The 72089-nt window shown below is 30.4% G+C and overlaps 1 protein-coding gene and 1 pseudogene across 1 annotated transcript; both read right to left on the minus strand.

Annotated features, from left to right (window-relative positions):
* Positions 1-6572: 6572 nt before the first annotated feature.
* LOC124842743 (jasmonate-induced oxygenase 1-like) lies at positions 6573-9567 on the minus strand. Its single transcript, XM_047319301.2, has 3 exons — positions 8934-9567; positions 7049-7382; positions 6573-6933 (listed from the first exon to the last, which is right to left on the minus strand). The coding sequence occupies exons 1-3, from the start codon at positions 9458-9460 to the stop codon at positions 6676-6678; spliced, it is 1119 nt and encodes a 372-aa protein (XP_047175257.1). The 5' UTR covers positions 9461-9567; the 3' UTR covers positions 6573-6675.
* A 6147-nt stretch (positions 9568-15714) lies between these two features.
* LOC148193850 (uncharacterized) lies at positions 15715-36402 on the minus strand (annotated as a pseudogene).
* Positions 36403-72089: the final 35687 nt, after the last annotated feature.

Below are 72089 nucleotides of genomic sequence, written 5' to 3' on the forward strand. Positions count from 1 at the left end.
AAAGATACTTCTCATCACTTGTACTGGTCTTTGTAATGGCTGCGGGCATTTCATCCATCATAATTGCCATATCCAAGTCTAACACACCAGTTGGAACTGAATTTGTTCTGACCAATCAACATAATTTAGCCCATTAAACTAGACCACATTGTTGCTCAAACCTGATAAATTCATGTAAGCTGGAAATAATACACAAGCTCATACATTAATGCTTTGATAAAATTAATGGATTCAAACAAATTAATACACTAGTCACACATTCAAGTTCACCTTTGGGTGACACTTAAACTGATAGGTAATCATTTAAGTCATTCATTTAAGTTCACCTTTGGGTGATTCTTAAACTGACAAATTCCATATATACTTTAATAAACAATCAATCATACTTAAGTCTATATGTATGCTATCTTTTGATATACAAACATATTTACTAAGTACATGAAATGTCTCACTTTAATGTCATCAATTCTAAACAATGGTTCACCTTTGGGTAATCCATAACATCCTTATAACAATGACCAATTACTATATATATATATATATATATATATATATATATATATATATATATATATATATATATATATATATATTCATAATTTAACATCCTTTATATTATGAATAATTTTCACAATACTATGTCAAATGTTCTCCCTTCTCTTACTCCTCTTTAATGCTTTCTTGATGATATAGAAATTGCCAAGGATGTTTTTCTCTGTCAAAGTCACAATTTCTTTTCATTTCTTGAGAATGTTACTTCTCTCCTTTTCTTTTCAGAAACTTAACATGTCAACAGTAGTAAAACCTTTTCTCCCTCTATTATGATATTTAACCCACTTTAATAAAATACCAAAATGTCCTTTATTGAAGTGAGAAGAGAGGGATTAATTTTAATAATTCTAAAATAATCCGTATAACTTTAATACCTTATATTCTAATAATCATCATATTAGAATCTATACATCAAAGTTATACTTTAAATTACATGAACCAATTCTTAAATTAATATAATTTAACAGAATTACCTAAAATAATGCAGAAATGTTAAAATGTAAAGCATATGTGAAAATGCCTAGCTGAAAACTGAATATCCACAATGTATTTGATGAAATTCTTAAAAGAAATAAAACTAGTGAATTATGTAATTATAATGTTAGGAAAAAAATTAGATACCTAAAATTGCGCCTAAGATATGCATGCAGAACTCGAAAAATACATAAAACGCATAAAACCACCATTGAAACCCAATTTGGAATATTTGGTAATGAGTTAAGGTTTTACATCTTTTCAACCTAAGGTTCATATAGTTTGATATGCAAGACTAACTTATATGTTATACAAATTTTTGGAACCTATTTCAATCACCATATATAGTTATACATGGTATGCATGTAGAAACATTAAACAACATGGAATTAACAAATTATAATTAAAACCAAAGTTGGTAGCAAAGCCAAGATAATCAGTGTGATAACACCATATTTGGTTGACAAAAAAAGCAAAACTAAGCTTTATATGCAATGCAAAAATATTAAGCTACATCAAATTCACGAAATCAAAATTGAAAAACAAAGTTGACAGCATATGAAATTGGTTGAATGTGACAACATTTGACAACAAATTGAATTATTTATTCTACCATGCAAAATTGAGTAAATTGTCCAATTGAACATGCAAACAAGTTTATTATGATCCTAATCACCTACTGGAACAAAGAATTTAACAAAAAGTAATGATAGAATTGAAAATCCTAATTATAACCTAACATATAAATTAAAATAATAGAATTAACTAATAAAACTCTTCAAATTGGAAAATATCATTGAAAATATAAAACTACCTATGGAAGCTACCAAATCAATGTTGAGTTCTGGTTCAAGTTCAAATTGAGTTCTACCTTTGATTTCCGTGAGTTACTTTGCACTTCTTGGATGTAAGTATAGTCACTTTGTACTCACCAAACTAGTGAGGTTACTTTGCATTCACACTAGCTCAACATGTTACAAAAGTAGAAGCAATTCAACTTAAATCAAAATATAAATTGCTTTGAGATGCATTGAACCAAAAGCATATTTGCACATTGAGATGAGATGTAACAATTAGTGAAAATAAGAAGCATGAAATTAATTTACTAGAAATTGTAAAACACTAAATTTACAATCAATAAGCTCATGTTATAAACACGAAGATCATAAACTCAATTACAACCATCTAAGAAAAAGAAATCAACCTAAAAAAATGATGGAATAATCTCCTCCAAGCCATATGACTTAAGCAAGGTGGAGGCTTCCAAATGGGTTGGTTGTTGTGGAAGCTTGATGGTGGTAGGAATATGGTGCACATAAAGTAGGTTTGATGTGGAATGATGGTGACTCCTCCTCCAAGATATATGACTCAAGCAAGGGGATAGGTTATGTTGTTGTTTAATGTGCTCTCAAAAGAGGTTGGGCCAACTTAAGAGGAAGGGTAACTAGAGAAAACCTAGAAGGGGTGCTCTAGCCTTAGTGACCAAAGTTGAGTAGTATGGGACAAATTTGGCAGCATAACAATACTTAATTCAAAGGCTAATTTACATGGGGAAGATGCCTTTATTTATAAGCTTAAGTAACCCTAAAGGTGTCTCCAAATTGTAGAAGTAAAACCTTAATACTCTAACTTGGAGACCAAGGTAAAATCTTCTTCATTAGGAGGATGACACATGGCCACTAATAAAGAAAAAACCTCACATGGCCACTAATAAAGAAATAACCTCTCCATTAGGAGCAAAACAAATGGCCACTACTAAGGAGAAATCCTCTTCATTAAGAGCATGTCACATGAAAAGAGAATTGGTCTCACAAAATGTGAGCCACTTGGAGACCACTCCAGCTAAGGGCCCACAAGCTTCTAGAAGGATTACTCTCCAAGCTGAGGTTTTTACCCTAGATCCATGTGTCTCCTCTAGGCCCATACCCTACATTATTTACTTGACCCATTATACAAGGCCTAAAATAAACCTAATTTATTAAAGAAATCTCTGATGGCCCTTGATAATAAGAGCTTGGGCTCTCCTTTCATGGATGACTCCAACTCTTCTTTAATGTGCTTTTCCATGGCTAAGGGGCATGTCGTCATTCCCTCCCTCTTGAAAAGGATTTTTCCTCAAATCTTCACGTTTCTTCATGACAAAACCATTTTCTTATTATTGGTCAACTTATGTATCATTCCTCTAGGATCAAATTAGCAATTGTGAAAGATGGTTTAAAGATAAATTGAGAAAAGTTCAAAGATTGGAAAACTTCCTTTATCATCTTGGTTTCAACTATTATTAAGGGAGTGGTAGGTTCCTTTAGTAACACATCTTCTTCTTCTCTTTTCTTAATAATATCTTCTTTTTTCTCTTTTCTTTCTCATTCCTTTCACTTATCTTTTTCTCTTCATACTGTTTTCTTCTTTCCTCCTCTTTCTCTTTTCTTTCTTGCTCCTCTTCCTCTCTTTGTTCTTCCTTCCTTCTCTTGTTTTCCTCTCTTCTTCTCTTAATCTTTTCTTATATCCTCTCATATTGTTGTTTTAAAATTCTAAGTTCGTCTTCTAGAATTGCAAGTTGGGCCTCTCTTTTAATTTTATCCTTTTCTTTTTTTATGGCCTTTTGGTTTCTCCAAAAATTTTAGTGACTTTAACCCTTGAGAATTTTGGTTTAAACTTTGGTTTCTCCAAGAAGAATGATCCCTAAACATTCTTATGCATATTATTTTTATATTTATAATTAACAAACAGATAAAACTTTTTTCTTCAAAAAGAATTCTTTAACTAATGAGCAAGAACACTCAAATTCACTTCTAAGAAAAAGAGATGAATTAGTAAGGATTACCTAAAAACCAAGTCTTTCCTTACCAAAGTTTACCTCAACCACTATTGCTCCAAATTTCTTAAAGGGAAATAAATTTGAAAAGAAACCTAAACTCGCACTAAACTATAAACAAATAAAATCAATTTATAAGGAAAAGTAAACTAAACAATCGTGACTCAAACAATATGGAGACTTCCAAATGAATTGGTTGTTGTGGAAGTTTGACGGTGGTGGAAATATAGTGCATATATATGGTGGGTTTGATGTGGAAAAATGGTGGATCATCCTTCGAACAATATGACTCAAGGAAAAAACACAATTCAACTCTTTCTTTTTGTATTAATTTTTTCACCACTTTATTTTACTAAAAAAACTTATTTTGGAGCTTTCTTTTAAGCTTTGCAAATCATCAATATCTAAAGTGTTGCTACTCACTCTTTTGTTATCACCTTGTGATGAGGCTTCTGCACATAGTTTTTTTTGTTCAATTTTATCCATTTAATTAAGTTCCAAATCACTTATTTTTTGTTGGTATAGTATTCTTTATGGTGATCAAGGTATACTTGTGATATGATTTCATTGTATAAGCATCTGGTAAGGTTTAAGATTTAATATAAAGGGTTGTATCTATTATTTTTCTTGTAAAGTGCATCAAAAAATTTTGAAACTAGTGAATTGGATTAATCAGAGTAATTTAGTAATTAAATGAAACTTTCCCTAAACGGTGAGAAATTAGATGTAACCTTCTCTAAATGGTGAGAAATTAAATGTAACCTTCTCTAAACGGTGAACCAGTATAGCTTTCTGAATTTTTATTATTGATATTTATCACTCTTATTCTCCATATTTGTTGCATGCTCATCTTCAATATAAAGAAAATTAGTATAACATCTCAAAGATCATAATAATTAAAGATATTTTCGTAGGTTAATTGATTAATAATTATTAAATACATTGCTCTTTATTAGAAATGATTACTTTTGAACCAACGCAACCCAAACCATGATAAACTAAATTAACACATTAGTTTAGATCATTTTGACTATGTAGGAAATCTATACTTTAAAGATAGCAAGACTAATAATACCAGTATCCTGTGAATTTTCAAATGTCAATAAGTGGTTCAGTTGCCTTTAATGCACATACACGCATGAGTTTTCAAATGTAAAAAGTGTTTGCTTTATTGTTTCTTCTAATTCCAAAGCTGATGATATATCGTTGAAGTTAGTTATCACATTTACGAGATCTTAACGGTTTTAGAGTTTAAATTTTCGTCATAATTTTGCTGTTAAGAAAAGTTTAAAAAGATAAAAGAAATATTTAAACTTCTATTCATAAATCATGTAAAATTATTGGACGTACTGATATTGTCCACTTTGGATTAAATCTTCATAAATTTACTTTTGTACTATTTTAAAACACCTCTCTTATCAATGAAAGTATTTTATGGATATATAAAATCATGTAGAATCTCTTATTTTATCTTATATAAAACTTTGTTTTTATTCAACAACATCAGTTCAATTCTCCCGTTATTGCACGCACATGGTGTTTTCTCAAAATGACATGGATGGGTATGATGAATCCATTTAAAAGAAATGGTGACGTGATTGAATTGAAGTTACTTAATAGTCGACATGAATAAATCCATAAACTATATAATATTTTATGGGTGCATTATAAAAACGTGTTAATTTATGAATCTATGGTGGATTGAACAGAGGGAAAAATATCAATGGAGTCTTCATACACGTTTTTGTCCCCACAAGACAAACGGTAGTGGGTGAGATAGGACCACAGTTCGTAATATTTCTGATCAACCACTCTGTTTGGTACTTTTCTTTAGAAACCTGTGTTCAGTGCTGTGAGTATGAGAAAGGCATGCAAACAGAACCCATTATTGGAATAGCAACCAAAGAGACATTAATGGTGCAAACGGGTCAAGCACTAACTCCCATTTCAGATAAAGCTGATCAAGAAAAAGGTAATCGCGCAGTGCTTCTTGTATTCATTGTTTCTATACAGATAAACATTATGCAACAATCCAAAGTTGCCTCCAAGTTGCAACTGCAAACGCATCTAGCTAGGTTAAACTTTTTTACTTAATTTTTTTTTTTACAATTTTTTTAAAACAGTTTTTGTGTTAAAACAGTTTTTGTGATAGTTGTAGATTAATCTATTTCAAATATACGAATCAATAAAATAGGGATACATAATCTATTATCATAATCTATTATCATAATCTATTATCATAAAGTTATTAAAAATGTGATTAACACATCATAGTCTAACTTTTTAATACTCAAAAGTCATGGTTCAAATTAATATCTTTTTCCTTCCTCTCCATCACATTAGTGAACTTTACTTAACATCCCACTATCACAAACAAAAAAAGGTGGTTTATCAATATATAGCATGATATGATTAATAGACAACTTTGTTTGGTTCACAACCAATTTACTATTATTAATATCATACATTAATAACTCTTATTATTTAACTTATTTAAATTTTAGATAATTTTTTCATTGGTCTACTTCCCAACTAGCACAAGTATAATATTTTAGTGTTGAAATCAAGTTATATTACTGGTTCAATTTCTAATTTTTTGTATGTGACAAGAATAAAAAAATCAAGTGAACTTTTATATCCTTGAAAGATTAGCTTTCTTTTTCTTTTCTTTATTGAATTGACTGAAGCAATAACTCAAACACATAGGGGGTAAGAGAAACAGAAGAAAGTATACGAGATAAGAGTGGGATATATAGATTAATTGAGACTCAAATGAAAATACAATCGATGATCAATTATTCATATGCAAATTAATTGTGTGTACTTCAAACTACTCAACTTGAATCACATTTGGAAATCAAAGATTCAACTTGAGCTTTCCCACTAGGTCCTTTTGTCCTTATGTAAAGTCTATACTCATCAAAAGTTTTTGATGGGTACAGTGCTGGCCTATCCTCAGTCACAAGCTCCTTGGCAGGTTCAATAGGTATATCACTCCTGGGGTTATAGAAAAAAGCCAATGAAACTCTATCTTTGTCTGAGTTCACAATCACCCTGTGCTCTATGCTCTTGTAAACAGCATTGCTCAGCACCTACAAACATAAAAGAAATTGATTAATTACAAACACCCACTAAGATAATGTGATGCTTTGCAGCAATATTATAGTGATGATATGAAAATGGTTGAACATTGTTGTAGGTAGAGACCTGAATTTGGTCACCCATGTTGATGATAAAAGCATTTGGGGTGGGTTTAACAGTGATCCAATCGTCTCCTCTGCGAACTTGAAGACCAGAAACATTTTCGTCTGGGAGAAGAATGGTCATGCCACCAGGGTCTGAGTGAGAGGACAAACCCATAGTGAGATCAGGTTGTGGGCACTTTGGATAGAAATTCACCCTTAAGCAAGCACCAATATCTTTCTCCCCACCAAATGCATTCATCAGAAAATCCTTTCTCAGCCCAAGATTCTCTGACAGTATCTCAAGAACCCTTCCTCCTAGCTTAACAACTTCTTCACCATATTCAGCTATCACATTCCTAATCAACAAACAAAAACACCTAATTACGGAAATTTAAACAAAAATCTACCAAGATATTAAAGCTTCTCATCAAAATCATTCCATAACATAAAATACTGTGATATGAAAGTTTTGTAAAAGTCAAGAATTTAATTCTCAATCAGTTTCTAACTCCGAGATGGGAATTTACCTGATAAGGAAAAAAATTTGTTTTCTTGACTCTGTTTTGCTATGAGTTGTTTTTCACTCCCTTTATTAGATAATATCTCTACTTTTTATTCATGTACGAGATATGGATATCACTCATTTGAAATTTTTTTTACTGATATAAATATTATTTTTAATTTAGATTTTACATGTATGAATAGCTTAAGATAGAAGAGAAATACTTGGAGTACTGTTTGTTTTTTTTCTCAAATGGCAACACCTTTGAAAAAATGTGTCTTAAGATTTTTATAAGTCTAATCTATAAAAAAAGTTGTAATTAAACTAAATAATACATTAAGTTAAATATTATAAAAATTAAATTGTGGTATATAACAAATTTTAGTATCTAATAAAAAAAATTAAAATTATTTAAATTTATAAAAAAATTCAGAACATGATTAAACAATTTTGTAAATCAAACAAAAAAAAAATGTAATATCATTTAATAGATATTTCGCTGTCCAGTAGGTTATTATTCTGAATTCTCTTTTAAACAGTTATTTTTTGTTATTATTATTCTTTTTATATTATGTAGAACAAGATGGAAACCCACGTTTTTCTTATGGGTGTACGATGTACTTTTTTACGTTTCAAAGTGGCGTTATGGAAAAGTTTATCACTGCACCAAATGAAACGGCATCACAAGACTAAGAGGCTAAAAAGTTCACCAATCTTAATAAAGAAAGTGAATTTATAAATATTGATGATGTACTGCAACACGACTCTGTGAACTACACTCCCTACTTGACAAGTTCAAGCCAAACATTTAATTTTATGTAGATGGATGAACCTTACAAAACCTTAATCTAATGAAGAAAAGTGACTCTTTTAAGTACAGCTTTAATTTAGGAAATACTCACCAACTACATACCAAATGAGACAAAATCAGAAAACCTTATTTTCTTTTTGTTGGATAAAAAGTGGTATAACCTGATTGATGTTTCTCACACCCAATTTTGCATTAAATGAAAAAGAAAAAAACAAACTTCTGTCTCCTTTATTTTGGTCCTCTACAATATGGTCCTGATTTTTTTTTTATTAATTAATTTTTAAATGGATGACTTCTGACGTGTTTGGCAATAGAAAAAAGTTTATTTCTTTTGATAAAAGGTTAGATTTTTTAGTTCTGTTGTGTGGCTTAAAGCTCAAATTCCGTACAAACTATTCAAGCATTTTAGGTTGACCATTAAAGGCATGTTTATATTAAACGTATGTCTTAAGTCTGACTTATAAAGCAAATATGATTTTTCTCAAAATATTTATGCTGTAAAAAATTATATTGAATAAAGAAGAGAAGAAAAAAAAGGTTCCTTATCATATTTTGTTTTGTATTTTTTTTACATTAGTAGTTAGGGAGACATACCTTAAGGATGTTGGGAGGTTTGGCCACTTGTTTTGGTCCCTAAGAGAACAAGGCATGTAATGAAGAAAGAAATAGTCACTCCAATCCAAAATGGCTCCTTTTTTCACTCCCAACCTGCTTCCATAGCCTTCGTAAGTAAGTGGTGTATTAGCATATTCCTCTTTCAACTCAATTGGTTGCTGAAAGAACTCACGCCACACCTCCCTAGCACTCTTCATCAACTCATGGCTCACACCATGGTTCACCACCTGGAAAAAACCCCATTCTTGGCACGCCGCCGCCACACGGTGGAGCTCTTCCTCCCGCCGCCTCTCCTCCATGCCGTAGAGGTGTTTCATGTCAATTATGGGGATGTTGATGTCCTCACGAGTAGTGTGAGAGTAATTGGGTTGGTTTGAAGCATGGCTGTAAACAGTAGGCCTTTGGGACTTGGGCTTTATGAAACGTTCAGGGATTGTGGTTAAGCCACTTTCAGCCAAAGCTTGGACTCTAATCACTGGCTCAGGCCAATTTTGGCATGCCATCATTCTTGTGTTTTTTGAGCACAAAAAGCAAAAGGGTGTTATTAGATAATGGAAGCAAACACCACACTAGTAGTGTATTTGTGAGTTGATGCTATGAGCAGCATATAGAAGGGTCTTTATATAAGCAATAACTTTCGGCGCCGTGATAAAATGGTTTCGTTCATAGCCGAAATATTATTTACCATTTGGATTTTCATTTAACTTTTTTTTTCTTGACATTATGAGAATAATACTACATATGATCCTCTTAGAATTTTTAATTAAAAATTCAACCTTGTGCATTCTTTTAAATAAAATGAATTTATATATATATATATATATATATATATATATATATTCCCTTGGTATTTATCTAATTAAGAATATTAGGAGAATAAAATTGGAAGAGTGAAGAGAATAGAAAAAAAATTGAATATTTATCTAATTAAGAATATTAGGAGAATAAAATTGGAAGGGTGAAGAGAATAGAAAAAAATTGAGGTGGTCTGGTGCAGGAGGGAGTGAAATAGAAGCAAAAGTGTGTCTTGTTGTGTAACTTGTGCGAAATAGAGAAAGAAAAACACATGGAGAGCCCACTAGTGTGTGTGAGTGTGTTGGTAAGTCAATACCTCTAACCAGTCACCACGTCTTTCTTCTTTTTTTTTTTCACACCAGTGAAAAAGCAAAACTGAGTTATGTAGTGAAATTAAATTATGGCGACTTTGACTCACGACGATGTTTTCAGAAAAAGTGTCTCAAAATATAATTAATTTGAAAATATGTTAGAAAAATGCTTTTGGAAGGAAAATTTTAATTTGAATTTTGATTTTGAGGAACAATTAGTCATTGGAAGAAAAATAAGTCCTTGAATCAAGGATCACGATGGAGTGAGTTCACATAATTTTCATCATATTCCGATCCAAAATTTTATTTATTGATATTTATAAATTTAGAAATTTGTTTCTATTTTGATTTTGGACTAAGAGATTAAATTGCTTAAATGTTAATTAAGTATTTCTTTAAAAAAATTAAAATTACTAAATATGATAAAAAGTAATTTTTTCTCTGACGTTTTAAAAAATTATAATTATATAAATTTTATAATAAAATATGAAATAATGTTTAATACGTTAATAATGTGAAACAAATGACAAATATATGTGCCAGAGTTATACAAATAAGCACATTTTCATTCATCTAATTTTAAAAGTCAAATCTTACTTGTATATTTATACTCATATTCAAACTATTCAAATATTCTATATCCACATTGATCCCCTTGGAATAATACATTGATATAAAAGAAAAAATTATTTGTCATTCTTATTTATTATATTTACTTCATGACAAGAGGGTGAGTATGTCTTATTATACACCAATATTAAAAATTATAATTTCTATATATTTTAATATCAAAACTTTTAATACATTTAATTATTATATTTCAATTTAAAAATAGATTTTAGTGAATATATATATATATATATATATATATATATATATATATATATATATATATATATATATATATATATATATATTACCAAATTGACTTGATATAAAATGACAATAAATTAATATATTTATAGAAACGATGAGAATGTTAGCTTACCGTGTACCACAATAAAATGTCACATTAATTTATACATATTTTATACAATTTAGAAATACTTTTTCAAATTAATTTGTATATATATTCTACAAATAAAATTTATAAAATATAGAAATATTTTCTACCAAATTATATGTTTAAATAAATAAGTTAGTTCAAAGTTTATTCTTGAATTTTATTATTTAAGGTAACTTAATTATTATTCAAATTGATAAATAGCAAGTAAGATTTTTGGTATAGAAAAACTAAAATAAATAAAGTAATATAAACATATAAGGTATAGTTTTATCTCATCTAAAATAATTTTAAACTTTTTTATTAGTAAAGATATTAGAAAGTGGGTTTTGAGTTAGGCTTAAAGTTCACTTTCTAATATGGTTAGAGCCTATCGTGGCGAGTCCTAATTGGGCATTCTATTCTTCTATTCCACCCGCAATCGCACCGTTATCGGACCACCCAATTCCTACTATCACCCACGAGATGTCTATACCTCGGCGTGAAGGGGGTGTGTTGGAAGTTCCACATCGACTAGAGATAAAGCCAAATTATAATATATAAGTGAGGTGCAAATCTCACCCTACAAGTCGGTTTTGTGGGGTTGAGTTAGGCTTAAACTCACTTTCTAATATGGTATGAGAACCATAAAGTCTATCCTAGCGAGTTCTAAGTGGACATTCTACTCTTCTATTCCACTCGTCTATACCTCGGCGTAAAAGAGGTGTGTTGGAAGTCCCACATCGACTAGAGATAACACTATAATTTTAGTGAATTTACTTTATTAATCTAAAATAGATAAATTGAAAAGTTATTTTGATTAATTTCAAATGTAAGACAAGAATCAACTGAATAATAATTTTTAGAAAATTAATCCTGAATATTTTTATCTTTTGTTTCTTTATTTTATTTATTATTTTTGTATTTAATTTTTTATTTTTTTGTTAGTTAATTTTATTTTATTTGTCTAACTCATTTAGTGTAGATTTTATAAGAACTATTTTATTAAAAATTAATTTTAAATTTGTTGGAAGAAGACTTTTGATTTTTATCTTATCCATATTAATATTTTTTTTTACTATTAATTTTTATAATACTGAAATTGTTATATAAAAGTAATATTAATTTAATCACTTCAATGGCATTGTTGTCAAATTGGGTGTAGTCGTCAGAAACACAATAGAATTTTTTACATTTTGCTTTTATTTTTATTTTTTTAAATTTTTTAATTACAAAAAATTATTTTTCTCTATTTATTTTGAAAAGAAAATTATTACTTTTTCCTTGTTATGTTAATTTTTAAATTTATTATTTTTTATCACAATTTTTATATAGTTTTTCTTAAAGGTAATGTAAAAATAATCTTCTGTATAAAAATAATTAACTGTATAATTTTAAAAAAGAGTTATGATCATTATTTTCACGACCTTCGTATGAACATTCTTATTATCCATATTTGGGATTATTTGTCATTAATTATGAGTATCTTCATATTATGAACATTAACAACTACAATTAACAACTACAATCGACTGTTGCATCCAATGATCCAACTTTAGAAAACGTTATGAGAATGATGACTATCAATATGGATGTCATAACTAATGTTGCAACTTAAAATTAGTTAGGGAACATGATAGTAGGTGTGAATGAGATTAAGATTTATAGATCAAATGAACCAAGAGCAGAATCACATCACATAAAAATATTTATTGATGGATATGTTGATGCTCATACTAATATGTCATGTTGATAGGGGAACATTAAACTCTAAACATATTGATTTTTTTTATGATAACTGGTTAATGATGAGTACAAAATGTTTTAATTATCTTTGCACAATATAATTGTGAACAAATGATTTAAAACATTAAATATGTTTGTGCTAGATGTATAGATCATGTGTAGATGATTGAAATATGTGTAGACAAGTTAAGAAAACTTTTCTCCTTCCGGAGCTCATCTTACCACACTTCATCTTTTTGTAAGAACAATTATAAATAAGTTGAAACAATTTTTTCAACTAACAAAACAACTAATAACTATTTGAAACGGTGTAAAACTTCTCATAATATATCTGCTATTAATTTTATTTTTTATTGTTTGAGTTAACTTTTTTTTATCATCTAACAAACTTTTTCATATATACTCTTCTAAACATAACTAAAATATTATTATAAAAACAAACATTTTTTTCAGACAAAAAGTTGAAAAATTACCTAAATATACATCCTTAAACCTAACTAAATGATTGTTCCTATTGTGATCTAGGAGGAAGGTCTAATTAATCCTAAAACAATTTCATCCCTTAGTATTGTAGTGTTGTGAAAATGAATTATTCGACTTGATCTAATCCAGTTTATCATAGACTGGTTATTTAGTGCACTAACTCAATCCGACTTATTTAATTAAAAGGATTGACAAATTAAAAGGATTGATAAATTAAATGGGTTGGCTGACTAAATACAAGTTTTTTTTCAATTAAAATAATAATAATTTATTTCAAATTTAAATCTAAATAAATTTCAGTCAAAAATGATATTAAGATTCACTAGTACAGTAAAAGGAAACAATAGCGGTTGTTTTCATCTATACGCAGCGGTTTTGCAACCGAGGCATATACATGCGAGGCAAAAAGGGGTAGGCTTTTTTCCTCGATTTTGAACCGAGGCAAAAAAGTGTGTGCTTTTGCCTCGATTCAAATCCAACCGAGGCAGTAGAGGGTTTTTTTTAATTTTATTTTATTTTTATTTTTTTGTTTTCACCATTTGCCCGGTGAGTTGTTAGCCCTTGGCCGCAATCCATCAATGCCCACCGCTCCATCTCACACCACCATCATCAAATATTCCCAATTGCGAAGAACAAAGAACGAGACCGGCGCGCTTCCACCACTACCTACATAGAATCAATCAAACACCACCACTCCTGCAGAGAGTCAATCAAACATAAAACAACCCAATCGAAATCGGAACGGAGAGAAGAAGAAGAAGAACGAGAACGACCATCGCGCCCTTGCGCCCCCCTACGTCTCCGTCGCCTCTCCGCCGCGACTCCGTCGCGCCATTGATGACCCCTCTGTCGCGCCTCCATTGAAACAGAGAAGAGGAAGGAAGCCTCCCTCTCTCCAACAAAAGAAAATGGGAGAAAAGAGAGGAGCGACGCAACTTCTGTCTCTGTTCGCGAAATTTAACTCTAAACACATGTTATTATCTCAGTTATTTTTTTTAATCGAGGCAATAAGGGTCTACGACCTCGGTTCTATAAAGAACCGATGCCTAAACCCTATCAAAAACATAAAAAATAAAAATTTCAGTTTCTTTATGTCTCGGTTCTTTAAACTACCGATGTAATAAACCTTTGCGATAATTACAAAAATGCCACCGCGCTAGTTTTAGGCATCAGTTCTTTTTGAACCAAGGCATATACGTTTGTGATAATTACAAAAATGACACCGCACCAGTTTTAGGTATCTGTTCTTTTTTAACAGAGGCATATACGTTTGCGATAATTACAAAAATGCCACTGCACCATTTTTTGCTTCGGTTACGACTAAACCGATGTCAAATGCGCGAGTTAAAATCCTTCTTTTTACTAGTGATTGCAGTCCACAATATTTTGCTCGCTTGAGAATCTTCTTTTTATTCTCATCTACAATAGAATGAAAATAAGTGTTAACTAATAATATTAAAACACAAAATAATAATTAGATGGGTTGGTAACACTATTGAAAAATAGGCTTTTTAAGTCTGTTATTTCGGGCTTTTTAAGTCCATTTTATGACAAACTTAGATTCGACAGACTTAAATTTTAAGTCTGTTGTTGACTAACAAACTTAAATTTTAAGTATGTTGTTGACCAACAGACTTAAATTTTAAGTCTGTTGTTGACCAACAGACTTGGTTCTTTGTAAATAAATATGGTAGCAAATTTAAGTTTGTTATGACCATAACAGACTTAAATTTGAATTTTTTTAATTATATTTGTTTAATCACGATACTAAAATCTAAAATACAGAAAATTTTCCAGAACAAAACATATATTTCCAATTGTTCAATTCAAGTACATAATAAACAATTCCAAAATCAAAACAAATAATAAGATGTCTAACTTAAAATTTGTAGTCTAAACAAAGTCTAACTTAAACTTTTAAGTTTAAACATAAGCTAAACATAACTTAGCAACACCTAATAAAAACCTAATCTTCACGTTGGAGGAGATAACTTTCTCATTGATGTGTTATTTCGGCCATGACCTCCTTTAATATTGGTGATGGATCATCGAACACCTAAAACAAACAATGTTATTATGTAGTGTAGTATCTAAAACTGTAGAATTCATGCATTAGTTATAAGTGGTTACCGTTGTCCAGTTATCATAAATTTCTGCCTAAATGATAGCTTTGATCCAATACATCACGTAGTATCCACATTCCCATGAGCTAATATGCTTATTGCACTGTAATAAAATAAAGGAAAATTTATATCATATAACTTGTAGACAAAATAATTAATTTAAGAATTCAATGATATCTCACCTTAGAATATATAATTTGAACTTGCTTTTGTCTGTTCCTTTGACATAAAATGTTTGTGCCACCCACAACTTTGGTTAAATTGATGACACATAAATCATAATTGTTATGTACTTATTAGATGAAATGACAGTTGTATCATTACCCTTGTAGTAAGTTCTTCAGTTCGTTTTAGGGTTTCTTATGAAGAGAACAAAACCAGACAACTACGTAATCTTTAGGAATGATCACTATTAGCTGCCAATGAGACCTACAATGAAGGTCAAATGATTATTACAATAATTACTATAACTTTGAAAAAGAAGAAGCTATGTTTGGTAACACTAATCCTTCAATGTATGGAGCCAAGTAAACACATCTTTGGGAGGTAGGCATCTAAGTTTGCATGTAATATTGTATGTTAACCTTTGTTCCCAAATTTTTGAATGTCTTGGGGCACAAGAAATCCATATACATGTGATCAACTTTGCTCCACACTCATTGTATCCATATACCTAGTAAAAAGAATTATAAGTTAAATGTTGTAGATTTTTATATAGTAAATGTATAAGAGGCATTACTACTTACATGCACCATAGTTCGATGGTAGAAATGTTTAACATCCGTTCTCCACCAATTAACTCATATACATCATTGAAGTTAATGTAAATCGGTATCATATTTTCAAATCCAAATACTCTGAAGTCTGGTTGTACTACTTTTGGTTTTCTCTTCAACCTAGGCAACATGACAATAAGCTTTAACATAGGATCATCTTCCATTTCTTCCATGTCATCATCATATTCGTGAACAGCAGGATCTCGCACCTACTTCTGATGCCGGGATAACTGAAATAAATATATGAAATAATTTAGATCATTAATTTATAAATTACAAAAAAAATTATTAAAGAATAAAAAATTTAGTTCATACCAATATCTTCACTGTTCATAACATCATCACCGTCAAGTAGCCATTTCCACCCTTTATCGAGATCTCATTTTCGTTTTTCTTCACTAGCAATGCTACTATTCACATCTCACAGGGTTATTTTTCATTTCCTATACCAAACCCTAATCGCTTATTGCATTCTGTTTCTCATGAATTTAACTCTAGTTCAAAATACCTTTTGTTTTATCACCAAATAATCTAAATAGTTTGTCCTTTCTTCTTATCATTCCAACCTCTACATGTCCACCCCAACTACCCACCTTTCACTTTCATAAGAAGATTCATTATTTAAAACAAAGTACACACATCCTCCATGCATAAAAAAAATTAGTTCATCGTACCTGTATGTCACTGGAATAATGTTGTTATTGTTGAAGAAACGTTGTTGCAGCAGCAACAACGTAGTGAGCAGGAATGAAAAGGTTAAAAAGTGAAAAATTGTTTGAAGAGTTAAAAGTGAAAACGTGAATGTACGTCTAGGTTAAAACACTTTTTTAAGTCTCTTAAAAAAGTCTTTTTTAAGTCTCTTAAAAAAGTTACAGGTGTAAAAATATTCATTTATGTCTCTTAGAAAAGGAAGAGACACTTTTTTAAGTCTGTTAGAAAAATAACAGATGTAAAAATACTAATTTAAGTATGTTAGAAAATTAACAGATGTAAAACTATATTTATTTAAATATGTTAGTCAAAAACAATCGTCAATAACTAACTTTTATTTACCAAACTGTCACTACACATCTTTTAAATCCATTTTCTTCTAAACAGACTTAAATTCACAGACTTAATAGGTCTATTTTGCACTAGTGTAAGCCAATCCAGCTCACCATAGATTCAACCTAGGTGAATCAGGTTCTTAATAGATCAGATTTAAAATTAATCCATATTGAAATTTCAATTTTTCTTCAACCTAACCCAATTTGAACTCACAGTAAATCGGATTGATTCACATATTCTAATATGTTGTGATAACAATAATCTTTTGTATCAATTAGGTTATTATACATGGGTGGTGGGTGTGCCATCCTACTATAAAGACTCATATTTGTCATTTATATACATCACATGTCATAGAATAACTTCTTCTCTTGCCCTGTTACGTGACCTCACGTATAGCTTTTAGTATAATAAAAGCAATTCTCATTCACGTAGTATTTATTCCTTATGTGATTAACCTATTCTTTTATTATCGAATCTTTTTATTGGCATATTTTCAGTTGACAAAATTAATAAACTCTTTATGCCTTAAGAATAACGTCCACTCCGCTAACTAAATTACGCTAGTGAGATTAATAGTGCATAATAATTATTGTTCCTAGTTGGTATGTTAATTCAATGATTGTGTCTTTATTTAATTTTCTGATTTACTCCTATAAATTATTGTGTATGGATTAGAGTATCTTCCTAATATTAATGTTTATAAATCATGATTTGACCTGAAAAGTCTTTTACCTTTATAGAAAAACAACTCACCCTTCCTGTACAAAATTTGAATTTGAGATATTCTCTCACCATCTTACTGTGAATCTATTGTTATAAAAGAACAGCAGCTTGTTTTTAAGTTTAAAGCCCAATAAGTTATGGACCCTTGTACAGAACACCAATTTATCCTCACACTATGTCACTTTAATTTTATAACTATTATTTTATTTAAGGGATAAAATTGATTCCTTCCTTCCCGCAATAATTTCTTGATTTAGGCGACCTTTCTTCAAGCACGATTTATTGAAAACTACAATTTTTCTAGACTGAATTTGAAAATTTTAATATTTTTTAATCAATTATACTAAAAAATATTCGAAGAATATGAAAAAGTTCACTAATAATCTCTTAATTTTTTTTCGACATCATATATAACTCACGTATGAAAGATTTATCAAAAAAATTGTATGAAACATTGTAGGGGTAAATCTAAATCATAAATATGTATAAATAAATGAATATGTGAAAAATAGGGAAAACATAATAAAGGAAGGTTTTCTCTTAGCCTGTGCTTTTGGTCTACTAGTCACTACTTGAGATTTTCTTTTTATGAGGGTTATCTTTGAAGCTTAGTCGTCAATTCTGTCTCCGAAGCTTAATCGTTAATTTCAGTATTTGAGGTTTCTGAAAGGTTTCTTCTTTGAGGCTTAATGCCAATATCATTGATTACCTATAGGGCTCATATTTAAATATTAAGTAAACACCTTACAACTCAACACCAGCTTTGGGCTTAGTGCCAAACTCCTAAGTTCTTTGAATTTATCTATAAAATCATCATAAACACATCAAATTCCATATTTTCTTACTTCTCTACTCCTCATTCTATAATCTAAAGTAAAAGGGTTTGTTTTACCAAGAATTATGTCAATTTCATGCAATGTAAGTGTCAAAATGATATGCAATATTTAGTAAACTAGGCACTTATCAACATACCCAACTTTAACTCTTTGTTTGTCCACAAGCAAAGCCTAATTATTTCTACAAAATGGTTTCCAAAAATCTCACCATGATTGGTTTAAGAACTCATATTCACAACTCTTTGATTCAAAACTAAGAGAATGCAATCTCAATACTAAACTGAAAACCAAGGATAGCCAATGAAGACAAATATGTAGTTCATATTCATTACCCAAAATCAACAAGTCTCTCGATGAATTTCTATTTAGTATGAAAGAATTTGTCCTCCTAAGTGTTTTATTGTTTGCTTTCTCAGCACCTTTGCAAATGTCTATTTAGTTTTATATATTAGTTTCAACTACCATGTACACATAAGTAGCAAAGAACACTAAGGTCTTTTGGGGCTTGTACTGTGGCTGGACTATCAAAGGACTTTGTTTTACATGATGACAAAGATTCACTACTAAAAAGGAAAACAACAATCATGCACATGCCATGAGTTTATGTTTGTTTCAACCCTGTTTCTCTTTTCTTTGCAACCCATTTTCTTTTTCATTTACATTTCCTTTTGAGTACACATTTCCTTAACTTATTTCAATGCATTATTTTTCTTTATTCAAGTGTCTCAACTTAGTTCTTTGGCTGCATTTTCTTCTTTTTATTGTTTCATCTTTCTTAATAGCGAGAAAGTTGGGTTACATACACTATAAGGATTAGAAGTGTGATTTAGGCCAAGGTACAATAAGGCATATTCATTAAAAGTTCCGTAGGGTGGTTGTTTGGCTCTAGTTTTTTCAATATTTTTCTACAAAAATTACCTTGATCATTTCAATGCCAATCATGCTTATTAAACATAAAAAAATTAACACAACCAATGACTCATTCACTTAGGTGCTTCTCTCATCTCTTCCATTATGTGTTTGACTCACTTATCTCACAAGGGTATATTCACTCCTCCATGTTGATTCCTTACTATGAACTGTCTTGGATTGTGCAAGATTCTTGTTAAGCACTAAGGTTTTTTAATCTTTCCTTCCTTGCACTCCTTAAAATTAAAACAAAATTGAGAGTCCTCAATTATATTTTTGTTGGTTCCTAGTCCAACCAGGTTTAAAAAGTATTCATAATCACATAAAATACAAAACCCTATGAGTATGCACACTATCTATCAAACAAACTAACTAAAGCGACACTTTAAAAGTTGAATTTAAAATCCAAAATTGAAAGTGCAAAAAATTTAAAAGCAAATACATTTTTTTATGAAGGTGGTCCTCTTCATTGTTCTCTTGGATTAAGAGATCCAGATGCTCGATCAAAGTCAAAGAACTTTTTAGCTTCTAAGGATCCTTATCTTTCTTCTTTTTGTGTGTCTGTTCCTTATTGCTATAAGGGTTTTGACTTCCTTCTTATCATACATTTTCAACATTATTATAAAGAAGATTACGACAATAGAAAAGGCTTAAACATAGTCCAATCCAATTTCTATATAAAAAAACTTAGGGAAACACATTATGTGAGCCTAGCAACCCTTTGGGGAGGGGGGCTCTAATTTTGTCCTCTCTCTTTTCTCTCATGTTTTCCACCCTTCTTTCATTTTTATTGTATTTCCACATTTCATGGAATGCTAAGCCTCTGGGTTGATTTTGTTGTAATTTCTTAATTGAATTATGAGGTTAGAAGAATAAATTTGTTTGTTCTTTTGATTCTTATTATGATTTATTTTTATCTATGTCTTTTGCTTCTTAATCAAGTCAAACTAAGGAGTTTTATATTATAAGAAGTTAGCATGGTTAAATCTACATAACATATCAATCATATGAGTCTAAGGGTTTTTAATTTTAATTGAGAATTTACTTTGATTAAAGTTAAAAGCTTTCATATGATTGAATGAGTTTTTATTAATAATTGAGAATGTACTCTGATTATAGGTAAAAACTTTAACAAGAATTAATCAAGAATATACTTTGGTTAGTTTTTTACTTGATATAAGAGGTAAAAGAATAGACATGATTAGGCATTATAATATTTAATTGAGAATGTACTTTGGTTAAATTAACTATGATTAATCTACAAAGTTCTTGCTTTTAATTGAGAATGTACTTTGGTTAATAGTGAGAGCACCAACAAATTAATTAAGAATTTACATTGATTAATTTGAAAATGTAAAACAATAATTAAACAATATAACCAATAATGAATCCTATTTTGAAAAAGCAATGAACCAATCTATTTTCTTTATCATATTTTTTTCTTTTTAAATCTTTTTGTTAATATATTTATTTCTATCTTTTGTTATTTTTTTCTTTAATCTTTTATTTATCTTTATCTTCTTTATTATTTTTATTTTACTAAACCTTTTGTATACTTTTTATAAGAACTAATTTGTTAAGAATCAACTCTGTGTTCGTTGGGAGACGATTTAGGGTTGAATTTAACCTTTCTATTTTGTTGGCTACTATCTTAGAAATATTGAAATTGTTACAGTTTAATAGTATTAATTTGATCACGTCAACAATAACGTTATCAACGATATTGTCATAGCGTTTACCATTTGCCCTACATGAAAATGTCTTTTTTATGTTGGCACTAAGGACTTGCCTCCTACAAAACCTTTGATATGTTATTCATCACTTCTTTGAACTATTCACCTCTCTTCCTGGCCTTCTCATGTTTTCCTTACAGGATCAACTCAATCATGGTGTTTACGACTTTCTTATTCATGGCTAATTTCTTGCATAGGCTATCATTGAATGACCTGTTGTAAGGTTCTCACCTATGATGCAATGCCACTTTTGGATTCAGATTACAAGTGTTAATTCCTATTTTTGTTGAATCGTTCCACAAATGTAATGACTCTCTCTTCTCCTACCATATGTTGACAAGTGCTATGGATGTGAGGTACTAAGGTCAGCTTATCATAAGATGTGGGTCGAATAGTGCCACCAATGTGTTAAATCAGTCTTAGAGGAAGAAGGAGTCTGGTAAACCATCTTAAAGTTGTGCCCTTAATCTATCTATTGTCGGTGGTGTACAGACTGACCAAAGTGACATAGACATCATTGTGCTTTTCCAGGTTGATGTTGTATCGTACTTGTTTATTGTTAAAGACTTTTGGTTGTTGGGTCCCATCCTTTAATGTATTCTTATGGTACCACTTGTTTGCTGGTTTGTGTTGTGGGTGCTTTCATCCACAATCTCGGTAATGACTTGAGAACACGATATGGTTGTGTTAGTTGGCTCATGCTAAACTTTCTCCGGTTTAACCTCTTTCTATTTTCTTTGAATCCTCACATTTTCCTCTTGTAAAACATATATTTCCTCCACATTATGTTTCTTCAATTCAATCATCTCTTTTTGCAACTCTAACAACAAAGCCATCTTGTTCGAGTTGTTAACTAGCACGTTAGTCTCTAGTTGCTTGTCATTATTCAACTTGTTTCTAGTGGACACCATTCGTTTCTCTAAAATATACCTTAGTGCCACGGTGGGCGCCAAATGTACTCTTAGGACCAAAATACACTTGCAATTGGTCACCACAAGAAACATTCCTAGATCTTCCTCTTCTCTATTGTACATTGAAGATATATCCTCCTATCCACTTGTTAAGGTCAAGATGTCCTTATTATTGTTACTAATGGGAAACATTGATGGTGTGAAGAAATTTTGATGATGATGCACTTGAAGCCTTGAAGAATTATTTATATACATTGTTGAAGCATTTTTATTGAAAACCTTGTATTAGGCATTTTCTTTCACTTGTACATCATAAGAAGACTTGTAAATTGCTTTTTAGTATAGCTATGTTACGACAATCATTGATTACCATGAAGGATAATCGATTATCAGGTGTAAAATGAGAAAACACTTCAAATTGGCAATAATCGATTATCTCTTAGGATATTCAATTATCATTGAAAGTTATGATTGCCCAAGGTTCGACAATAATCGATTATCACTAATGATAATCGATTATCACTTTTTATAATCGATTATCATTGACAGTTGGGAGATGTCTTTTCAGTTTCTAACCCAGCTCGAACCCTGGGCTATAAATAGTGTTTTCCACAATTCTTAGAGTAACTTTTCACTTAGGAGTATTAGACTTGTATGGCTAATGGAAACTCTTTGTGTTTGTTAAAAGGGTGCTTGTCAACTTGGTGCTTGTTGGAGGAAGTGCTCTTTCTTGGTGCTAAGTGGTGGAGTATACCTACAAAGTAGAGTCAAGTTGTTCATCTTTTTATGTGTCAAAAGGAGGTGTCTTTCATCTCTTATCTGTTAAGAGAGGGGGTTTCTAATCTCAATCTTTATTTGTCTATTACAAATTATTACTTATTTTAGTGGAAAGGTTAATCCCTTTTTTGGAGAGATTAACAACTAGACGTGAAATCTTTTGATTCGAAACAATATAAAAATTGTTTGTGTGAATCTTCTATCCCTTCATCTCTTTACTTTAATTTGTTCAAAGAAAATTTTTAAAGAGAAAATGAAGTTTTTAATAGAGTAAATTCACCCCTTTCCTCTTGGTTTTTGTGTCCGTTTACACGCTCATAAACATTCCGCTACACGATACCAATTCTTACAACTATGAGCTCTCTAACCTTCGAATGGTTGGAAGCATCCAAAGCTCCAATTAGATATGTGTCTACGACGATAATAAATACTAAAATAAATACATAAGAGTTATCTTGTGAACAATGCTATTTATGGTATATTCATGAGTTTTTTTATCTATAGAATTCACAAGACAATTTTTACGTATTCTTTATAATATTTATTACTATCATATATACAAACTTTAACTTTAAGTGTTACGGTGTAAGTGTTACTGTGTTATTACATGCATTCCAACCATTCAAACATTAGAGAACTCATACGAATAACATTATAATCTTGATAACTAGATAGATAAATACATACAGAGAAGAAAAAGATCAAAGAGTGTTTCTTATTGAGACCAATAATGTATTTCAACAATACAAAAACAACATCTTGTATGTGTTAAATCAAGTAATTTAAGAGCTTATTGACATATGTTAGCATAAATTGTAACCAACCAATTTTTTAATTAAGTAATTATTTTATTAATGTGACATATTAACTATTGATAATAATTTTCTTTACGAATTTGATTAACCTGTTTTAACGATATTGAAATATAAAGATCTGATTGATTTAAAATCTCTTTTGATTATGCTATTATGAAATATTTTTTTTTTGTTTCAATTTAATACTATTTTTTAAGAAGTAATTAGATCAAGTTGATGGTAATAATATTACAATAATGTCTACGGATGACAATATGGTGAGAGGAGTGTGAGTTTTATCTATCTCCTTCTTAAAAGTAAATATTAATTTACATCTTCATCTTCATACTTAATAAATATTTAATTTTTTCTTATGTATATTTTTCATTATTAGAAATCTTGTACCGATTATTATGTCCATATCTACAGTAATAAAAATATTAATTAAATAAGTTCTTAAAAAAATGAAAGTCATTGTACAAAAACAATCATATTCAAAAAATAAATTATAATTATATAAATACCAAATAGTAATTAGATAAATGTCAAATAATTATAGAAGATAACAAAAATATATGAAACTCACGACTAAATAAAAGATTATATAAGCTTTTAGATTAATAATAAATTAAATAAACTTTAATAACAATGGACATAAGAATATATATATATATATATATATATACATTTATTTATTTATATTTATATATCCTCAACACAATTAAAAAATTAATTGTTTAAGAAACCTAAAAAAATATAAAAAATTAATTTATATTTATATAAATTAAATAATAATGACTCAATAAAAAAAATTAAATTAAAAAATCCATTATAATAATAAAAAAACCTAAAAAAATATTACAATAAAAAAAAAACCATTGAACACATTTTGTTTAAGAAAAACGAAAACACAATACACAAAGTTCTTAGTTGCCAGAAAAGTAAGTAAAACAAAAATTTTAAGGGCACAAATGGACAAAAATACTTTTAGGTATCAGTTCTGATCTTGGGGACATGCTTTTGCACATTTGTTGGCCATAGAGACTAGTTGGATTGTGAAGTGAAGAGCCATCAAATTATATATATACATATCGCAGCCTTGGTTATCCAAAGATGCACTTAGTGACGAGGACAGAATAACTCATTTGAAGATATTTGTTATCCAATAGTTTGTTGATTTGACTTGAATTTTCTTATTGAAGAGAATAAGCATGTGCTCTATTTAAAAGCAAAACACATCTAGCTGATATGTCTGCTACCAAAATAAATGGTCAGTCTGTATTTCTTCCACTAAAACACAAAGTCTCGGCATATGATGCAATTGTGAACAAGTACTACAAGTAACTTCACTCTCAGCCTATAGTTCTTTAACTATTTTTTGTGGTTACAACATTCTGTTCTTCCACTTAACAATGCAATAAACTTGGTAACGATTTGTAGATGAGTTTGTGCTGCATGCTAAATTCTAAAACCTAACTATGATTTTTTTTAATTATATTAAATTATTTGAAAATCACTTTTTTAAATATACACAGTTAATTTAAATGTTAATATTATTATGTTAATATAAAATGGTTGTAACTTATTTATATGTGAAGAAGTTGTCAAACTATATTTCTTTTATTTATATAAAAATGTCGTGGGTGGTGATATTTTAATATCTACCAAAAGAATAATCACTTGAAAAGTAATATATTAATATTTTGATTATATTTTCTCCATGTTTTTAACCTAAAATAATAATATATATTAGTATGTTATTAAAAGGTGTGTAAAGTAAGTTTTCCTTAAAAATATTATAATAGTATATTTGTATATTTTTGTCATCACCATAACAGAAATATATTAAATGATATAAACAACTTTAGGAGCTTGAGGTGCATATCGAAAATCTAGTACAATAGCTAGCAAAGCAACAAAAAGCTAAGTTTACTGTCAACACCAAGATCAATACAAAGGAGAAATGCAAAGCCATCATTATGAGGCAAGAAACTGTCATAGGTAAGAAAATTGGTGATGACTTGACAAATGAAGAGAAAGGTGAGAAAAACTGAAGAAAATACGAGAGAAAGTAAGGACGAACATGAAAGTACGGACGGACATGAAAAGAAGAGTTGAAAGAGAAAAAGAACGAAAAAGAAGAGAGGAAAGAGAAAGAGAATGACCTCGAGCATGAAAATTGAGGAAAGAAAAAGAGGTTGATGTAATCCTGCCCGACGTAGTCCTTGTTTAGTATTTTTACCTTTTATAGGTTAGCTTGTAAGGAGTATGAGTTAATATAAATACCCGTCTCCATCATTGTATCATTCACTTTTGAGCTTAATGAGAATTTGATTTTCTGACATTCAGAAATAATTCTCTCTTGAAAGTCATATGCTAGAGAGTCCAAAGACTCCCTCTAGCCACCTTCCTTGCACACTGCCTCCATTTTCATTTTCCTTGAATTCCACCGTGCTCCACCTTATTTCTCTCATTTCCACAACGTTGCTTCCATACGCGTCAGCCATTCCTTCGATGACAAATCCTTACGCACGCGTCAACATTCACATTGACTTATCATTATTCTCTCTGACGCATATCAGAGAGCCTCATTCTCATTTCTCTCCATTCCAAGTTTCTCGCGTCTCCACACTCCAAATCAGATTATCTTCTTCACAGATCTACATATTCTCCTTGCTGCGTTCATCATCACAAAACCTCTAAACCCTTCTTTTCCCCTTTCCTTTAGATTTAGCCGATTAAAACCATTCTTCTACCGTTTAAACACCTTTAATCGATTTGATCTTCATTATCCACCATTCAATCTTCGTTTTGAACCGATTAATCGGTTCATTTTGATGTTATTCACCTTTCTAGGGTTCCTTCGGTTCAGATTAGGGTTCTTCGTGTTCATTCTCAGATTTACTCCGTTCTCTTCCGATTTCTCTCTCGATCTAGAGTGTCCTATCAATTCCGCTGCGTCTTTACTCGTCGGAGAGAGCTTTGAGGAGGTCCGGTTCGTGTTAGCGCAACTTCAATCGACCTCTTCTCGGGCGCTCGTCCATCAAGTGGTATCCAGAGCAAGGTCGAACACGCTTCGAAGATAAGTATCGCTTTCCTTGTGTCTTTTCGCTTTGTCTTGATTCTGAGTTTCTGTTTTACGTTTCTGTTTTGCCTCTCTGTTGTGTTTCGTTAATTTCTGAGTTGTTCATCATTTTCCTTTAATGTCTTGATTTTCTGATTTGAATTGTTGCAAATCTTGTTTCCGTCTCCAAGTTGCGTTTCCTGTGCCTTGAGTCTTATTTCATTTTTATTCGGTGAATCTTCTTATTTGAGTCTTTTAAGTTTTAAAATCTACTTCTGTTTTGTCTATGTCATGTTGCTTTACTTATTTTGTCATTTTAAATCTGTGTTTAATTGGTTTAGTATTCAATTTCGTGAGTACTTGAAGTTAACCTTGGTGTAATTTCTGTCAAGCCTCAAAAGCTATGACTCATTCAAATGAATAAGCTGGCTGACAGATTTCCATTGACAATTTTGAATGATTGCATTGTCATATCTGATTTGAGTTTGGCTGTTACTCACAAATGCACACCATATGAGCTATGAAAAGTTTAACTAAGAGCTCGGGTGTTTGTACTTGGCAATAGTTAGAATTGACTTTTGATTTGCAAGTTTCCTTTGAATTCATTGTTATCTGTGAACTAAGTTTGGTTCTATAAGTTGAACTGCTAGCCAGTAACAAGTACACATCTCATAAGCAATGAAATACATGGCATAGCTTGGTGGTACTTTGTGAAAACACAACATTCTCTTGTTTCAATTACACCGAGATTGAATCTGTCTTAGTGTATTGTGTGTGTGGTTGTATTCTATACTTAGTATTAGATCATTACTAAGTTCTAACATCAGTACATCCTAGAGTCATTGTGTCTGAGTGCTTTAATTTCTTTTCTGCAGAATTAAATTTGATTTGACTTGTGTTACTGCACCTTTGTGTCAAAGTTGTTCTGGCTTAAAATTTGTAAGTGGTTGATGATTAAGTCCACAAAAATCTGCATCACATCACCAGTACTTGTAATCTTGTACAAAACAACCACTAAATCTGAGATTTGAATTTGAACATAGCAGTAACACTTGTAATTGGAGTTGATTCTACTGATTTCATTGTAAAACAGTGCATAAGGCTGAAATTAACAATGTTAGATGTTGCACTACAATTCTGAAATAAAGTGAATCAGTTTGAACATTTGTTTACAAAAATTCTGCAATTTGTTCTTGATCTTTTTATTGCTTTTGAAATCTACTCTAGAACTGATCTTAGGATCCTGTTTGAGTGCTTACTGTGATCAAAAGCTTTGCTTCTTGCTTGTCATTGTTGAATGTTCTAGTTTTGTCTCAATGCATGTGAGTTCTATTCTGCTGTTCTTAATTTGAGCTTTAATTGTTTTTTTCATCTAATCTAGAGTCTGTCTACAGTGGTTATTGTATTGTGCTGTAAATTCCTTTGCTTTAGTGGCTGTCCTGTTCTGTTCTACCTGTCTGTCCATTACTTTGATCTTTGCCTAGCCATTTTTTTATTACTTGAGAAGCTTTTTCACTCTGGATTTCTGGAAATTGAAAGAAGGTTTGTGTGCTTGGTAGCATCTTAGGTGGTGGTGGTCTGAAAGACTTTCCAGCTTTGTACTGCCAAGGGAGAATCTCCCTTCCAAACCTTTCCATTTTGAGTGTTTAAGCTTTCAAAGAGAAGCCTGAGTGTAGTGAGTTTAGTGTGGCTAACTTGGCCTAATTCCTTGGCACTTTGAAATAGAGAATTCATTGTTAATCTAACTATTTTTGTGATTGTTCATTGTGCAGGAAAAGAAATTGGATCAATAAGATTGGAGCAGTTGTGATTTGCTTAAACTGACATTGCATTCATTTTGGCTTATAAACTGTTTGCTGAAATCATTGAGATATTATATGTTTGAATGTGATTACTGATTTCATGGTTTGCTTACAATTGTTGAAATCTGTTGAGTAATTATTAGCACCATCACTCTTTCTTTGTTGAGATCATTTTTCCAAATGCATATGGAAAATAGTTTCCTGGTATTAATCACATGCAACTTTCAGTTTTTGTCAGATTGATTGATTGCATACCCTTGCATGCCACCTATTTAGGATTTCATGGACAGATTTATGCATGAATTGATTTGCTTGGAGTAATTAGGCTTGTGCATGAACTTGTTTTAAATGCCAAAGCATCATTCAATTTTAAGAAGTGACTAAAGCACTTAATTTCCAATTCTGACGTTGTGGTTGAATTAAGCACATCATTCTTTTTTTCCCATTGGATTTATCAAATTTTAAATTAGAATTGAATGGTTGTTTAAATCAGTTTAGTTCAGCTTTGAATTACACCCATTGCATCTGGTTAATGTCCATTCCTATTTGTATTTGCTGAACTTGGGTTTGATTTTGTATGCAGAAATGAACCAGTGCAGGGTGTCCAATAGAAGTTGAGATTAGTTTAGAATGAGCATGAGTATAGCTTGAGCAACCAGTAGCAGCCATCTGAACTGAAGGGAGTTTCTTTTATCTCAAACTGCTTTTGATATCCTTAAATTGTTTTGGATGGCCTGCAATCGTTGGGATTAGAATTGTTTAATCTGCTGATTTAATTGGAATTGTTTGTGCAGTATAAGTTGAGACCATTAATTGAGCAGTAGTAGAATCTTAGTGGAAGGCTTGTGCAGCCAAGAGAAAGGGAAGTTATTACTACCCTATATCCTCTTTTGCAATCTGTTTTAACCAAGTGAATACTCATAGCAGCTTTGTGATTTGTGATTGTAGGATTATACTGGCCAGGAGATTCAAAAGCATTGATTCCAGAAACTGTCAAGAAGCAACATCAGTGTACGTGTTTTTAGCACAAGGATTTGGCATCAAAAGTGGACTTAGCTGAACCAGGAACAGACCGTGGCAGCTGTTTGAATCTTTTGTAATTGTTTTCTTCATTTCTTTTATGTGTAATAGGCTTGTGTTAGCCTACTGTTAGCTTTAGCTTTTGTTTTGTAAAAGGGCCTTTTATAAAGTCCAAGTTCTTTGGAAGAGTCCTTGGTGCTCTTTCAAACTCTTGGCAACTTTACTTGTTTTAATTTTAGCATAGCTAGACAGGTGAATGTGTCTTGTTAGCCAAAGCTACAAGCTTCACCATAGGAGTAAACTTTAATATTGACTTGATTGGTGTATCTCGTAGGGGTCATTAGAGTCCGCTGGTTTCTTAAGTGTTTTGTTTGTTTGATTTTGTGTTCACGTTTAGGGGTGATTAGGCTAAAAGGGATTAAACTCTAAGCCTTTTCACACTAGAGTCCGAAGAGTCTAGTCTTTTAGTGTGTAATTGTTTGTGATTGTTTGAGTTGTGTACTTTGTTTCTAAAGGTGATTTTAGTTTAAGGGGTAATTAGTTAGTAGCCTAAGACATTTCTGGCAAGGCAAGACTTGGTACTTAAGCAGCTCTTTAGCTCACCTCTCTTACCTGGGACTTGTCTAAGTGAAAGTTTTGAACCCTTTAGATTAAGAAAAGTTTTAAAAACAAAGATGTCTTCTTATAGTTCATATAGGTCTTCTAAGTTAGATAGAGTTGATAAAATGTTTAAACAAGCTAGGAATCTTCCATCCTTTGGTAAAGACATAGGTGCATTAACATACCTAGCTTGGGAAAAAGAAATTGATAAAATAAATCCTTGGTTTTATGAAGAGAGTGAATATTATGTCCTTAGCATATATCTCTCTAAGTTAGAAGAGCATGCAAGTGAGTGGTGGGATGAAAGACAATATCATGTTAGGAAAGGTAGAAAGTCCTCCATACATAATTGGCATGATTTAAAAGCTTGCATGAGAAGAAAGTTTGTGCCTTCAAGCATTAAAAGAAACCTAGAACTAATTAGGGATTGCATTGATGATGGAAAATTATTTCTTGAGCGTTTAAATGATCATGGGTTTCTTCGTAGAGAATTAGAATTTGGGGCAAGACTTAAAGAGCTCAAGAATAAGAAAAGAGAAAGAGAGATTGAGAGAAAGGAAAAGGAAGAAAGGAAAGAAGAAGAGAAGAGAGAGAGAAAAGAAAACGAGAAAAGAGAAGAGAGAAGAAGAGAGGAATTAAGAAAAGAAGAAGAAAGAAAAGAAAAAGAGAGAAAAGAAGAAAAGAGAAAGGCAAGAAAGAGAGAAGAAAGAGAAGGAGAAATTGTTGCTGATGACAAATTCTATTCTTTCCAAGACTATGGAACCTAAAAGGGAAGGTTTCCAAATCTTTACTTCTTTTCCAATCATGGTTTATTCTTCAAATATTGACTTCTCTTTCAAAACATTTGTCATTATATATTCTATAAAAACATTTTCCAAATATGACAATTCAAATCTTGAGTTATTCTTATCTTTAAGAAAACACTTAACTCAAGACAAAATTGAATTTGGACTTCTAAAATTTTCAAAGATTACATATCAAAGTATTAGAAGTTTTTATTCTCTTGTCTTTAAAGAAAATTTTTTTCTTGGATTGATATTAACTGAAGATATATTTGATGTGTATTGCAGATTCGTGTTTGATCCAGGAGGAAGAAAAATAGATCTAAAGTAATAAGGCCACTTCATGGCTCTGCTCCCAAGACTACGTGGAGTTTCTTCATAAGGCGATGCCAAATTTGAGGACAAATCTTTTTTTTAAGAGGGAGGGTATGATGTAATTCTGCCCGACGTAGTCCTTGTTTAGTATTTTTACCTTTTATAGGTTAGCTTGTAAGGAGCATGGGTTAATATAAATACCCGTCTCCATCATTGTATCATTCACTTTTGAGCTTAATGAGAATTTGATTTTCTGACATTCAGAAATAATTCTCTCTTGAAAGTCATATGCTAGAGAGTCCAAAGACTCCCTCTAGCCACCTTCCTTTGCACACTGCCTCCATTTTCATTTTCCTTGAATTCCACCGTGCTCCACCTTATTTCTCTCATTTCCACAACGTTGCTTCCATACGCGTCAGCCATTCCTTCGCTGACAAATCCTTACGCACGCGTCAACATTCACATTGACTTATCATTATTCTCTCTCGCGCATATCAGAGAGCCTCATTCTCATTTCTCTCCATTCCAAGTTTCTCGCGTCTCCACACTCCAAATCAGGTTATCTTCTTCACAGATCTACATATTCTCCTTGTTGCGTTCATCATCACAAAACCTCTAAACCCTTCTTATCCCCTTTCCTTTAGATTTAGCCGATTAAAACCATTCTTCTACCGTTTAAACACCTTTAATCGATTTGATCTTCATTATCCACCATTCAATCTTTGTTTTGAACCGATTAATCGGTTCATTTTGATGTTCTTCACCTTTCTAGGGTTCTTTCGGTTCAGATTAGGGTTCTTCGTGTTCATTCTCAGATTTACTCCGTTCTCTTCCGATTTCTCTCTCGATCTAGAGTGTCCTATCAATTCCGCTGTCTTTACTCATCGGAGAGAGCTTCGAGGAGGTCTGGTTCGTGTTCGCGCAACTTCAATCGACCTCTTCTCGGGCACTCATCCATCAGAGGTAGAGTGTGAACAAAAATCTGAGAAAGAGAATGAAAAATGTTATGTAGAAATAGAAAAAGAAAAAGAGAGAATGCGAGAAGAGAAAGTAAGTGAAAAAGAAAGAGAGAAAAAGAGAGATTATGAGAGAATACACAAAGGGGGAGAGTTAAGCAAAAAGAAATCATACATGAATGATAATACTCCTGTCACTCACTTACTATATCCATATGGACCAACAAAGAAAGATAAAGAAAGACAATTCAAGATGTTCTTGGATATGATCAAGAAGATACATATCAACATTTCATTTACGAAAAGTATAGAACAAATGCCTACTTATGCAAAGTTCATGAAGGATTTGCTGACCAAGAAAAGAAGAATCTTATAAGAAGAGACTATGGGGATAGAGGCTGGATGTAGTGCTATTATACAAAAACCTCTACCACAGAAAACAACTAATCCAGGTAGTTTCACATTACCTGTTACAATTGGACAATTAAAGGTTGGACGAGCCTTACTAGACCTTGGAGCAAGCATCAATTTTATGCCATTGTCCATGATAAAAAAGATTAGTGATATGGAGATCCTACCTACAAGTATGATGTTGCCACTAATTGACAGATCGATCAAGCATCCATATGTAGTTGTAGAAAACATTATTGTGAAGGTAGATAAATTCTATATCCCTGTAGATTTTGTAATTATGGATATAGAATAATTCACAAAAGTTTCATTGATACTTGGTAGAACATTCATGAAAATTTCCAAAGTCATCATTGATGTTGATAATGGCAAGTTAAAGGTCGAAGTGCAAGGTTATGAAATGAAATTTGGTGTTTTTGAAGATCTAAAATATCAAGTTGAATGTAAATATTGCTTTGGAATTTATGTGGTGGTTAAGATTTGCATGCAGTAGTATAAAAACAACGTATACAACGTCGAATATTTTGGGTTTTTAACGACAAATTTGAGACCGACGTCATCGGGAGACGTAAATTTGACGTTGTATATTACAAGCCGACGTTACTCTTTTATATAAACGACGAGTAGTAAAGAAAGAAATGTCTAATATATGAATAAATAGTTATATTTAAAGGAAGATTTGGTGTCATAGTAAGGGGACGAGACGTAAAATTGACGTCCAATAGAAAGAGGTTGGACGCAATGTTGACGTCAATTTGTGAGGATCGACGTTACTTGTTGTTTATAGGCACGTCGAATAATAAAGAGAGCGACGTCTAATATTTGAATAAATATTTATATTTAAAGCAAGATTTGGCGTCACTGTAAGGGGAACTGATGTAAAGTTGAAGTCCAATAGAAAGAGGTTGGACGTAATGTGACGTTCAAATATTCTGCCCATTCCTTTCTTATCTTCCCTATTACGACATCTGGCAATGTAGAGGTAGTGTTGAACCGTTGCAAAATCAGGAAACTTTACTATTAAATTTATTCTAATGTGAAAAGTTCATTGATATTTGTAAGATTTTCAAATGTAAATTTTTACTTCAGTCCACTCTACTCTGATTCTTGCTCGGATGATTGTCTTCATCCATGACATGAGGTAGTAGCCACATGCCCAGGAATGATTCTGCTTGTTACACTAAACATGTGAAAGAACTTAGTCAAATGTAATGGTTTAAATTTGACTACAAAAATTAATAGTTAAAGATCAACAAATTCCAACCTTAGGATATATAATTTCAATTTGTTGTCCTCTGGTCCTAGCCACAACTCTAAACAAATTTGAAACATTTGAAACATAAGTTAATATATTAATATCATAATGAATTGATATGAATGAATGTAATACTTACGTTTGTAACACGGACTTCAATTCCAATTTCATCTTCCTATGAAGAGAATAAAACCATTTGTGTTTTTTTTGGAATGATCACCATCATTTGCCAATGGCCCCTATCATGTACCAACAACTAGTGAGTTTATTGATTAAATTTTGATAAAAGTTGACAATATTGAGAAACACATGCGCATCAATGTATGACGCGATATACAACTCTCTTTTAGACTCAATCATCCATGTTTGCATATATGATTGTCTGGAATCTAATGTGTTTCCAGATGGTTGAATGGTCTGAGGTTCAAGAAAGCCATACATTGTTGCCCGACATTGTTCCACTATGATGGTGTCCATGTACCTATAACAATAAAGTTAAGAATATTTATTAAAAAGTAATAATACTAAAAAACAAATTGTTAAATAACAATTAAAAAACTTACATGCACCATAGTTGTATGTATGAAATCTTCAACATTCTTTCTCCAACAACGATCTCCATTGTATCATTGAAAGCAATATACAATGGAATATGGCACTGGACATCAAATGTTCTTAACTCCTACTCCAGCTCTATCGGTCCTTTATTCAACTTATGTAATCTCTTCAACAATATGGATAGAGTATCATCATTGTTTTCTGCTTCCTCATGAGCCTCATTCACAGGTTGAGCCATTTGTTGTTTCTCAGGACAGTAAAACTGCAAGTCACATTTGCAAAAGTTAGGAATCATTTAATTATAACTTGAAGATTTAAAATAATAAAAATAAGAATATAATACCACTGGTGGGCCAAAATATGGCATGATCATAGCCTTAGGCCAAGCTATAAATGTGCCTAAGGCCTCCCCCAGGAATTGAATTTCAGATGTAGGCACTTGCACTCGAGCCTAGGGGTCTCTAACTTCATCAATCGTGACCCGCGCGTGAGTGGGCAATAAAGGAGCACCATGAAGGGTCTGACCTCCTACAATCCTCATCAACCAAAAACTCATACTGACAAGTGTAATCAGTAGGATCTGCAGTAGAGCATGAGCCTTTGGTGCTCACACGAGGTGCGGTAGGATCATCTATGGGTACTTCCTTCTACTATTGTTGTTGTTGGGACATCATCTAAAGTTTTTCTTCAGGAAATTTTATAAATGCAGGTGTAGAGGTTATCCAAGGCTCGAAAATTTTATTTATAGAAAAAAAAAAGAATAACTGCTGGGAGCCAGAATTAATGCGCCAATCACGTCGAACCCCCTAATTAATTCGACGTTTTATGGATTGGTTTAAAAGAAAAAAATTAAAAGAATAATTGTTGGGCAATTAAAACGTTGAACCCCTAAAGATTTCGACGTTTTATGGTTGGTTTAAAAGAAAAAGGAAAAATATAATAAAAATGGGATTGACCCTTTGGCATCTGGTTGGTCAATAAAACATCGAAGCCCCAAAGAATTCGACGTGTTATGGAGTTTCATGCGCATAATAAAACGTTGAATCCTTAGTAACTAGACATTTTATTGGTTGGTTTAAAAGGAAAAATAAAAAGAATAATTGCTGGCAAATAAAAGGTCGAAGACCCCAAAAGAATTCAATGTTTTATGGTTGGTTTAAAAGGAAAAAGAAAAATATAATAAAAAAGGGATTCAATTTACGTCGAGCTGGTTCTGGTCTTGACGTTAATAATTTTAGACAGTGTGTTGGATTTGAAAACGACGTTGAGCGATTGAATTTATTTACAACAATGCCACCGGTCATTGTTAACGTTGACTTTTCTGTTATGGGACGTTATAAGCGTGATGCTATACGCGATTTTTGTACTAGTGATGGATTAGAGAAGCTCATTTTCTCCATCAGATCCTTTGCAAAAGAAATTGTTGAACATTGAACCAGGAGGAGATCCTAAAGAAGATGAAGAATTGGAACAAAATATTATGGAACTTGATAGAAAAGAAAAGCTGCAAGAAGAAAACCAAAAAGATGTAGCCAACACTCAAGCAACGTTGTAGCCATAAAGCTCTACAGCCAAGCTATACTTGAGCCACATATGATAGATTTAAAATATCTACCTTCTCATTTAAAGTATGCTTTCTTGGAGAACAATTGTAGCTTACCAATTATCTTGATCAACTCCCTCACATCTGAAGAGGAGAGGTTGTTGAAAGTGTTAATGGCCAAAAAATAAGCCATATGATGGACCCACACAGATTTGAAAGGTATTAGTTCTTCATACTACATGCACACAATATTGAGGGAAGATGAATACAAGCCTATGGCTCAAGCATAGAGGAAACATAACCTTGTAATGAAGGAGGTAGTAAGTAAAGAAGTCATGAAATTGCTTGAAGTAGGAATCATCTGTTCAATTTCTGATAGTCCTTGGTTACGTCCAATTCAAGTTGTACCTAAGAAAGGGAGTGAAAATGATGTGGTTGATCATCTATCAAGATTGGATAATGATGAAGTGACTCAGAAAGAGCTTGAAATACTAGAAGAATTTCCAAATGAAAAGCTTTCTGTTGTGAAAAAAAGACCATGGTTTGATGACATAGAAAATTATAAGGCTGTAGGAGTTATACCACATGAGTTTAATTGGCATCAAAGAAAAATTCTGATCAAAGATGCAAGACAATTCGTGTGGGATGACCCTTATTTATTTAAAATCTGTGTTGATGGACTACTAAGAAGATGCATATTTGGGGATGAAGTAAGAGATATCATAAGTCATTGTCATAATTCACCATATGGAGATCGTTTCAGTGGAGAAATAACCACTACAAAGGTCCTTTAAGCAAGTTTCTTTTGGCTTTCATTTAATAAAGATGTTTTTCAACATTGTAAACATTGTGACAATTGTCAAAGATCTGGTAACATCTCAAGGATGCATGTGTTGCCTCTTCAAAATATAAATAAAGTGGAACTATTTGACTATTGGGGCATAGACTTGATTGGCTCTTTGCCTAAGCCAAATTTGAAGGAATGCATTCTAGTAACTATGGATTGTGTGTCTAAATGGGTGGAAGCAGCTGCATTAGAACAAGCTGACTGAAGAATAGTAATTGACTTCCTAAAGAAGATTTGGCAACCACAAGTGCTTATCAGTGACGGAGGCAGTCACTTCTGCAATAAACAATTGAAATGTATGCTAGAACATTAAAATGCTAGACATAAAGTAGACATAACCTAGAATCCACAAATTAAAGGCGAAGCTAAGGTATCCAATAGGGAGTTAAAGAGAATCCCAGAGAAGATTATCTCAATCTTTAGAAGAAATTGAGCATTTAAGTTGGATGATACTCTTTGGGCATACAAAACTGCATGTAAAACATCCATGGGCTTGACACCATTCCAACTGGTCTGTAGAGTTAGAACACAAATCTTGGTGGGCACTAAAAACTCTTAACTTTAATAGTAGTGCTACTAGAGAGAAAAGAAAATTGCAATTCTAAGAGCTTGAAGAGTTGAGAGCACAAGCATATGAATCCATATACATCTACAAGTCTAGAATTAAGGCCTATCATGATAAGAAAATTATGAAGAGAGAGTTTAGGTCCAATCAACTTATCCTTTTGTACAACTTCAGATTGAAATTGTTTCGAGGAATATTGAAATCTAGATTGTTTGGACCTTTCATAGTTAGAAGTGTCGAACCTTATAGAGTAGTTCAAATTAAAGATCCAAAGACTCAGGATATGGTTGGTCAATTGAAAAATTGAAGGAATATCAAGGTGGTGATTCTACCATGATGTTAAAAAAGCCATACTAAGAGGCAATCCAACTTTGTTTACTACTTTGTTTTTATTTTGTTGTTTTATTGTTTTTTACATTTTATTTGCATGTTGGCACTCAAGTCGCCATCCCCGAGTGAGCAATAGTGGATTTTAAAATTTTGAAAATTTAATAGCAAAACCCTTATATAACCATTCATTTATAACCCACTCACACCATTTTCACCCCCACTCACTCTAAAAACCTGCTATAAACTCCCATAAGCTTTAATCCTTCATTCTCACAACTTCAAAATTCTCCATTTTCATTCTCAAATATTACTTAACTTTGCACATTCAAGAGTGAGTGCATTAAACCTATTCATTCATTTTTCTGAAATTTTCTTCACTCTTTAGGGTTTGCTCAAGACATGCTCATGGCTTGATCATCTCTTTTTGTGAAAATATGATTCATTGATAGATTATGATTGAATAATTGGGTTTAAGTGTCATATTCATTGTTTTTTAGTGTGAAAAGAAACTGATTTTGCTATTTTGATACAAAAACCTCAACTTTATGCTTGCATGTTCAAATCAAATGCATTTTGAAGGATTTTGCTGATTGATTCTAAGAAAACAAAATCAATTGAATGTTCTATTATTATATCATTGGGATTGATTGACATATAATGAGGTGTTTGAAGGGAAAATGTTTGGTTGTCGAAAGTTGCAATTTAAAGTGACAAAGATGTTGTTGCATGTGACCATCTAATGTTGCGTGATTGATTTAAAGATAAATGGAGGAAATTAATTTTATAGTTTATTGAAATTTGATGCAGAATGACACCAAAAAGAAAAACAGTTTATGAAATCCCTACTACAAAGAAAGGAAAGACAGTGCTTGCACCATCAAAACATAAAGAAGTTGATGCATGAGACTTTTGTATACCAGCTTCTAGAATTTTTTGTATGTGTTGTGGTGTGGTGTCAAAAATTGTTTTAGTGCAATGATATCAGCTTTTGTTTTGGTGTATTGGTTTTAATTTTGGAAACTATAGTGCAAATTCACATATAAATTCGAATGAGATGATGCTTGGATCTTTCTATTTTAGAGTTGCGGTGCTGTTTAGGAACTTGGCCTATGGTGCAGGGATATTAAGTGTTATTTTAGGCATGTTTTGGTGTGCTAAATTGGTTAATCTGCCTAGTGGAATAATTATTGATGTTTGGAGAATTCTATAATTTCTTTGTCTTGTTTAAGTGATAATGGTTGTCTATTTTGTAAAATTGTGAAAACTATTTTCAGACTGATGTTGTTTGAGTTGCTCTAGACTTGGTGCGTTGGGTGATTAAGGTTGATGTTGGATGCTATTTTTTGGCCGAAACTGATGTGTGAATGAATTACTTGTGTTATTAGTGTCAAGCTATAATTGTCTTTGAATGTTATGGGTAATGTATGAACGCACTCATATTGTTTGGTTATGAATTGAGTATGTGATTGCTTAAGTTGTTAAAGTATGATCGATTGCATGTGTTGTTGGAATTTGGTTATGATGTAAGACGTGTTTTTTGTTATGTCTTCTTGTTATACCTTGTAAAGTTGTAGTTGTCTCTTTCGCCTTTGTGAGGATGGTGCACAAAAGGATTGAGGGAAAAGGATGGTGGTTGGTGAAAACCTTAATTTTAAAAAACAATTAAGTTCAATTAACTTTTCTTAATTTTTTTTAATTTAAAAAAAAACAAAAATTCATGTGAGACTCAACTAAAATTATCTAAAAATTTGCCATGTCATTTAAAAAATTAACATCAGTATCCACGTCAACATAATTCAATGTTTGTTAGTCCAATTTGACGATAAAGCCCTATTTGTTTCAATTTTTCAAAAATAAGAAGGAGATTTATTTGAGATTTTGACCGAAAAAAGGACCTACCGAAACATTAAACCTTCAATTTATCTATTTTTCCTTTATTTTAATTACTAGATAACTATAGTGAAAAAGGAAGAAAAAATATAAATATATAGTTTAAATATAAATAGATGGTGACAAATTATTGATATAATTTCAAATATTTTAAGAATGTTTAATGACAAATTCAGTATTAGTTGTAGAAATTTGAGTCAATGTTTTCATTGATTTGCTTTACCGGTTCTTAATCTATCCTTATTTTCATGCAATTTACATGTCTACAAACTCTTCAACTCCATTTTCTTCTTCATCTATCATTGTTCGTTTTTATCTTTTTTCCTTCATTCATTTGAAAAAAAAAAAAACATCAAAAATATATTTTTTGGAAGGAAAAACATATTATTAATTGATGTCCATATTAAAATAGAATTCATTTATTTAAAGGTCTTTGTAACTTTAATTTATAATATAAGTAAATTATATTTTCAAAGTCATTCTAAAAATATATGCATAAACAATAAAATAATAAATAAATTATAAAACTAACTAATTTATTATATAATCAATGCAATTCCATTTGTTGTTCAAGTTGGGATGTAATAGACCAAACAATACTAACCACTTTAATTAAGGCACTTTTGATGAAGATGTTGGATGACATATGGACAACGTGACTGAATGAAATGCTAGCTGTAGATGGAATCAACCAAGACAATTTGGCAACAGTGAATTTCCAAGTGTTGTCTATTTATGTGCCACACAATGTGGTTGCCAAGCAAAGAAGATAGCATAATGAGATGGTACCACAGTGATCACATGTGATGGTTTAAGTTGGAAAAGAAGTAGCAAGAAGATGTCAATTTATGTTTGTGCAGTGTCTATTAAACGCACACAAAAATCAAGATCTATTTTATAAGTACATTATAGGTGTGATACATGCTATATATACATATATATATTATCTTTTGGTGCTTTTGGGATCAATCAATATTGAAAACAATGGATGAAACATGGCAGCGCATTGATTAAGCCAACAAAAGGAGGTGGCCATACATGGATTAACATAACTTTGAGAATAATAAAGCATCCACTCCCACTCCCATAATCTCTTGGACCCCTTTTGTAGTAAAAGATTTTTCTTTTTCATTTTTCAAAATTATATTAAGTTTAAGAGATGAGAAAGTTTTTATTTTATTGTTTTAAAGTTTTAATGTTGAATTTGAATTTTTCTAGTGAACTTCCAATATAAACATATTTTTTGGGAATGTTTTGTCGGCAAATTTTCTATCATTGCTGAAAATATCCTGCTTTAACTTTTCTTTCATACTTTATGTTTCAGCGAAAATTATTTAAGAACAACTTTTAACCTTTTATATTTATCAGACAATAATATGAAAGTATTTATTATAACTTAACTAATGTAATCCTTGAAAAAATTATTATAAAAAATAGTACATATTTATATACCGAAAAGCTACTTCGAGATAATTATAAATTAATTAATAAGTTAAGGTTAAAAAAACTTTTTAATTGAATGACACATAATACTATTAAAGAACATTTTTTATAAATAAAATAATATTATACAATTCATTTATGATATAATAAAAAACATGAATCAACAAAATTATTTTAAAGATATATTATTTAAGATAAATAATATATTTAAATTAAATCAAGTCTGTTTAAAAAATATGACAACTAAAAGAAATTTAGTTTAGTAAAATAAAATTATTTTAATTGTAAGAACAATAAATAAAAAATTTAAAAATTTAATATTCATTATTGTAAAGTTTAATAATAGATTTATATGCTAAAAAGTAACATTACCAGCAGTATTACATTTTCCTCGTATAAACTCAATCTTATACGTATTATATGTTTTGTAGATAACATGACTAAAAGTTTATTAAAGAAACGATGTAACAATTTTTATTTATTAGTACTAATAATATATTAAAAAACATTATTCAAATAATATTTTATAAACTAAATTTATTTTAACCTTTTAAAACATTGTTGGTAGCTCTTAAAATGTTTTTATGTCTAAATTATTTTCTTAATAAAAATATTGGTTGAATTCTGTAATTAAAGATTAATAAAAAAATATAAAAGACTAATTAAGTATGTATATTTTCTAAAAGTTCATATGAATACAAAATCATATATTTTAGTATTGAGTATGCCTTAGTAATTACATTATTTTGTCAAAGAATTAGTTGAAAGATTTACAATTGAATGAATTTATAAGACTTTATCATGTACAGATAAATAAATGAGAAAAACATATAATTTATTGGATTATATATAATGAAAACAATTACCTGTATTTTTTTTATAAAAAATTAATGTTAAAATTATTATAAGTTTCCTAGAAAACAAAATTTAATGCAAGAAAAATGATTTTTTACAGTATATTCAAAAAAGAAAACTTATTATTTTATTAAATTACATATATTTTATCTAAAAGTGGATTGATGGTCACACATTTCATCAACAAATTAGTTGAACCATCTACAATGAAATCCATTCATAAAAACTTTACAGCACATTTTTTCCACAAACACGTGGAAAATCTAGTTCTTTCCCATATACATTTATATATATATATATATATATAATATTAATTTTTGTCCACAATATGTCGAAAATCTATCTCCTCCTAAATTTATAAATATTAAGTAATATATGAGTTAAGTTGAATTTTTTTATATTAAATTAATTTTGGTTCTATAATGTGTCTTTTACTTTAATTGGTTTCAAAATTTTATATATTACTTTTAATTTTTATTTAATTTTGATCGTTTTCCTAATAAGTTTTTAAATCTATCATGTATGAAGTAAGATAAAAATAGATTTCGAAATATATAAGAAGATAGTTATATTTTAAATATATATATATATATATATATATATATGTATGTATTATTTTATTTAAGACACTCACAGAGAGTATCATTCCCGTCATATAGTGACTATTTCATTAATATCCATGTTAAAAAGTAAAACTCACTTAATAAAGATTCCATCTAAGTTACTTTTGTAAGTGTTTCTTCTGTCTGTATCAGCATACATGCGTGAGCCAAGATATTCTATTAGTTTATTTAGTGATTCATTTGATAATATCTAATAGACTATATATTTATGTTTTAATTTATTATTTAATTTTAGATTTTTTATTAGTTTTTATATTTTAAAAAATAATATTTTAACTAAAATTATTTATAATTAGATTTATTGAATATAAAAAATAAAAATATGTTAAAAAATAGTTTTTTTAGTTGTATAAATTTTTTTTTTCTACTTTTAATAAAACTATGAAAAAATTTTGATGACTCCTTTTCTACTTTTTACCAACACTTTTCAAAATTGGTTAATGGATTATAACTAATAATTCAATTATCATAATTTAATTAATAAAGATATAATTTCTCAATCACATCGTCTCATCAAGGATATAAAATATATTTAAAATTTCATCAATAAATAATATATATATATATATAATTTCGATAAGTGGTTTATATAGTTTTTTAAAATAATAGTTTAAAATATTTTAATAGAAAAAGATAATATCTTTTTAACATTATTCTTTTCTTACATTATTTTCTATTATTATTCAATATCTTTTTCTGTATTATTCTCTACTCACGTATATCACACGATCGTATTAGGTGAACAACCAACAAACAAAGTATTAGGGTAAACTTGTATGTTTTTATAAAGTTCAAACATATATATAATTATAATTAAAATGAACTTTAATGAAACATTTATAATTTCTAATACATGTGATCATCAAATCATAACCGACAATATGCTAAAGCAATAGACACTATCTAGACTCAATTTTGAAATAACATGTATTTAGTTGAATACACTTCAGTCATGCACCTGCACCTGATATTGGATTCTTTACAGTGGATTCGAGCAAAATAAGCATTGTGGCTCTACTCGGCTCACATTAATAATGATAGGGCTAATTCCCTATAGTCTCACCACATAAGTTTTATTTCAAACTAAAATCTCGTTATAGAAACCTCTTCCAACTCTCACCACCTAAGCTATTTTCTCTATATGATTATGTGAGGGGATGACTTCCTCTCGATACTAGCTTAATACATACACTCACACTTGCATAAAGGAAGCAATTCTCCTTATAATTACTTTCATTCATAACAAAACATACCAGATAACATCATAGATAAAAAAGCATCATTATTTCAAAGTTTTCAAACCTTGAAACAAAGCACTAATGATGGAAAACCATCCAAGCATCAAAACCTTTACTAAGAAGATAACTCTTCATTTGAAGAGTGAAATACAAGAATTTTCTTCTTTTATCTTAGCCTTCACAATATGTAGAGTAATTTTCTATTGTTAAAAATGTAGTTGCTTTTATAGTATAGATTTTCTTTTGTAGAAAGTAGAAGCAATGGTGGGCCTTCAAAGAGACTTCAATTTGGCCTTAATTCAAAAATTTTGGTAATCCAAGACCATTAGTCATGCAACCATACTTTCACACAAAGAACCAAGCCTTATAAACTCTTAAGTGTCATAAGAATTGTACCATGTGGGACATGGAGTGAGCTAGGCATTAAAGATATAAGTCAACTTCCTCCATTTTGGATTCAAAAACTTTAATTAGAGAGGTTAAACGAGGCACCACACGACCACTCAATCTTTCACACAAAGCTTATAACATAACCATTGCAATAACCGACAAAGGCTTAGAAAACTTAAGATTTGAGTGATGTGGGATTCAAACCTCATAGGTAAGGCCCATGTATAGAACTGTACTTTCTCGCTTTTATTTGCACATTTCCTAGGTCTTTGAGTGTTTACAGTCTCTTCATCTATAAATAAAAGGCCTACCCTCCCTCTATGTAACACCTCTCTCATGATAATACGAGTAGTTTATAAAACATTCATTAACTTAAGAAAATACAAGCTGTGATACCATCGCAAAATAATGAACCTAAAAAACACTTTATTTAATAATTGTAAACAAAATTAAACTAGTTCGGAAACAAAACCTTAATCGAATTCCAAAATTAAGATAATATTTGAAAATTCTAATTTAAATAAATTATTGTCTCAAATACATTTCAAAAACTACCTGTAAGATTTTCCCACACGTCTCCTCGCTGTAAACATCACTAACATAATCTATAACATCATTTGCTCCTATGTGACAGCATAAGTTATACAATCATTACACAAACACAAACAAGTAAATGTAAGCTAAGAAAATAATACAAGATAACATACAATAACCATAGTCACCCACATTGCTTATAACATCCCTTCACATCCATGAAGTCAACCCACATTCACGTCCTACGAGTAAAAGCTCTATCTACTTACCAAAGACTCACCAATAAAGCACTATACTTAAGTGAAGCCAAAGGCTTATGGGTGAAACAACCCTCCCTATCCCCTACTTAGGAAAGCCTTAAGTAGAAAGGAAACACACCTAAACCTCTCCCTTTTTCTTGGCTTACCAAAGTCTTAGGCGAAAAGGTACAAAACACGGCTTTACTAGTCATAGAAAGAAGACATTGCAACTAAAGTCTTCTCCCAATACCATTTGAGATGGTGAGTAAGATCACATCAACTAGCACAACCAACAACCTATAACATAGCCCTATTCAAACATAACATCAACAACCAACCACACAGCTCGATACAAAACAGAAAAGCTCGGTCGATAACACATAATTTTATAATCATCATGAACAACTCGATAATCATCACCAACAACTCAGTCGAGGTTAAAAAACTCATGGCTGACCTCTAAAACACACAAGTTGAGCTTTAAAACCTTAAAGTCAAGGTCTAAGATAGCTTAATCCAACAGCATAGCTCATCCGAATAGCCTAGCTCGATACAAACACTAACACAGTTCGGCACAAGCAAGCCTAGCCTGACATCAAGCAACCCATCCTAACACCAAGCGACCTAGCCTGACACCAAGCAAGTAGAACCCAACCTATTAACCTCGCATGATAGTGATTCAATCATAGTATGACAACATATAAAACAAATCGGCATCATATAAGGACCATGCGACAACATACAAAGGCAACTTAAAAGCATGCAAAAATAACACGACAGCACACACAAATACCATAACATCACCCAAAACACTAGGACAATCCATCAAAATAGCACGATAACATAAAAAAATTCCTATACATTTTACAACCATTGAAAATGACTCAAAACATGAAGAAGCAACACGGTCAAAGGAAAATCAACTTGGATCAAAGCATGAATATCACGAATTTAACGTGAAACTAAAGCATCCACTGTAGAATTAATGAACAACCTAATAGTTGAAAATAAGGAATGAATGTGGAACAAAATCATGCATCATGGAATTTGTTGAACAACACCCTAGAATCATTTGAACAACAGAATGTACAACATCCTATATCACAAAAGAGAGGACAACATAGAAACATAACAACATGGACTGCCAACACAATTTAACATGATTCATATCATGTATAACAAATAGTAGAATAGTTCCCCTTACATACCTCAATATTAATTGATCATTACATTCAAAATCATACAAAACAAACAATAAGGATACCTCCCCTTAGCTTGGTTTCCACTATTCCCTTTCATTGATAAGAAAATATCCTTCTACTCCACCCCCGACCTCTCATGAACCTGCAACATGAACATTATATTTCTTTCATGATACACTCTTTTTTCTTCCTTTTTTTCCTAATGGTTAGAATTTCTATCTTAAATAAGAGCACATTTATGGTTTCTATTTTAAATAAGACACAAATATTTCATTTTAATCTTTTCTCTCTTGGCTTAATTTTCACGATGACTTAGTAACCACAATATTTAGCACCCAAAAAAACAATATACTTTTGATGTAGTCAAGGCCCGAACACACCATCCCTAAGTTCCAAACAAACACATCAAACAAAACAGACCATCACAATTAGCTTGTCATACACATGCGGAACAAATATTACAAACAATAACATAAACCACACATTCACATAAAATAAATTAATGAAATAAATAAAATATGTATTATGCATACAACAAACATCAAGCCCATGACTTCCAACGTATAAAAGGGAGTTCTAACCAACTGTGGTACACTTCACTCTTTTATAACTCATCTTTTCTTATTTTAATTAATGACATCATGTTCACCATCTTTTTAGATATTTTATTTTTTCTAGCTCTTACACTTTGTACTCAACTTTTACTTTAATGAGAACTAATATGCGGTTTTGCTAATCTTCTTATTCTCAACCTAATGGGAGTACTCATCTCCATTTCTCCTTCAAAAAAAACTTTTTTGGAGAGAGGAATTACCAAGTTCCTTAAATAAAGAACTTGTAAAGGAACTTGTAAAAGTTTTAAGAATTTTCTTATCTTTGGCTGCTTGGAGAGGGTTTGTCCATCAACAAACACGCTCAATGCAGAAACCAACATTCAACGCTTCCTTTATGACCCAATGTCACTAAATTAATGCTCGATGCTAAGTCCACTGTAACTCTCTGTTAAATAAACTTCCAATAGTACTGCAATGTCCAATGCTCCCAATGCTCTAAAACTTATATTCTAAAGTTCTAAATAGTGACTCTTATAAAATAAACTCGATTAATAAAAGTTTTATTTATAGTCTTGATCTTTTATTTATAAAATAAACAAGTATTTTTATCTTCTAAAGACAAACACTGCTCCTAAACTCTTTTCTAGGTCCTAATACCAATAAAAAATTAAACCTATTAATTTTATTTATTTAAAATTATGTGATATAGAAAACTAAAATACTTATAAAGAACATACCTGTTTCAACTACTAAGAAATGTTAGGATTATATTTTTGCTAATATATATATATATATATATATATATATATATATATATATGTGTGTGTGTGTGTGTGTGTGTGTGTGTGAAAAATAAAATGAAGGATAAATATGGCAATTTGTGGTATTAAGAAAAATAAAAATACAAATAAGGATATATTTTGTTTTCATCCTTTAAAGAGGGAGTAAATAAAAAAGAAAACTCTGTAAAAAAAGAATTCAAAATTTTATTTTTTCATACTTTTTCTTCATTTTGGATTTCAAATTTATCTTTTTTTTTTACCAAAATAAACAATACCATTAGTTTCCCCTTTCTTATACCCATGCTTGTTTAAGTAGAAAAGGAAGAACATTCTTTAAAACAAAAAAAAAATACATTCTGTGTATTTTCTCTTCTCTCGTTCAAGCAATGATCATGGTGTAAAAAGCTTCCATTCTTTCGTACCATGATTACAATCTATTCTTATAGGATGTGAGTCCCAGATCCTTCATGTGTCATGTGGCCTTCATGTATTAAAATGGAAGAACAGGTACCAACAAGATTACAAAAAGTGATTAATATGTTTAGCATAAGGATCAACTATTTAAGGACCGTGTGAGTTTGATCAAGAGTAGAAATAATTTTTAAGTATTAAAGTTTATCTTAGATAAATTAGTCTAACAAATTTTTTTAGGATATTTACAGATGATGATGAAAAGAAAAGTAGGAAAAGGTGCTATTATTTTCTATTTTCCATTGTGATTGTATTTGCGCAACGAATGAAAGCGACTAGATGAAACATGAGTTTTGTTTGCAGCTACCGACCATGTAGCTGAAAACCATGTAACATCCACAAAAAGGAGCACGTGGGGACAACCAGGTAATGTGATCCCCACATGGTCAAGAGATGTTTATCTTCACCACAATGTCTTGTTCCTATTTGTCGAATAAGTTTAGTGATTTTGGTCCTTAAAAATATAATATATTTTTCATTTCTAAAATATTAAAATTTAGATATAACATCAAAAATAAAATACTATTCATTATATTATAACCCTATCAGAAGCTTTCTATAAAGTATAATAATAATAATAATATATATATATATATATATATATATATATTTGTGTAAATAATATAATTATAATAGGTTATTACACAAATAACAACACATATAAGGTTAAATTGTTGAAAATAATTTGTTTATATAAGAAAAAGATATAAAAGAAATAAATTTATTAATAATTTAATTTCAATCAAACACAAACATAAAAAAAACATATAAACAACACATAAATATGAAATAAATAAAAGAATATTCAATAAATAAACAACACATGAATATATAATAAATAAAATAATATTCAATAAATAAAATATTGAATGACATTTTTAAAAAGATTTATATTAAGTATGTCTTAACATATACTAATATTTAATCCAATTCAATATTTATATTTACAAGCAAATATAAGGATAATAGATTAAGATAAATTCATTACAACCTAAGTTTGTGTATCTAAATGTGTCACAGTGTATGAGAAGTCTTCTTTAACCCTTGATCATCTTATCTATTAATCTATGTAACTTAGATCATTAATGAATAAAAAAGTGTCAAAACTTCAAATTAATAAAATATAAAAATTAATATTCATTATGTATTTATAAAACACTGATCTTACATTAAAGAAATGGTAACAAAAAATTAGCTTGAGAAAAAAAGTAGTTTTCTTAAGAGGAAACTGTAAGGCAATATCGTCTAAAGAGAATAGATTGTCTAACATATCAAGTTTTGAAGTTTAACAAATAACATTTAACGAAATATCGTTTTGAGAAAATATAACTTCTAAGTAATGTGCACATAAGAACATAAGAACTCTCTCTGAGTAATGGTAATCTCTTGAAGAAAGCTATAAAAGGAGGACTCACATAAGAGAATTCAAGAACTTTTGTTATCATTGTATCATTATGTTGTTATTCTCTCTATTAGTTTACATTGTTTGAGTTTGTTCATAAAATAAAAGAAAGAACTTCACAAGTTCTCATATTTCATTGTATTATATTTATCCTTTCATTGAGAGTTATCGGAGTCTGTACTTGTAGACAGATACTAATTATGTTTGGATATTATAAAGAGAATTAAAACACTTGTATTATTTAGCTAAGGAGAGTTAACCATTCTAGAAAATTGTCTAGGGTTGATACCAAGAGTGGTTAGAATACTTGAATACCAAGAGCGGTTGAACTCTGACAAGTCAAGATTGACTTAGGGAACGAGTAGTGGTTAGAATACTCAATGTATACCAAAAGTGATTTGTACTTGTTTGTAATCTTGGATAAGATTAGTGGAACCTCTCAAGAGTTTTTGAGGGAGACATATAGCTCAGCATTGAGTGAACCAATATAAAATACTTGTGTTATTGCTTTTCCTGTTTAAAATATTTTTCCTAAATGTTTTATTTAGAACACACGTCCAATAATTATGACAAACTCTCTAACCCCTACAATAGTTATTAAATGTTGATTTCAGAAAATTTTTGAAACACTATTCACTCCCTCCTTCCTAGTGTTTCCTATGATTTCAATAGGTATAAGAGTTAACCTCAAGGGTTAGTTCTTTGCCCGACTTGAGGAAACGATCCTGATAAGCGATAAACAATGAAGATACCCAGTAAATTTCCAATCCCTTGTTCAAGAAAGAAAAGTTCAACTAATGGAAGCAACAAATGATTGCTTTCTTTAAGTCATGCCACATAGACATATGGGACGTGGCTGAAAATGGAAACTTTATACCCATTGACAAGAAGGGTGATGAACTTCCCAGATGCAGATGGACAAAAGAGCAAAAACACAGGTACCATCTTAACTCAAAAGCTAGATATTCACTAATGTGCACTTTTTCAAAAAAAGAATACATGAAGATACACACCTTTAAAGGAGCCAAGGAAATATAGAATACTTTGGTCGTCACATATAAAGGTTCCAATGAAATAAAGTCAAACAAGTTGAGCCTGTTGACAAGACAATATGAGTTGTTCTCAAGGGAGGACAATGAAAACATCCAAAACATGTTGAGTAGATTTTAGACGATCTTAAATGAATTAGGATCATTGGGTAAGATTTATGAAAAATTTGATAATATTGATAAAATTTTACGTAGTCTTCCAACTCAATGGAGAGCAAAAGTGACTGCTCTAAGAACTTCAAAGAATCTTGGTGGTACAAGCATAGAAGAACTTGTTGGAATTCTAAATGTGCATAAAGGCATACCTATCACTCCAAAAGCACAAAAACCTATCAACAAGACATCTACAAAAGCATTCAGTGTTGAAGAGTCCTTAAAAGAGTCAGACGTTGAAGACTCAATGAGTAAAGAAGAAAAACATGAACTATCGTTCATCTTAAGAAAAATATTCTCCATATGGAGGAAAAATAAAGGCATACCTTCTAAAGGCAAACACATTGAATCTACCTCCAGAAAAAACCAAATAGACAATAGAAAAGAAGGACCAATAGTCTGCTATCAATGCAAGAAGCCAAATATGAGAAATATGAGCACCTATGAGGACCTAAATGCCTCAAAATATGAAAGAGAGGAGGAAGCAAATCTTTGCCTTATGGTTAGACGACTTTGACGAAGAGGTAGACTTTTATGACCTTCACTCGGTTATTCAAGTATATAATGAATTATTGTCCAACTCCTCAAGACTCTCAAAATCCTATCATCATTTGCAAAAATAGAACAAAAAAGTTTCAAAAGAATACAATATTATGAAAGATGAACTAACATCTTCTAAAGATGATGTAAAATCTTTAAAGCAAAAAGTTAGTGACCTGGAAGGGAAACTAACTATTTTAAAATATAGAAACTGTTAAAGATGTGAAACGCGGTAAGTAACTTATGAAGTATCTAAAAAACACTAGAAGGGGGAAAGGGGTTGAATAGTATTAATGAAAAAATTTTTGCAACCCTTTTGATATAGCACATTATCGAGCTCTTGAAATCTTCTTTTAAATAATTATACGCTCGACTTAATAAGATTTTGCAATAACAACTTTTTACGTGCTATATAGAAACTAAATGCATTGTCTTTCTTCTTTATCTTCTTATAGAATTTGTAGACGACCTTAAATGTTTTACCCTTCTTGAATAAAGAATAAGAATCAGGTATGGAGAGAAGAAAGAATTATTCTCATGCCCAATTTTTAAAGAAAGAAGAAAGATTTGAAAATTTGAAAAACAATTTGGGCATGAGACCTATTAAGTGAATGATTTAATTCAATGCATTTAGTGCGTGTCATATAGAATTTAGAACTAAACATCATAAGACACATCGTCTAAAGATCATGCTCAATTGTATGGTCTAAGACAAATCCTCTAATAGACACTTCATATTGCATGCATTACAATATTTAAGTACTAAGCCAAATTGTCAATTAGCATCATCTAAATTAAAAAGGCATTTCAAATTTTTCCAACTCAACATAACCATATGACATGCATTTATTGAGACATGATGATAATTGTTACTAATGTTACAATAAAGATGAAGCCTAGAAATTTTGAGGATATGTGAAAGTCAAGTCTTAAGTGCTCATGTTGGAAGAAGATCTTCATGAAGACTTGTCTTATGTTAAAGCTTTTGTAATTGAGTAGTTTTATGTATAGGATGTTGATTCCATGCATTGTTTGCGTTTAGTTTGATTTAAAATTCGTTTTGGAATCAAAAAACCTTATTTTGGCTAAGAATAATCGATTACCAACTAATGATAATTGGTTATCAGTAATCTATTATGACTTGCTACAATCGATCACGAGCAATTATGAAAATTTTCAAGCAAATTTTTAACCGTTGTGCATTCATTAAATGCATAATCAATTATTTTAAGTAGAGCTGTCAAAATGGGTCACAAACCGCGGGCCAACCCGACCTACTACGGGTTGAGCCGGATTGGGTTTGAAAAAATTGTATTTTTTTATGCGGGTCAGATTTCAACCCGACTCATTTAAACCCGACTCCTTTAAACCCGGCTCATGCGGGTTGAACCCGTGGTGGGTTGGGTTGGCCCACCAACCCACCTACCTAATTTCATTTTATTTAAATTTAATTTTAATTTTATAAAAAAATATTTATTATTTTGTTTTTGCTTGAAAAAATTATTTAAGTTCCTTATTTTCAAAATTAACTAAACACTTGGAAGTGAAATTTGTTTAGATTTGAATTATAGAAAGTTTGTAATTTTTTTTATTTAAAAAAAATTGTAATTAAGTGAGCTAGTGAGCCAACTCGTTTACCCACCAACTCGTGGTGGGTCGGGCAGGGTTCAAATTTTTCTGACTCGCTAATAAATGAGTCGGGTTAGATTGGTTCACTAAGTGACCAACCCGTGGTGGGATGGGCCGGGTGACCCGTTTTGACAACTTTAATTATAAGTGGATAATTGATTATCACACATTAAATAGCTGACAACAGATTTTTGGAGGTTTCCTTGAGTGAGATCTCTATAAATTGGATTGAGACTCTCATTCTACAATATGAAATACGTTAAAGGATGTGTTCATCCCTTGTGGCTTTCAGGGAAAGTAAGTTTCATCTCTTGGGGTAACAAAAGAAGTGTTCTTAACCTTAAACTTGTTTATTTTCTTTGTGATTGTAACCATTTGTTGGTTTGTGATAGTGGATCGTTAATTCTCATATGAGATTAAGAACTAGACGTAGGATCCTTTTTATTTGAACTAGTATAAAATCACCTGTGAAATTTTCTCTCTTCCTAACTCTCTTATTTGTCTTACATTATTGTTAAGGAAATTTAAATTGAAAGAGAAAATATTTAAAGGCATAATTTGTGATAAGAAACTAATCCACCCCCCGTCTTGGTTTGTTTTTCACGCTAACCATTTCACTACACTGCTTTGACAATTGGTATCAGAGGTTGCTTTGATAGTAATTCAAAATGACGGGGCAACATCAAACCTTTGTTGAGGGTGCATCTATCAACAAACCTCCATTGTTTATTGGAGAAAACTATGCTTTTTGGAAAGGTAGGATGACATTTTTTATGGAATCTGTTGAATGTGAGATTTGGGAAACTTTCACAAATGGTCCTTTTGTTCCTACTATTTTTATTAACAATTTGCAAGATCCTAAACCTCGTGACCAATGGAATGGTGACGATAGAAGGAGATCCCAAAAAGATGTAGGGGCTCAAAACATATAATATCATATGCCTTAATTGTTGATGAGTTTTACAAGGTCTTTACTTGTAAGAATGCTCAAGAAATGTGGAAGATGTTGAGGGTCACTCACGAAGGAAAGAATGATGTTAGAAGGGCTATAAGGAATACTCTAGTATAAGAGTACGAGATGTTCCGAATGAAGCAAGGAGAAATTATCATAGATGTCCATCATTGCTTCACTCATTGTGATTCATCTCATTGGGTTAGGTAAGTCCTTTGATAATGATGAATTAAATATAAAAATCCTTAAATTGTTGGACAAGACTTGGCAACCAAAGGTGACCGCTATAAGTCAGTCGCAAAATCTCAATACCATGTCAATGGCTGCCTTGTTTGGAAAATTGAGAGAACATGAACTTTAACTCGAAAGACTAAATGAACATGAAGGCAAGAAAAAGACTTTGGCTTTCAAATCTAAGACTGGAAAAGGTAAAAATCTTAAGGAAGAAGAGGACTCTAAAGAAGAAGAAGAAAATATGGGTCTCTTCATTAAAATTTTTAACAAGTTTATGAAGTCCAAGGGTAGAAGAAAATTTAAAAGCGAAAAGAAGGAGAATAAAGAATCACCCTCAAATTATCGTTGTTATGGTTGCGAAGAAAAAGGACACATGAAGGTCGATTGCGCCAATCCAAATAAGGGTGAAGAAAGAGGTAAAAATAAATTCTTCAAGAAAAAGAAAGTGTATATTGCTTGGGAAAAAGATAATGAATCTACATCGAGCTTAAGCGACTCTAATAAGCAAGCAAGCATATGTTTGATGACTGATGACAATATTTATGAGAATCAAGTAAGTTCATCTAGCAACTCTGAAAATTTAGATTATAATAGTGAATTACTTAATACTTATAAATAATTATTATTTGAATATGAAAAATTGGATATTGCTCACAAGAAATTAAAGAAAGATTTTAAAGAATTAAAATCAAAATATGAAAATATTCTTGAAGAAAATAAAGATTTGAAAAATAAAATTTTATATTATGAGAAAGGTAAATATGTTAATGGTGATGAATGTATCTCATGCTTAAATAAAAAGAAGGCTCTAAATAAAACAACCTATGCTGAAAGTAGTAAAAATAATTCAAAAGTTAAAAAGGTTAAATGTTCCTAAATATAATTATAATTATTACTATTATAATTATAAAAATCAAATTAAGTATTTTCCTAATACAATCAAAATTATTATGATTATAAAATTAAAAAGAAAAATAATTATAGAAGAACCCGTAAGGTTTAGGTAAAAGAAGGAACTACTCATAAGAAACCAAATATTGTTACTTGTTTCTAACAAGTAAGTCATATAGAGTTTTTAATCGGAGAACATTTGAAATATAGGAATCTATGAATGTTGTCTTTGATGAAATTGTGGACCTTGAGGAAAAACCTCTTGAGTCAGATGAATCAGATGCAGGTGAAGAACAACACTTGCAAGAGATAACAAATGAAGAGACAAATAATCCTCAAAGTGAAGATTTAGCTAAAATATGGCAACAGTCCTGAGGATTATCATTAGAAAATGTTATTGCTGATGTCTCGAAAGGGGTAAGTACTCAAAGAAACTTAGCAAATTATTGCATGATTGTGGCTTTTGTTTCAAAGTTAGAACCTAAAAACATAAAGGAAGCTCTCCAAGATGATCAGGGGTGTATATTAATGCAAGAAGAACTCAACCAGTTTGAAAGGAATCAAGTGTGAGTATTAATCCCAAGAGAAAACACTCATCAAGTAATATGAACTAAATGGGTGTTCAGCAACAAACATCAAGTAATATGAACTAAATGGGTGTTCAAAAACAAACTGGATAAAGATGGAAACATCATCAAGAATAAAGTTAGGCTTGTTGCACAAGACTATAGTCAAGAAAAAGGTATAGACTATGATGAAACATATGCTCCTGTTGCCAAGTTAGAGGCAATACACCTACTTCTTGCTCATACATTCATTACGAAATTTAAATTATATCAAATGGATGTTAAAAGTGCTTTCCTGAGTGGTTTTCTAAAAGAAGATGTATTTAACCACCTAGTTTTGAAGATCATAAATATATTTTAATTATTGCAATAAAAAAATTATAATTAATTGAATCCACTAGATATTTTAAAAATTATTTTATGTTTATTACGTTAATTATAAATCGGGATATAGCAACTTTGTTCTTTTAGATATTTTAATTCTTGCGTTTATGAAAACTAATCATCAAAATATCTTTCTATATTTTTTTCTATAGAAAACTTTCTATAAAAAAACTTCATATAATTAAGACAATATCGTCTAGAGAAACTAGACTATCTAGCAACTCGAATTTTGAAGTTTAACACAACACTTAACGAAATATCATTTAGTAAAGTATAAGGTCTAAACAAAGTATATATGAGAACATCCTTATTAAACGCTAGTAAGATAAACTATGACATGTCAGTATAAAAGAATAAATAACATTTGACAAAAGCAAGGAGTAGTAAACGATGTATGATTTATCAATTGTGGTAATACTTTGATAAGCACATACTCACGTTAAACATTTATACTACGAACCATGCTTCAACTCTATCAACATAATAAATGCATGAATGAATTGTACCTATGTCTACTTTATTTTCTCTCTCTTTGTTTGTTCAAATGGTAACAATACTAAGCTTTGCTCAAAAGCAATGCACACATGGATCAGAAAGACGTTGTAAAATAGGAAGAGATGCCTGGAATGTTTCCCTAAACCTTTATGTCATGCCATAACTATACAAGCTCTCATTGCTAAAGTAATGTTACTCTTACAAAGATGCATAAAAGTACAAATTTTCGTACAAGAAGCCACCTACTCTCAAGAAGGTCAACTCTCTCTGAGTAACAGTCAGCTTTAAAAGAAAGCTATATAAGGAGGACTTGCTGAAGAGAATAGAAGAACTTTTGCTATCATTGTATCATCATACGGGAGCATATGACCGTGCAAATAATTCAGATGCGGTATAGTACGACGAGTGAATTGAGAGAATTTGGGGAATTTACAAGTTTATTTTAAATAAATTATTTTATTGAGAATTTTATTTTGAAATCAGTTAGAATTATTGTTTATTTTTGGTTAATTGTAAAGACTTATTGAATTTGGATTTCCGCAATGATATTAAGTTTTAAAATTTTGATTTTTTACTCGTAACCGCGACATCTCAAAAATTGCGGTATTACAAGAGACACCTCTGTATATAGGCAAGACTCTCTTCTAAAAACCTTAAAAGCATGATCTCCCACCCTTGCACTCATTGGCTAAAAATGAGGTCTTCTAAGGAGTGGACAATGGTCCACAAATCCTTTCCAATGAGGGGAGGACATATAGCCACTCATAAAGCACAATCATCTCCATTGCTAGAGTGTCATGTGGTCCTTACTAAAGCTAAATCCTCTCCAATGGAACATGACACATGGAACATACTTTCCACATGGTTTGAATGTCTAGCTTAAGGAAAAACCCTATACTAATTAAGCCTTAATACAAGCCTTAGACAAACCTAACTACTTGGCCGAAATACATGGCCTAAAGAAACCTACACTACTTGGTCAAAATACATGGCCTAAGGAAACCTATACTACTCCAATATATATGTTCTATGCTGACTCCAAAGGTGTTCCAAAAGGTAGAGTTTAGACCATCTTCCTGAATGACTTCAACTCTTCTTGTAAATGTTTGACCATGACTAAAGGGTATGCCATCATGTTATTCTCTTTAAAAGCTTACATCTTCTGAGCCAGTTCTAAGAACAAGAGAAAATCTCAAGTTATCAGATTTCATTGTATTTATCCTTTCTTTAAGAGTTATTCAAATTTGTATTTGTAATCAAACAATGATTATGTTTGTATATTCATAAGTGAATTAAAGTACTTGTATTATTTAACTGACTTGAGCTAAACGTTCTAGACAGATTGTCTAGGGTTGATACCAGGAGTGGTTAAACCCAGACAGGTTGACTAGGGGAACCAAAAGTGGTTGATAATATTTGTATACCAAAAATGATTTATACTTGTTTGTAATCTTGTATAAGATTAGTGAAACCCCTTAAGGGAGATTCAACGTAATTATGTTTGAGTGAACCACTATAGAAATACTTGTGTTATTGTTTTTCCTCTTAAAAACATTTTCTTAGATGTTTACTTAAAAACACGACCATCTAACAACTACTATAGTTTATCTAACACTCACAATAATTAGGAAATAAAAGTAAACAAAATGAAGAAAAAAACGTGAATAAATACAAAAGATAATATCATCCTGTGTGTGTTTAATTTAGAAACTCATGAAATCAAAACAACCTCTCTTTTTTAATTTTTTTTATGGATAATATACTAATATTATTAATATTTTGAACTACAAAATAAAAAATATTTTTAATTGTGAAATGGATATTTCTTTTGTGATGTCAATACATCTCCATCCATTCTCTTTTATCATTATAGTTGTGTTTGTGCGTCTATCAATTAGTTTATTCATTTTTTTTTATTTGTTTGTGTCAAAAATTTATTGGGTATTGGAAACACTACAATTTTTTTCCTATTTCTCACGTTGCTACCGTATTTTTAGTGTTTACTTTAAAGAAGAATTGGTAATTATCAGTGACTTGGATTGACACAACATGAGTTGACAAAAAGCAATGGAGTCATATATAACTTTAATGGGTCATTATTCAAGTGGTGATCAATTAGTAAAATAATTCATATATATATATATATATATATATATATATATATATATATATATATATATATATATACACACTTTCTAGATAGGAAAATAATAGAAATTGATTTTTTTTTTCAGTTTTGGAATAGAAAGAGGAGAGAAAGATGGGAAATTAAAATTGGAAGAAAATAAATACGATAAAGGATCGAAAAATAGTAAAGTAGAGAAGAAAGTAAATTTATGTTTAAATTAACTTTTTTTTTCTTGTTATAATAAGCTAATTCGAATAAGTTTCCTCAAACAATGTTGTTTTCAAATTAAATTGTAAGAGATAAGTATGTAAGTTTTTCCCATAATTTATACACAATTTATTCTTTATAAATTTTCTTATAATTTATTTTCTAAAATAATTCAAATTACTAAAGACATTTAGGTGTTTAGGAAGACTAAAGTAATTAATTAGTTCTTATTTTTCAAATTATTCTTATAGATTAATTTATTGTACTTTTTATAATTAAAATAAGTAATTTATTCCTATATTTTAAATTACTTTTAAAGATTATATTATAATTTTAAAAAATTATAATATTTATTAATGACTAAATTAATTTAAATAGTATAATTAAAAATTGTGTGAAACATTTTATTTCAAATTTTAAAATCCAAAATTTTCAAAATCAACCGTGAAGAGTGGATGTAAATTTAACAAGGACATCCATCAATGTATTATCTGTCATTGAAATCTTACAAATAGTCACTGATTTTGGTCCAAATAATCAAATGGAGATACATGGCATTAGTGCATTAGTGTGCATTCACCAATAGCAAAATGATTATCCAATTTGGTGGGAAGAGAACCTTCTCCATAAAAAAATGGTACAAGAAAAAGAAAAGAACTGGAGAACCACCAAATTCAAGCTTTTACCACCAATGAAAAAGAGAGAAATGTTGAAATCAAGCTTGTGTTACAAATAAATAAACAAGATAAATCAAAGATTGTTGTATAAAAGGTGTTCACTTTAAACATCATTGACATGTATAAAAGATCTATTTTCCTGGTTCCTAATATCTTTTACATTAAATTTAAATCTAGGATACCGAACATAAACAAAACTACTATTTAATTACAAAAATTACAACCTAAATTTTTCACTTCTTGAGCTTACAAACCTAAATGCAGTGTTATTATATATAGATACATTTTCTACTGGTGTACTTAGAATATATTCCTTTATCCGTGTATGTAAAAAGGTTGAGATTCATGTTGAAAAAGGTAAATATGGATAAATTTAGATCAGGTATTTATAAAATCTCTAGTATATATGCAACCATTAGACAAAAGACAGAGGAAAGGGTGGCAATAACAACTACAACTAATGGTTTATAACGTAAAGTATTGAAATCATCAAATGACATTGGACTAGAATAAAGAAGGAAAGAAGATATAAGGAAAATTGATCCTTTAGTAAATAATTAATAGCATATCAAGTTTTAATAATTTTAAATTCAAGAAATGTTTAAATTTGGTTCTGAAAAAAAGGGGATGGTATTTAATCCTTTACATGGGATTGGATTGTTGGTAATTTTGTTTTGCTTATAACAACTTAAAAAAAGACACTATTGCTTCCTGCACCCCAAATTAGAGAGATTTGGAAAAGTTGAGCAATTGACGAGGTGCAGGAAGTAAAACCCTGTACAAAAATACAAGCCCAAGACTCACTTACCTTGCTATCAAAAATCCACATTTCAAAAAGTATTTAATAAAATATCATTTCAAGATAATAAACTCTAAATTATTTTAGAAAGTCTTTTTCTATAATCATAAATTTTATTGAGATATTTTGAAATGAATTCTTTACAAAGGCTAAAAATCTATTCCTTATGTCATTCGCATAGGATGTACAATGGAAAGTGATGGAGGTGCAACAAGCAATTATTCTATATTAAAGAACATTTTTAGTTTCTTTAAAATTGGTTATAAAATAAAATGGGTTGCCTTTGAAAACTTAGTAATAGGATGCGGATTGGTAATAATATGGTGGTGAGTTTTCGGTAAAAGTGTTTTTTCATAAAGTTTTAAAAATTTATATTTATTTCATATATAATTTATATTTATTTTTATTATGTTTTCAAGGCACTGGATTTTGAAATAGAAAATTCATTAGATTTCAAAATCTAGTTTATATAAAGTCATTAAATTTCAAAATTTAGTAAAGTAAATCACCAAACTTTTAAATGTAATTAAGAAAATTTTCCAGATTTTGAAATTCACTAAATTACAAAATTCGGTCAAGAGAGTATCAGATTTCAAAATCTGTTTTAAGAATTTCCTACTTAAAAAAACACCATTTGAAATTTAGTTAAGGTACTAACTAAATTTCAAAATTCGGCTAACTACTTACTCACCGAATTTTCAAATCCAGCTAAGGAAGTCACCAGATTTCAAAATCCAATTAAGTCACCAGATTTCAAAATCCAATTAAGGAAGTTGCTGGATTTAGAAATCCTGGATTTCGAAACCTGATTTACATAGTCACTAAATTTTGAAATCCGATTAAGATACTTCCAAATCTAGATAAGGAAATACCCGAATTTTGAAATTCAGTTAACACTCCTACGAATTTGGAAATTTAGTTAACACTCTTACAAATTTCGAAATCCGATAATTATTTCTTTGAGTTTTAAAGTTCGACTAACAATCTTATCGGATTTCAAAATCTGTTTTAAGAATTTCCTACTTAAAAAAACACCATTTGAAATTTAGTTAAGGTACTAACTAAATTTCAAAATTCGGCTAACTACTTACTCACCGAATTTTCAAATCCAGCTAAGGAAGTCACCAGATTTCAAAATCCAATTAAGGAAGTTGCTGGATTTAGAAATCCTGGATTTCGAAACCTGATTTACATAGTCACTAAATTTTGAAATCCGATTAAGATACTTCCAAATCTAGATAAGGAAATATCTGAATTTTGAAATTCAGTTAACACTCCTACGAATTTGGAAATTTAGTTAACACTCTTACAAATTTCAAAATCCGATAATTATTTCTTTGAGTTTTAAAGTTCGACTAACAATCTTATCGGATTTCAAAATTTGGTTAACAATCCTACCAGATTTTGAAATCCAATATTCATCTTTTCTTTTCTCTATTTTTTTATTTTTTATTTTAATTTGTTTTAGTTGTGTTTTAATAATGTCTTTATAGGTAGTTATACTGTAAGATGAAAGATTATCCTTTCAGTTTGATGGATTCATAAGTAAATTCGAACTTCATGTGAGATTTCTCTTGCTGGATTAATGAAATGTGTGAGAGAGATTATACCTATAATTTTACAACTAATCATATTTTTCCATACGTGAAACTTAATTGAGTGGGTTTGACGAGTTTTTTTTTTATCTTGGCTCTCTTCTCATAATTATAAGATATGATAAAGCTATTGATCAACCTGGAGAAAGACGTTTATGTTGTTAAGATGTGAAAGGCGTGTAAAGTACATGAAATACAAATTTGATGTTCATCATAGTATATACTACACAATAAAATGTGAGTGTCCTTTTAAATTAGGTTTAATTGTTTTCTTTGTCCCTAGTTTGGGTGTAGTGTGTCAAGTTCGTCCACCTTTTTAAAAAAATTTCAATTTCGTTCAAACTGGTTTAAAAGTTTCAATTTCATCCAAACGTGGTAAAATTTGCTTTAATCAAGTCCTTTCCGTTAAATACAGACTAACGGGGTTAACTTTTTTTCTCTCTCCTCTACTTTTCTGTGCAAAGCAGTTTTTTTATCAGTACTTTACCCCTCTGCACCTCTGGATAAAGTGATACAAAATAAGTAAAAGATGTTTACTGTACTTTTAATGATATTTTAAAATTAAGTAAATAATAAATGGAAAGACTTAAATCTCACACTTTGACAAAACTTGTCTCTCTCTCACTCTAACAAATCTCACACTCCTTTTCATCACTTTTTCTTTCTGATTTCGATCAAGAACAATACTTTGTATTATTTTTTTATTTGATTTCAAATCTAATCTTCATTCATCATCTTCAAGTTCGAAGCACCGGGTGAACCAACAAACCCTTGGCTTTGGCTTTCTCATCATCATTTATCCCGTTCAAAAAAAGAATTAAATTAAAATTAAAAATAATCATGAACATTCTATTATAATTAAATTTTAATTTAAAATGATTGTTTATATAATTAAACATTTTTTATTCTAATTTAACTTTAGTTAGGATGATACTATTTTACATAACGAATGAAATCATATAAAATAAAAAATAAAAATATATAAGTTTTTATTTATAAATTATTTTTCAAATATAATTAAAAAATTGTATGATAAAACATCAGTTGAAATGAATTTTATCTTTTAAAAAACAGTTTAAAAAAATTGTATCACAAAATATAACAAAATATATTTGTATTAAAAAAGAATTTTAATTCTAAATAAAGGTATATAAATATATAAAATACGTTAATATTATTTTAACTAATAATCTTATTTTGATTATTTAACTTTAAAAAAACTTAAATAAAATTCATTAATAGTGAAGAAAATTATTTGTTAAGGATTTTATCTGTAGAAATATGTGGGTACAGTTTATTTTTTTTTTTTCGTCTTACAATCACGTAGATGTTAGGTTGTGTATTTTCCTTCGTATTTATAATATAATCTAATAAATTCAATTTAATTTTAAATTACTCTATAATAAAATAATTAGTAAGATTACTGAAGTGCAAGTTTTAAAACACCTTTCATTATCATAAAATAATTAATCTCTAAAGTATTGTCTTAATAATTAAATAAATCTATATTATAAACAAAATTGACATTGCAATTTTATATATAAACTTAGAAAACAAGTAGTATATATTTATATAATGTTAAAAGAAAAATCACCATTGCAATGATATTACCAAATTGTCAATAAATTGGATGTGAATAAATGGGGTCAATTGAGATGAATTAATAGAATTTTGTGTCTTTCATGAAAGGCAAAGTAGGTTGAATATGGTTATAGATATTTTATACAAATAAAGTCACCAAAAAGTCTTTCATCAAAAAATTATTTAAATAAATCATATGACTGAAAATTATGATTTCACAAGTTTTAACAATTTTTTACTCATTTCGTATCGCTTTACCGAGAGGTGCACAGAAGAGTACTAACAAATAGTTGCTTTGCACAGAAAAGTAGAGGAGAGAGAAAAAAAAAGTTAACTCCGTTAGTTTGTATTTAACGGAAGGGCTTGATTGAAGCAAATTTTACCACGTTTGGACGAAATTGAAACTTTTAAACAACTTTTGAACGAAATTAAAACTTTTTTAAAAGGGTAGACGAACTTGACACACTACACCCAAACCAGGGACAAAGAAAGCAATTAAACCTTTAAATTAAGAGGCAAACCAATTTCTAATGGAGAATGGTGGATATTGAAGGTAGAGCCGTCAATTTAGACTCCCTTACATGGTTTGGCCCTGACCCACGTAGGTTGGGACCAAAAAAACTCACATGGCCATAAGATATATTATTGATAGACTCATTGTAATAAATTAGAATAAAGAGTATGTATTGTTATAAGTGAGAAAGTATTAGAGATAGAGTTGGGTTGATAAATATTAAGATATAGAAAAAGAGGTGGTTTTGTGTTTAAAAACCTTAGAAACTTTAAATCAAAGAGAGAAAACAGAGGAAGAGAGCAGATTGGCGTTTTGGGAGAAGAAGAGAGAGAGCGACGGGAAACTCTTAGTGTAAAGGAAGATTAATGGTGTTTTAGGGTTATAGATAAAGTCTTAGGATTGGCCAAGTATGGGAAAACTTGCCTTTGTTTGTTAATTATTGTATGTTATATGTGTTCTTGGTTATTTTGATTAATAATCATTGTTTGATATATGTTTATATGATTATGATTATGGTTGTATGTTCCTCTTCTTGGGCAAGGGTTTATGTATGCATGAGCATAGGGTTTATGAAATTTTTGTGTTGGGTTTTCCTATGAATGTATGTATGGTTGTTGGGTTATCCCAACAAAGAGTTTAATGCCAAAGAAGAATAAAGTTATGAGGCTTAGAGGCTTTTCCATGCAAATGTATGTCTAAAGGTGTGGTAATAATCATATACATTATATTTGGGTTTTATTGGATATAACATGCCAATGATTGAGTTTGGATGATTCAAGTGATGTATTAAATGTGTTTTAGTATGTTTACATGGGTATGTGATGCATGAATTCATGTATGATGTGTTGAGCATGTTTCCATGTGATTTAGGCTTAACGTATGTACGTTTGAATACTTGAATTATGTCCAGGATGTGTTTCATTTCGGCAATAATTGATTATCATAAGTGAAAATCGATTATCTGTGCGTCAATATTGAGTTTAGTGATATTAATTTGCGCGTCGATATTAATCACTTATGATAATCGAATATCCCTTCCTGTATGATGTTTTTGGGTGATAATATTTGAGATAATTGATTATAAAAAGTGATAATCAATTATCACAATGTATTTTTGTGAAAAATGGCAAACTTGATTCAGAAGGGAAGTGGACCAAGCCTAGGAAGCAGTGGAATGCATTACTACTCAAGGAAAGAGAGTAATGGGTATGTTTAGAGTCAGTTTTGACTTGTGATTGCGAGTGGACCACAAGTGGAAGAGGAATACACAAGAGTGTGCGTGATTAATGAGCATGAGACATGAGATTAGTTTACTTGTTGTACCTAGTAAATCCTGGTTCTATCTGCGGATAGGTACTCCCTTTGGCATTGGTTGTTAAAAAGATAGTGACATTATCTTTGGCAAATAGTTGTAGAAAAAAGAATGGTATTTGAGTGTTGAATCTTTTTGGTGAGGGGGGTAAATGTTCTGCCTTATGTGATAAGAGAACAGGTCCGAAGCCAGAAGAAGAATGACTCTAGTGTATCTGTAAGGGGAAGCTACAGATGGAGTTGTAGGAGCAACTACAGTCGGTGAGGTAGGGTACAAGGATGTGACTGAGTCTTGTCATGATGGATTTCATGGCTTGGTGATGCTCAAGGTGCGATTCATGATTGGGATAATCATTTTGATGGTATACCTATGATGATGATCATGGTATTGTGGATGCTCTATGTTGATAGTGGTGTTATTATAATGGTTATAGTAGGTAGTTAGCATAGATGTTAATGAGTGCATAGACCAATGGTCTATGTGTGAGATGTTAGTGATGACATCAAGGATTAGAGATCAATGATCACGGATGGAGGTTTGAGGATCGAGGATCGAGGATCGAGTAATTCATTATGATTTAATTGTTTATGTTAGTGGATTACGATTCCTATTGTTATTATTTCTGTGTGGGATGTTTGATTATGGTTGATATAATCAAAAGGTATGTATCTTGTGGTGTGTTGATTATGGTTTATATAATCAGTATGTATGTATATTGTTGTTATGATTGTTTTATCGGTAGCTTACCATATACATGTTTGTATTTGTGAATGAAATTATCAGCGATGATCGTATAATGCATTATATGTGAGTAGATGATGTTGTAGATGGTGTTGAGGAATGATAGATTCGAGAGATAACGGGGGACAGACTTGCGATTTTTATTCAAAGTTATTGCATTTGAATTTTAGACAAAGTAATTGAAATTGTTCTATTTCCTTCGTTATTTCTATTAGACAAATGTTTTTTTGAACTATTATGTTTTGAAATAAATTATGACTTTAAATGCTGAGAGTTTTGAAAATACGTTTCTGCACAAAGCTAAAGTTTAAATTTTTACCGATTTTTTAAGTAACCCGTGACACATTGGAAATTTGAAGCGTTACATAGGACGTTGAAATCCTTGACCGACTAAATATAATTAATTTTTCTTAACTGACTAAATATATTTTTAAAGTATATAAGATAATCATTTAATTTTGTTGTGCAAAAACTTCGACTATATTTGTCATATATATATATATATATATATATATATATATATATATATATATATATATATAATTTTTCATATAAACATATTTAATTTAATGAATGTTTATCAAAATTAATAATACAATATTAAGTGGTTTATGATTTATTATTTTTCAATATTCACTAAATTTATTACTATTTTATTACTATTAGAATGAATACTTAAACACTATATGCATTTTCTATGCTAGTTGTTATTAATGCAATTGATCAACATATGCATTTAGTTTATTAGTTTCTATTTTTTTTATTCTTGTAGTTTTTTTAATTATACATCTATATATTTAAATTATTTTTTATGTTGATTGATTCACTTTCAAAGTATATGTTTTACCATCATACATACATAAATAAATAAAAAAGTGAACAAAAAGTAATATAAAATGTTATCTTTAACCCAAAATTTTAAAATATAATTTTATTGATTTTTTTATATATATTACATTTTAACATAAAACTTCTATCTTTATACTTCAATGTCTAATCATGTCGATTTTCTTATTTAGAGAATTAAAAGAAATTAAAAAACTATTCAAATGTTATAAAAAATACATAATATATAAAAAATTAATTATTTATCACAATATAAAAATTCACTCCTTATTAATTAAGCGAGTAATTTATATATTTTAAAATGTTTATTTGATTTCAAAGACATTACAACCAAATTAAGATAAAGAAAATTAATTTTATTTGTTTAACATCAACAATTTATTACAAAGACTACATTAGTTACTGAATATGATGGAAGCGATAACTCGGGTTTTTCTTTTTTTACCAAAGTTAACAATTAATAAAATCATTAAATATCTAGCAAAAGGGGTGAATTGATGAATTATAAAATTTAAAACTTTCAAAAAATATTTCACCAAAAGAGATGTCTTTATACTTTTCTTAAAACGCAAGTTAAAAGATTTTTAATGCAGCGGAAATTTAATCGAATGCGTGTAAAGTATAATCGATTGAATGTAACAAAGTAGGGATAAAAAAGATCAAACACTGAGTTTTTATACTTGTTCGACCAAGCCTACATCTAGTGTCTTTCCAACCACAGGAAGCCAATGCACTATAATGATCAAGGTTTTTACAACAAGATTTTTATAGAGACCTCACGTCAAAAATATAAAACATCTCTCTCTAACCCTCTAATAAAAATATAGGCAGTACACAAACAGACTAGCGACAAGAATCCCTTATCCTACAGTTCAACCCCTTTGAGGCACCCTCAAAGTCAAGAATGCACGTCCTTCTTCCTGTAATCACAACAGGGAACTCAACCCAATCTTAAGCAGATTGTAGAACCTGATTTTGCAGTAGACACCCAAATATGCAGTAGACACCTAAATATGCAGATAGATCAGACTTTGAAAACTCAGCAATTCTTGCTCTTCAAGAAATCACAATTACTTTATCACCACGATCAAACTAGTTTCTTGAAGCTTTTTCTCTTTCTGTAAACTTTTCACTTTTGTGCAAAAGAATATGAAAATGTAAGAAACACAAAAGTCTATACAAAAATCAAATTAGCGTCAATATATAGATGAACTCGTATCAGACGCAACATAATCGACTTTGCTACTAATGTAGTCGAATACACCAATTCAGTTATAAGAGATAGTAGCAGTCAAAGCAATTAATTGAATTCACTATTAATGCAGTCGAATAAGAATTAATGCTTGGTCAACACATTTAAAAATATAGTCATTGTAACAGTTATATCAAGCATTAACAGATTTCAAAACAATAACAAACTTAATCGAATATATGTCTCATTCAATCAATTATGCAATAGTGTTATGCAAAGTTTTGAAAACTTTTCTCTTTGAAAAACTCTCACAGCACACTTGAAAAATTTTGTACAAATACACGAGTTTTAATCGATTCACCCCATAATGTAATCGATTTCAAACTGTTGTTTTGCCACACATTTAAAGTTCAACATTAGTGCTTGTGGTTTTTCCATGCAAAAGCATGTGTCATGCATTCATGTATAAAATCACATATATAACACAGTAAAATGCAATGAACAACACAACAACACAATCATGATCATATACGCATATAACATGTAAGCATAGAACATGTAACACATAAAACACATGTGTTATTAATTATGTGTTGTCATCAATCAAAAACTCATATATTACTGAGATTGTGGGTTCAGCTAAACTAGTGCTCCCCCTATCAACAATCTCAACAATGTTGATTAAGTCTTGATTTCTTCTAAGATGTGGCACAAGATTCAATAGGGTGCTTCTACATGTGAGTTTTCTATGTTCCAATCTATTTAGGCTCTCACACTATCAATTTTAAAATTTGATTTTTGAGTCTCATCTTGCAAAAGACTCTAAGCTACCACTCCCTCATGACAATGCCAAATTCAAGCTCATTCAAAGGTATTGTTTTTCGAAATTGAAATCTAAGAGTAGGCTTTCTTTGGTTTAAAATCATGTTCCAATATTTGTCTCAAAAGTTTTTCCCTAGAGTGGCAAGCTTGAAAACTTATGTACATCATATTCTAACTTACTAACTCACTTATAATTGTGCTATCAAAATAAACATCATGCAAGGAATTTAAAAATAGTTGTAGTAAAATAAAAGGTGCTTGAAATTAAAATTGCAAGAATTTAGAAAAAAAAACTTTTATATTTTATTAGGAAGACAATGGAAATTTGATAGAAACTTCGTACACAATGGTCTTTCTAATGAAATTATTGTCCTACACAAGATGACGAAAATCCATCTAGGGAGCTTAATGGAGATCTATCCAAGGAGCTATAGCTAAGACCAGGATTAGAATAATGAAAGAAGAAGAAGGACTTCAATGACTTATTCTCTTATAGAAGATGGTGTTTTCAAGTTTGTTCTTTCCTTCTCTTAAGCCTTGTAAATATGTACATAAGTTTTTTCTTTAAACCTTGTATTTTGGCCAAGTTCTTATATCATTTAGGCTTGTTTTTTGCCATTTCTTTGCATTTGCTTATGGGATAATCAATTATTTCACCTAATAATCAATTGTTCCAAAGAGTTTTCAGGTAAATATAAATTTTTTACTGAAATAATCGATTATGAAGTGAAATGATTAATTATGCCAGTCAATTTTTTATAGCATACTAGTTTTGAGCCTTTTTTTTACTACCTTCTTGAGTGGGATGCAATCTAACATGTTTTGGGTTTGCTTTGACATTAAGGAACCTTCTAGAACTTGGTTTAAATGTGGAGGCTCCAATAGATTGCATCTATAAATAGGAGTGGCCACCTGTTGAAAAAGGAGTGTGGAATGAATAATAGAGAGAACTTTTGCCCATTTGTAGTCTCCATTTCTCTAGGCTCACTAGCATAGATGTCTTCAAGATGTCTGCTAACCTTTTCTTGATGGTTGACCCAATATCCTTCAAGAAACACTCTAAACAATAAATTAAAAGGAGTATGAGGTGTGGGAAAGTAGTGTTCCTTCCCATAAAGTTATTCTACATGAAGATATTTTAATACAAAGATCTTTAGAAAATGTTCATCATGTTGAACAACCATCATACCTCCTTTTTGTGTCAAGGAACTATTTCCTTCCATACAAAATATTTTGAAAGAATTTGATGGTATATTTCGTAAAGATTGACCTATTAGGATTCCTCCTTTTAAGGGAATAGAACATGAAATTGATTTACTAACTGGGTTAGTCTCCTTAATAGTCATGCTTATAAGAAAATCCCTAAGAAACAAAGGAGATAAAGTCTCGAGTATAAGATTTGCTAGATAAGGGTTGGATTTAAAAGAGTCTTAGTCCTTATGATGTGTTTGTCTTATTCCTAAAAGGGATAGCAAGTTAAGAATGTGCTATGATTGTAGAGCCATCAATAACATCACAATAAAACATAGGCACTCAATTCCTAGACTAGATGGTATGCCATTTTATTCTCTAAAATTGATCTTAAAAGTGGTTATCACCAAATTTGAATCAAAGAAGGTGATGAGTGGAAAACTGCTTTCAAGACAAAATTTGGATTATACAAATGGTTAGTGATGCCTTTTGGTCTTACTAAAGCTACTAGTACTTTCATGCAGCTTATGAATCATGTCTTGAGGGATTGCATAGGTAAGTTTGTTGTTTTCTATTTTGATGACAATATAATGTACAGTAAAAGTCTACATGATCTTGTAGGTCATCTTAGGTTAGTCCTCTTCATTCTTAGGGTCAATCATTTGTTTGCAAATATAGATAAGTGAACTATTAAGATGTCAACAAGTGTACCGAATCGTATCAAGTAATAATAAAGTGGTAAGACCAAGTATCGTTTCCCAAAGGACTCACGACACTAACAAGTTATGTGAGTACTCAACTAATTAAGACTTTTGAAGAACAATGTAGTGGTTTTGAATGCAAATACTATTAAAGTAAACATGAATGTAGTTTTGACCAATTGAAAGAAAACACAAAGTTCAATGGATGAAGTTGAAAATATGATATGAGTATGTTGTTGGGGTTTAGATTTCACCAAGTTTCCTCTCATGCATGTATGAATTCATCTTCTTCATTAATGTTAACATCACTCTCTAAATTACTTAAAACCCGATCCCTCGGCAAAGAAAGTATATCCTTAATTACTATATCACAATCCCTTGCATCCCTAACAATTAATTATGCATTACGATTAGGAGCTTAAGATGACCAAAATTCATATCCCCATCCCTGAGCAATACTGCTTTTGGGAGCAATTCTCCAGAACATGAATTGTAAGATACCTCTCGGTACTCATGCAAATCATAAATCATGCCATGAATTAGTTAAACATAACAAGCATTGAGTAAAGAAGAATTACCCTAACAATTAATGAAAGAAGCATATATAATTAAGATCAATTCAAATACATGATAGTTCACAAGGTTACATCACCCCCCAACAACAAATAATGTTTAGTTCCCCATCGTCATGGAGAAACTAGATGAACAATGGAATGAAAAGGATAGAAAAACCCTAAAAACTAAATAGGAGAGCTTCCGCATCCACTTCTACCCTTAGAGAGTTGGAGAAAATATGAATTTGTGTCAATTAAGTCAAGAGACACCTCTCTAGGTCGAGCTAATCCTTAAATAGGGCTAAATTGGGCCATGGGCCAATGTTGCCACCGCTCAACGCCCCTACTTAGGGCGCTCAGGCGTGCTTGCGAGAGAATGGCGCTCAGTGTCCAATGGAGGGTGCTCAGGCATGAAACGTTACAGGAAAGATTGCGCTCAACGCCCCAAAAAGGGCGCCCAGGCATGACTGCGAAGCTCCAGCGGTGAGGGTCATGAAAAGGGTGCCTAAGCGTGAGTGCAACCTTCTGGTTCTCTTTTTGTCCTTTATGAGTTCCAACTTCTTGACAACTTAACTCCTCTTCCAATTCATCCCAATTCCCTACAAAACAAAGGGGATTTAGTGATAAAATCTTCAAGTGTAACCTCAACTGTTTTATTTACCAAAATAAACCAAAATCAAGATAACAAACAAGTTTCTAAGTCAAAAAGGGTTTATTTGATATCAAAATTTACTCTTAAATAACGGTGAAATCAACCATTAT

This window comes from Vigna umbellata, chromosome 9 (assembly GCF_029865625.1).
Source record: "Vigna umbellata cultivar VRB3 chromosome 9, Vumbellata_1.0, whole genome shotgun sequence".
NCBI lineage: Eukaryota > Viridiplantae > Streptophyta > Magnoliopsida > Fabales > Fabaceae > Vigna > Vigna umbellata.

Excerpts from the sequence above, each read along its gene's own strand:
- LOC124842743 (XM_047319301.2), bottom strand. The coding sequence starts at position 9,460 with ATGATGGCATGCCAAAATTGGCCTGAGCCAGTGATTAGAGTCCAAGCT. Across the intron at positions 7,383-8,933 it reads AACCTCCCAACATCCTTAAG|GAATGTGATAGCTGAATATG; the intron begins GTATGTCTCCCT and ends TTTGTTGATTAG. Across the intron at positions 6,934-7,048 it reads ACATGGGTGACCAAATTCAG|GTGCTGAGCAATGCTGTTTA; the intron begins GTCTCTACCTAC and ends TTATGTTTGTAG.